We start from the raw sequence: 69013 nt of genomic DNA on the forward strand, positions 1-69013 counted from the left end.
GTTCAGGATTCTGCTGTGAGAAAAATGCAAAGAGACAGTGGTAGTATTCTCAGATACATTCTGATATAAAATAAAATATTAAAAGTAGTGATATAAAATCACCTCAAATTCTTTCCGAAATGGTATTCTAATAACCATTTTGTATTCGTTTTATCTCTGTGACATGTACAAGTACCTATTTATGAAGCAATTTCCAATGAAAAAGGCAGTTTTTTATAGCACTCATCTCATTCAACCAATGAAAAGCCTTTCTGCCATGAGTTTCGGCAAATGAGTGCGATTGCATCAAATCAAATTCTGTGCTTACAGGGATTTAATTGAAAAAAATGAACATTACTTTATTTTAGAAGTCAATATTACACTATTTCCTACCTCATTTCATTTCATAGACAATATTAGTCAACAAAATTATTTGAAATATTTCTTCAATCTGCAAGAAAAATATTAGAGTAGTACTCTCATGATTGAATAATTAATTTTTTCCCTTTATTTTCATTTCAAAATTTTTAGCGAATTGACCAAGAAATATTGCTGAAATTGAAAATGGATAGAGAGAATAGCCTCCACCCAATTTGAGGTTCTTTTTTTTTTCTTCAAAGGAATATTGGCGCAGGCACATCATCTGTGATGCAATAGTTGGATGCGCGATGATCATGTCTATATCCTAGGCACTGTTTTGTCACATATCTTTAGATATGGGAGATAAAACTTCATCCCGGATAAATTTTCATATTTTGTATGAAAGATGACAATTTTTAATAGAAATACAATAAAAAATCATGGCCTAAGAAAACCAACTCGGGTCATGAATATGACATGACCATCAAATCACTGCAGTTTCTTAGGGTCACATTTGGGAAATACATCTGTCAGGAAGATGTCTGATATTGACTTACATGTAATACTCAGATCTGCTAATTGCAGTCCTCAGTGAGCCACATACATGTATTGACAGAAAATGAATCCTTACCTTTTTAAAGATAATTAGATTAATTGGTGCACTAATTAAGAACCAATTATTGCTTAGTTGTCTACAACATTCTTTCAAAATGTAAATGTCAACACTATTTTCATTTGGTTTCAGCATTGATTCTCATTTTCAGTACATTTATTGAACAACCGAATAGAAAGATTTCAGTTTAACTGTTTTAAGATGCCAATTTTATATGAAACTATGTTTCTTTTGAGTATTCACTGAGTTTAGAATATCTTAAACTATCATCTACACAAATTTTTGACTAAATATGCAGATCTGACCAAATGCTGTCCTCAGTTTTTGTAAAATTCCTGATATGTATACGGATGGCTGTAGTCCATGTAATTCCGTTACCATGAGTATTAGTGATGATTTTTAGCCTTTGCATAATTATTTTTATCAGTACAGGAGGCAAAAAGTGACTAGTAAGTCCCAATACCCCTGAAGTTGAAAATGAACTAAAATTTGATTACCAATGATCCGTAATTTTTTGTAAAATTATGTTTATTCATGGTGGAGCCACCTATCACATACTATATACTTGTATTTTATTTGATATTATAGACGTGAAGTACTTAGTTTGCGTTAAATATTAGAGAAAAATATATGAACAAGCTTTATTGGGGCATTTATTCAGTCATAAATGCCTAAAAATACTAATTTACTTCACATAAGTCAGAGGCGTAATTCCGTTACCATTATGTGTAATTCCGTTACCATGTACTTCCCCTAAAGAAAGCCCAATCATGAAAATTTGTTGATGATATTTGTGAATAAATTACTTTCAAAATAAAGTTGACATTATAATGAATTGAATCAGACATTCACTTGGAGCTAGTGTGTTGTAGATTTCAGAGAAACTTTTACTAAACTTTGTGTTAAAAAGTTACTCATTTCTCTGGTAATTCCGTTACCATAGCACATATCCGTCATTCACATCTGAATGTGTGAGGGGTTTTCTAAAAATGTTGGTTCAGAATATAAAGCACAAGTGGCTATACATAGTATTAAGTTCAGAAAATGGGAAAATACTGAGATATCTGGATGCTGTGAGCAAAAATAACAGCCAAATTTCTCTGATTTGTAATTCCGTTACCATGGAATTGCCCTACTAGTTTTGGTGTCACCTGTGCCTGGGATTCAAATTGCGAATGGAATCACTCTAACTCACAGGTCTCTCCTCCCGATATAACTGATTTGGGGAGTGCAGGTTGATTATTGCACCTGGGTTCCCCCCTTCACTTCCATATATATGAATAGTGCAGTGGGTTCTTAAAATATATTGTGCATATATCCACCTTGTTAGGTGCTCAAGGCGCTCCTATATTACCCGGCTAAGCTAGGCGTTCATAGCGCACACAGCTTTTTAAGGAATTCCTACCGGTACCCATTTACCTCAATTGGGTTGAGTGCAGCACACTGTAGATCAGTTTCTTGCTGAAGGAAATTACGCCGTGGCTGGGATTCGACCCTCTGTTTCAAAGTTCGAAGACTAACCCACTGGGCCACAACGCTCCACAAAATGTGAAGGTCGTGACTCTCTGCACAGGGCCTCCATTTAATGCCCTGTCAGAGGGACAGAGTGTTTTCCACTGTATCATACATGTAGCCTGCATCAATGAGATAAGGAAAGGACATGTTAAAACACAGTGCAGTCATCCGCCCGGGGTGGACTTGAACCCATGTCCGTTGGTGCGACAGGCCGGCACCTTACCAACTGAGCTAACTATGCTCGCTCATGACCTTTGTTTATCTTTACAGGAGGACCTGTTGGGTTTGCTTTGCCACGATAGAAGATGACCGGTCAGCGGAGTGGGTCAGGCCGTGCCGCTGCCGAGGAACAACAAAGTGGGTCCATCAGATGTGTTTGCAACGCTGGATCGATGAGAAACAGCGCGGTAACAGCATGGCCAAGGTCATGTGTCCCCAGTGCAATGCAGAGTACTCCATCACATACCCTGAACTTGGTGAGTGGTGGTAATTTGGTGATTTTTATTGCCAACAAGTGAAAAAAAGTGTTGGTTGATCCGTGGTAATAGACCATCTAGGCCCATGACACAAAGCTTATCAATCATTGTAGAACACTTTTCTACGATTGATTGCATTTTATACTACAATGTACATGTTATTGTAGAAATCAAGTGTATGATCAATTGCTTATCTTTTACAAGATCTTGCTGGGAGTTAAATCATGGGCCAATTTTTTCAAATGATTTCTTTGCTTTCATTAGGATAGGCAAATTGCAAAGCCAGATATTATTTAAGCAGGATACACAAATTGCAGGTAGCATCTGCACATGTAGGCAGTTTAGGGCCTCAGCATTACTCGGAACAGTGTTCATAATAGAAGAAGAAACTGTAATATGAAATATTTGTGAACAAATGTCTGTTGAAAATGTTTGTATATTGATCCTTTCTCAGGTCCCATTGTATACATCTTAGACTTGGTGGACAGGTTCATTTACAAGGTTTGCCCGTTTGCAGCGGGAGGCATCGTTGTAGGATCGGTCTACTGGACGGCCGTTACCTACGGCGCTGTCACCGTCATGCAAGTCCTCGGCCACAAAGAGGGACTGGATGTGATGGAACGGGCGGACCCCCTCTTCCTCCTCATCGGCTTACCCACAATTCCCGTCATGCTCATCCTGGGTAAGATGGTTCGATGGGAGGACTATGTCCTGCGGCTTTGGCGGAAGCACTCGCCCAAGCTGCCCTTCTGGAATTACCTGTTCCCAGAAGAAAGCATCAAGACGCCGATTGTTCCAAGAGTCCCAACGGAGCCTCAGCCGATCTCCGATCCCATCTCGGCGACAAGAGTCCTCTGCGGTGCTCTCATCTTTCCAACTATCGCTACCATGTGCGGAAAGCTTATGTTTAGCTCATTAACGTCTAATCTGCAGAGAACGATATTGGTGAGTATGTTATTCTGGTGTAGAATACCACTTTTTATACTATTTATCACCTTCATAATTGTTCGCAGAAAATCCTTTAATCAAAGTGTTTTTCTTGTCTTTCATCCATTCTCTGGCTTCTATGACCAATGGGTTAATAACAATGTGTTGGACTTATATTGTGCCAAGTCCTCTCTGTCTAGTGCTCCAGGTGCATTTCAAAAATTTATATAAAGGATATTAAAGAATAACTGGAATGTAAAAAATAAGGATTGTTTTTTTTTTTCCGAGTTTAAGAATTTCCACATTTTTTTAATGACTTCAGAAAGGCTGATAGGGCTTGTTCCATAATTTAGAGGATTGGTTGGACAAGTAACAAAGTTTCACTATTTATGTATCTCATATTTGGGATGAGTGGGTTATCATAAACTTAGATTAACTGTTGTTGAGCTCACAAAGGTAGAAGGAGAGTAAAAGATCATTCTAAGAATAATATAGTGATGTTCTGCTAGCTTATCTCATTGGAATGAAGTATCTGTTTTTTGCAGATGTGCTTGTTGTGCATGCAAAAAATTCAATAAATGTTGAATGCTTCATTTTCAAATTGAATGGAAGACTGATACAGACTTACAAAGAAGTATCACCTCCTCACACTCTAATACCGTAAATATGAATGTTAGAATTTAAATCCAGAGGAAAAAATGTGACAATAGACTTTATTTCTTTTGAATCCTCTTGTATCATACACAGGGCGGAATAGCGTTTGTCGCGATCAAGGGTGCTCTCAAAGTATTCTACAAACAGCAACAGTATCTGCGCCAGGTTCATCGCAAGGTCCAAGATTTCCCAGAGGAAAGCCGGTAGCCTTCAGCCATCAAATGCCCTATCCCCCTTTCTCTCCTCTCATTGTGATCTTCAGATCTTCACTCTTCATGTTAAGGTGGTACAGACTTGAGTCATGGTTAATCTCTCCTACATGTGATTTCTGTGCAGATATATATGTACCACTGAATTTCTTCTGTTTGTATTCCGGCTCCACTATTCACGAGTAGAGTGTCATTTTGGAGTATGAAATGAATGCAGTGAAGCTACAGCCCTGCAGTGATAAGTTTTCAAAGAGCTAAAGCTATGTAACATCTAAGAAAATGTGAAATTCTGACAGCAACCCTGTAAATTGCATGATGTGTACAACCAGAAGAATACATCCATGGTCTGCTTTGATGAAGAGGAGTGCCGATTCTCAGACGAAATTCTGAATTCCGGCCTTGGCATGGTGGAAAATTGATTTTCAGGTCATGAGCTTTGAATCGGCTTCTTGTGTTCAAAACAGCTAATATCTGAGTGATTTTCAGAAACTAAATGAATTCTTGCTCTGGCATGCCAGGATGAAGTAATACTGATATGTAGTTTTTCTGTAGAAGATTTGCATGAACTTGGTAAAAGGGCCGTTCCAATGATCTGAAAGCCTGGTCCATCCCAATCATTAGATTGGCGGAGTGCTGGTTTTAGGAATCGGTTGAAATCAGGAGCAGTGCAGTAAGAGCATTGTGAGGACAGGCCAACAGCAAGGGCCCATTTCATAAAGAACTTGCAACTGTTTTAACTTTGCCACTATGGCAACTACTATCATGGTAGCAGAACTCATCAACCAATCATAATCAAGGTTTCCATAGGAGTTGCCGAAATGGCAAATTTACAACAGTTGCAAGTCCTTTATGAAACGGGCCCCAGGTGTTTAATTCAGATCGAGAAGATTGGCATGAAATTTTGAACTCTTTCAAAATTTCATGCCAATCTTCCCGATCGGGTAGCACCCATTTTGAATGGTGGGAAAATGGAGTGTTAATGACATGTGGACCTATCTAAGTGGTCTTTCCAGATGTACTAAAGGCAGCACCTGGATTTAAAGTGAACAAGACTAACTTTATCCCTAGGAACTTTCTTTCACCCTCTGAGAATGTTCAAAGGCACATTTTCTTTCTCCCGATCTTGCCCATTCTGTAGACTTGCCAAATAAGAGCAAGGTCTGCAAAGTGGAGCACGGGAAGGATATGGTACTAATGACTCCCGTGGGAACTCGGCAGGACAGCGTTTTGCTGGTATATGCCAAGCTGGTGTATAAACAATTACCTAGGAAACATTTTTACGTCTGGGTTAATCAGTCAGTGTTTGACCTTATGTAGACGACAGATATTACTCTCTGGTCTTTGTATCAAAGTGGAGATAATGGCAGAGTGGGGATTCGAACTCGCAACATTGCGATTAGGAGTCCAATGCTCTAACCACTGGACCACGCGACCCATAGGATATTGCCACAGTGTGAAGAAAAAGAAAATAATGTGAAGTTTTCATTTTCTGTCTTTGGTCCCAGGGTATGTCTGATCCATACATGCGTAGAGTGCTATTTAGGATTGCTCCGTTCTTATTCGAGTATAAAGATCTTCAATGCCACCATTGCCGATGCATAGCGTTATCGGTTAGGCAATTGAATCTTGGCATTTTTCGTAATCACAAGATTGAGGACCATACTTTATTTACTAGATGAAGTCCCATGATTTCTTTACCAACAGAGCATCAAGAATATTGAAATATGTACAAAGAGATGATTGAGCTTGCAGAAATATTCATAATATGCATTGAAAATTGTGTTTGTGTACAGTACCTGCTTGTCGGGGTGTAAAGAATTGATGATAATGTAAATTATTTATAATTTTCTAGAATGTATATATACAGCATACCGTCTTATGGGATAAATAGCACAGCAAGAATTTAGTGGAAACATGAATGAGCAATGGAGCTATGTAGATCGTACGGTCAGGACTAGTCTGACTTAGATTGGATAATGGGTTATTTTGAGTTTTACTCAAGGCCGTGATTTTTTCAACCACACTTTGTGCATTTCAATCTGAATTGGAAAGGGTGTTTATTAAAAACCACATGGCAGCCCAAAGCTGGATTGGGTGGAATTTACATCACATGATAAATTAAAATGGAAAATATGCTTATAAAAATCACATCTTCAAATCATGATCAAAGATTGATAAACAATGATAGGAAAGAGAAATAGATTAGAAAAAACTTTAAAGCTAAATTACAGCAGTTGCATTAAAACGCAGATTTCGTGAGAAAGTCTGTAAAACCAAGGTTAAGTATTACTATATCATTGTTGATCTAGATCTGGTACAGTTACATAAACTGCGTTTTGTGAAATCATAAAATCTAAGCTGAAAAACAACCACACTGAACATCGCCAACACAGGTAGGCACACGTGGGACAGTGTATATTATATTGCTGGAATAAAGACCTGACGGAAGTACCCGAATCCGTGCTTATTTTGCTTATTTCTCAGCAATTACACAATTTCTTCCAGAATCCTTCCGCACATATATTTTATTCATATAAGCAGACACTTGCGTGGTCATTATATTGGATTCTGTAAAAGGTCATTTTGAGATCGTTACCACAACTGGAATTTATCCTTAATAGAAGGCTTAGCAGGAAGAAGACAGACAATAGAAACAGGAAGGGGGTGGGGGGGCGTTATAGGGAGATTAAGAAGCTGAAGGGGATGTAGGAAGAGTATCCTGATGAAAGCCAGATGTGGATGGAGGAGAAGTGTAATGAAAAATGAAATATGACAAAAAAAGGAAACATAGAAATATAAATCATATGAATGCAAATACATTTTGAAGTTAATATTCAAATCAAAATAGAATATGGTAAATTCAAAATTTCTTAGGCCCATATTCTGAAGTCGGGCTTAACTTAAACTCAGGTTAAAGTTGTGGTTTAAGTATGGATAGCCAATTGTCACATAAATCACTAATGGTAGAGATATCATATTTCAGATCATTTGGCTCTCAAATCATTCATAATTGTCTAGGAAGTATGAATAGACGATTGTCTTCACCATCAATGAATCAGGAAAGAGCACAGAACATAAGAAAAGTACAACTTAATAAGTTAAACCTGACTTCAGAATATGGGCCTTAGAGTTTAAGAAACGACGTTGATGAGTATTAATGATATATAATGTGGATTAAAGCTAGTATAATAGATTGCAGATTATGATATCAGGTCAATAATATAATTTAATTTCATAAAATTTGGGGGACACTTCAAAAATATTTTGTGGTAAATCTGCAATTTGAGTAAGAGATTGTCCGATATCGTACTCTATTTATACTAATCTGGAGAATCTCTATTTATACTAATCTGGAGATTAGTATAAATAGAGTACGATATCGGACAATCTCTGGAGATTAGTATAAATAGAGTACGATATCGGACAATCTCTGGAGATTAGTATAAATAGAGTACGATATCGGACAATCTTTGTCACTTGATAAAGAGTTGCAGCGGCACTCGAAAACTCGTGAACTTGTAAGCTAGTGAACACTTTTTGCGAGAGTGATCACGAATTTTCTAGAAAGCCAGTGAACACTTTTTGCGAGAGTGATCACGAATTTCCTTGTTGACCATAGTAGATTGCGAGACAAATGAATACCCTCTAGCGATTATTTCAATCCGCAATAATGAACCTATTTAGTATTAGTGACCAAAGATATTCTAACTTTGATGTTGAAAACCATTCGACCATGAAGAGAAATTACTATGCTGTGATGTCAATGATGGAATAGTGCACTATTCCATCATTGACATCACAGATTATGTGCTCTCTCGGACGCACCGGATATCGAGATGTCTGTAACGGACAAGTCCTGTGGAGGGACGGCATATGCACTAATCAGATTCCGCTGAGTGCGGTGGCTTCAGAAAAAGTAGGCCAGTCAGCGCAAGAAAGTGGGCTCTGTGCAGTGCCGCAAGTTATCTAGATTTGGTTCAGATAGGGGATGAACCACTAGGACTAGATTATCGAGATCCATCGTTCTGTCTTATGAAAAGTAGGAATTAAAACAAATATACCTGGTGGGTGTTTCATAAAGCTGTTTGTAAAGTTACGAACGACTTTACGCACGACTGGAACATGTTCTCAGGTCATATCTCGATTACATAGGGATATCACATAGCACAAGAAAGGATCACCAGTCGTGCGTAAGGTCATTCGTATCTTACGAACAGCTTTATGAAACACCCACAAGGCGTTTCTTTCATAACTAAAGAGGGAATTATCCATCCCTGGTTGGACTGGTAATGATACAGGGATGCCAGTTTTCAGGCAAAAGCCTGAATTCAGGCTCTGGCAATTTATTTTCAGGCCATAGTTTTTAATAGCATTTTTGTGTAGAAAATATTGTATTCTAGGTGATCTTCAGGCCCTCTGATCAATTCCAACTGGCATCCCTAATAATACTATTTTCCCTTGTGGCTTCCCCCCCCCCCCCCCCCCCCCCCCCTGGTAAAACTGATAATTACCAATCCAACCTCGGGACAAACTATTGCTGCTATGCTTCCTCAAACCTTTGTATACTTGTATACCATCAGGAGACAGGAAATCCATCTGAGATTCATATCTGAGACCATACAATAGGTCAAAAAGCCATGTGTGATGGGACAGCTAGAATATTAATTTGTTATATTCTTGGTTGTGATGTCACTTCAGTGAATGTAACAGCATTATATGCAGTTATATTCAGCTTTATTAGCTGAGTAATAAGGCTGTTTGATGCTCTTGCTATTCTGTACTTGTACATGCTTGATGTGTTGCACTACATGTCGTAGCCACATTGCATCATGCAGCGCGAGTTTTGTCATGTAGCCATTTTGCAGACTCGAAATGGTGAATCTACATAGGCTGCGTATAGCAGATACTTCTTGGTCTACGTATTTCCTCAGAGCTGTGGGCAGAATATAATCTTGTGTGAAAAAGATAACTCTGTCAGGGAAATGAAATGTTATATTCATTGTTTAGGCAGGCAATTTCCTCAATTATTTTCTTCATTTCCTTGAGAAAGATATAGATTTCCTGGAAGTTTGATAATTACCTTCAAAATGGAAACACCGGATGTCCTTTTCCAGTATCTTAATCTCGATGAAAAATTTGATGATTTTATGTAATGTACTTGCCCAAAATTACTTTATATGAGTAAATATTGATTTTTAAGTTCAGACTGAACAAAATATGGGTGCCCCTTTATTCAAACAGAGTTTTAACTAAAAAAATATGTGATCTCAAGTCCCTTATACTGAAATTTTCATTTGTTGAAAATCAAGTTGTGTATTATTATTTCATTTGCATTTGATCGCAGCTCTTTCTACAGTGGCCCCAAATCTGTGATTTTTTTTTTCATGGGCTCGTTTTGAAAAAGGTTTTCCATGGGGGCATTTTAGAGGCAGGTTTGTCTTGAGCCCCTCCCTCCCTGTATATGATATTCATCCTTTACAGTTTTGTTTCAGTTTTGCTTTCTAGTTATGAAGGCAACATTATTTAACATAAGCACACCTTACTGTTACGCATCAGATTTTATCTGATTATTTGTGTTAAGAGTGTCTCGTATCAATTTTTTAGCAACATTCACGTTTACCCTTTATATATTTTAAACAACCTTATGGCTAGCATTACTGATACCACTGCACTGTTATATGCACAACAGAATGCTTATGTGTAGCTTCACAATTTTATCGCAGTATTATATATCGTGGTTTTGGGAACCACTCGTAGATTTGTGTACGCGCACTTGTGTACAAAGTGAATGGAGGTGGAAATAGGGAACCGTGCGTGTGACTGATAAAGCGCTGCTGTATGAAGTGAACGGTGGTTCCCTATATCACGATAATGCCGAAGTCTCTGTCGAGGGACGGATAATTGAAACTGCAGTTTCATCCTTGACTCTGGACAAACAACATGATTTGCAATTTTTTGTCAGCTCCGAAGAGTCGGACAAAACTTTTTTTTATTCACCAATTTTCGTCAAGATTTCCCAGATTTTCATTGCGATTTGACTTGCATTTTCAATTCATTTGCTGCTTGCTAGGATTGATTCTGCGTTGCAATGAGAATAGTCCCTAGTATGGCCATCATGAAGGACTTCTACACTCATGTGCTTTTCACACTGCACATATTTTCCTAAATCCTGGGAAATTGGTGGGGCTGAGGTAAAGGGGGGGGGGGGGGGGAGCCTTAGCCCCACAAATTCCCCAGGGTTGAACTTGGCCCACTTCGGTTTCACACTAGCAAAGTGGGCTAGCGTGGTAAATAGTGCGGTACTATCTGGCCCCGCAAAAAAGCAGGGTTAACCGGCTTATTTTTGGGTGCTAGCACCACAATTGCGGTGCTAAGAGATTAGCCTATAAGAGATGCAGTATGAAAAGAAATTGAAATACATGTACATGGACATTGTTTTCCAGTGATAAAGACTACAACATGAGGGTTGTATCCAAGTGCAATGTTGTCAGCCTAGAATTGTTTTCGTTATGATATTAATAAAGATGTTTAGTTGAAAGCTTGTATATTCCTAGCCTGCAATCTAGGCAGTGGTAGGCTGCAGCTTTTATCTTTGCCTTTATACAAGTCTAATGCTGTAGTGTGAAAAGTCAGCACCAGTCTGATATGGAGACTATATGCATGAATTAATGGAGTTATGGAGCTGTCACCGCCTATACACTGCAGTCTTGCGTTACTTTTCTGTTGTGTTCTTTTTTATTGACCAGAAAACTGTCACATTCATCAATAAAAAGAAGACAGGTCACTTCTCTATTAGTGTGCAAGAAATGTGTGGTTTTATAAACACACTTAATTACATGCTAAACGTAATGATAAAAGTTATGACAGGGACTAGCAGTCATGAGTTCTTTTCATGTTTTTCAGTACCATAATATCACAGCGACTTTGTCAAGCACACAATGATTTTTTTATTATATTGTTGTAGTTTCATTCATCATCGATTGGAATCTGTCTTGCCTGTATACAGTTTAAACACAAAATAGAACGGGCTTCACAAGTCTTTGCAGGTCATTTTCTTTACCTATGATCTTCATTTCTATATCCATGTATATTGCTGTTCAAATAACCATTAAACTTCTTTAAACTCCAGTATTTTATATTTAAAGAGCAATACTGCATTTTCATTAATTTGTGTTAGATATATACATGTATTAAATGTAAATGTTTGTGTATATTTAAATCTATAAAGACATTAAATGAGCATTACTCGCAATTTGCTGTTGTACGATTTGCTTTATTGAAGATCGCCTGGGGTGGTATTCTTAGATCCATTTTATTATATTTAAAAAATCTTATCTACACTATTGAATTTAGTGTGCCATTAAATAGGCAACTAGATGATAAATGCCTCATAAAATGCTGTGTTGTATTTATAATGAAACTGGCTTCTGACTTCTCAGATCTCTTTTATTTTCATAGAAAGTCATTCGTATCCACATACAGTATCTAATTATAGCTACAGAGACGTAATTTGTCCCTTTATTCGCTATGGATACTGTTTTTTTTTGGTAATATTATGGAGTGCCATAATGCATAACACATTATACATGATCAGATTTATAGGAGCCGCAGCGCCCCTGGTCATTTTAGGGCCTGTCTGACCCTTAACGGTGATCAGACACGTAGATCGTCTTTGACAGGCGCGGATCAAGTGCCCCCTCCCATCCAAATAACGAAACACTGCATGGGGAAGGGAGACGGCAAAGAAAAAAAATGTTGAAGGGGAAAATGAATGCGAAAAGGAAAGAAGGGAAAAGGAAGGGTAAGAAGGAAAATAAAAGGAAAAGTAAAGACAGAGGAGGAAAGTAATTGAAGGGAGATGGAAAGATAAGGTAAAAGAGAGAAAGGGAAGGGAAAGAAAAGGAAGGAGAGAGAGAGAAAAGGAAGGAAAAGGATGGTAATTAAAAAAGAAAGAGAAGGGGAAAAAGGGGAAATAATAGACCAAATGAAGCAAAGGAACAAAAAGGGGATAGATGGAAGTCAAGGGAAAAGAAAAAAGGAAAATGAAGAGCAAGAGTGGAAATGTAGGGGGAGATAAAAAAATGGCTTAGGCCAAGAACAGATTTGTTTTTCTTCAAAAACTTCAGCTGTATGTTTGAAGAGTAATAATGAATGCATTCTGTGAGTGTTTTACCAGTTTGCATGGAAAACAGATTTTTTTTTAATTTGTATTTTTAAGGGTTACACAAGTTTGTCATATAGACTTTACTATTGAATAATAAAATTGTATGATTGATATATCATTTAGGAGTTTGACTTGAAAGATGAGAGCCCCATAAGTACTCCAGGCTGAAAATAACATGATTCAAGCAGATAAAGTAAAATCAGTCAACCAAAAACACTGAAAATTTCATCGAAATAAGACTAGGAATAACAAATTTGTGACAATTTTTTTTTTATTATTTCAATGGAACAGTTCTATGCATTTCGTCATGGGCAAGCTAATGATGCTATATTCACACTTATCAAAATTGTTATTTTAGGTATTATGAAATCATGTTCATCAAAATATTGTCCTCCAAGAATAAAAAAAAAAGGTTTTTGAGTACTGAATGAGGTGACAGATAATCATAGCTGCAACTTACTTTGTTACAAGGGATTTATGCCATACACACAGGAACAATTATATACATAACTGTATGGAAAATATTAAATAACCATGAATTCATATTAAAGAAAAAGGAAAGTGTGGACCGAACATCATCAGTCCACCTAATGCATATTCACGAGGGTGTGCATATAAATATTTTTCATAAGATATTGATAACCTTAAATATCAAATAACTTTTCATGACATTTTCAGTATTTTGCTCAGAGAATTTTACTCTATTTTATTTGGATGAAATTATTTTCAGCCCGGAGTATCCCTTTAAGGAGACGAGGACATTGTTAGATGCAGATGCTAGCTCCATTGTATTAGTTTAAAAGATACAAAAACAATCGGCTCATCGACCATAATAATAACAATAGGCATTTTTATAGGGCTATGTATCTAGAAATATTCTATTCCGAGGCGGGTTGTTATTATTATAACCCCGGCCTTAGCTTGAGCTGCCTTTCAGCGCTCATGCATTCAAGGAATAAATTCTGCCGGGTACCCATTCACCTCACCTGGGTTGAGTGAAGCACAATGTGGATAAATTTCTAGCTGAAGGAAATTAGGCCATGGCTGGGATTTGGACCCACGGCCATCTGTTTCAAAGTCAGAAGACAAATCCACTGGGCCACAACTCTCCACAACTAACCATTTGGCCTAATTGCAATATTGCTCATTTAACTTCCCATAAGGATAAATTCACTTGATACATCACCACTTCAATATGATTAGATGAAGTGTAAACCACATTTTCGCAAAGTGCAAACTCACAAGGAGACGAAGTGGTAATTTGATCATCTAGACTAAATGAAAATTTGTGGGTAACAGATCAAGGTTGTTGTAGACCAATTTGATAGACTACGGTAAATGGCTGGTAGCCAGGGTTTAAATTTAGGTTTACAATAGACCTCACTTTTACGCAGGGGGCGGATCCAGGATTTTCTAAAGTGGGGGGGGGATAAAAAAGGTTTTCAACCACAATTAGATATTTCGAACCTGAAAAAAATTGACAAGCAAAAAAAAAGAAAAAAATATAGGTATTTTAAATACAAGGTATTTTGACATAAATTTTAATGTTGCTTCTTAACGGGGGGTCATGTGCCCTCTGTGGATCCACGCCTGCTTCTACGGAGTGCAATTTGTCAACTCATTCAGCAATTCAATATTATTCTTACCTGCTGCTGCAAAGAAAACAAGTGGAATGCCTCTGGCCGTCTCACCTGCATCACGCGGTTCAATATAGCAGCAGTGCTGACTTTGAATACTACTCTAACTCGCACAAGATGTTCAGTGATACATGGTTACTCTTATGTCCACTTTTTATGAACTAGACCAATAAACTTACAGAGATATGATGGTTATTCAACAAAAAACCCCAACATGGCCAAAGTTCATTGACCTTACATGACCTTTGACCTTGATCATGTGACCTGAAACTCGAACAGGATGTTCAGTGATACTTGATTACTCTTATGTACGAGTTTCATGAATCAGATCCATAAACTTTCAAAGTTATGATGGTAATTCAACAGATACACCCAATTCGGCCAAAGTTCATTGACCTTTGACCTTGGTCATGTGACCTGAAACGCGCACAGGATGTTCAGTGATACTTGATTACTCTAATGTCCAAGTTTAATGAACTAGACCAATAAACTTTCAAAGTTATGATGGTAATTCAACAGATACCCCCCGATTCGGCCAAAGTTCATTGACCCTAAATGACCTTTGACCTTAATCATGAGACTTGAAACTTGCACAAAATTTTCAGTGATGCTTGATTACTATTATGTCCAAGTTTCATGAATCAGATCCATAAACTTTCAAAGTTATGATGGGAATTCAACAGATATACCCTATTCGGCCAAAGTTCATTGACCCTAAATGACCTTTGACCTTGGTCATGTGACGTGAAACTCATGCAGGATGTTCAGTGATACTTGATTAACCTTATGTCCAAGTTTCATGAACTAGGTTCATATATTTTCTAAGTTATGATGACATTTCAAAAACTTAACCTCAGGTTAAGATTTCGATGTTGATTCCTCCAACATGGTCTAAGTTCATTGACCCTAAATGACCTTTGACCTTGGTCATGTGACATGAAACTCTAATAGGATGTTCAGTAATACTTGATTAACCTTATGGCCAAGTTTTATCAACTAGGTCCATATACTTTCTAAGTTATGACGTCATTTCAAAAACTTAACCTCAGGTTAAGATTTGATGTTGACGCCGCCGCCGTCGCCAAAGCGGCGCCTATAGTCTCACTTTGCTTCGCAGGTGAGACAAAAATTGAGTTGTGAAATGGAAAGAATAGGAAAAAAAAAATTTCAATATGAATTGATACATCATAATTACAAAGAATATCGAGGAAATATTATGAAGCCCAGAATTCCATAGAAGTGTGGTTTGAAATTATAGTTTATAATGATCAGAATACCACCCAATGGCCTGTATTCTGAACTCAAGTTTAAATTAAACCCTGGTTTAAATTTGTGGTTTAACTATGGAGAGCCAATTGCGGCACAAATCCCTAACAGTAAACATCAAATTTATCAACTCATATGACACCCAAATCATTCATAACTGTCTAGTAATAACTGAACTATTTCTAAGGATTTTCTTCAATATGAAAACGAAAGGAAACAAAATAGTTAAACATAAGAAATATACAATACAAACAGAATTTTGGCTCCCCATAATTTTAGCACAGAGTTAGACTGTGGTCTAAGTTAAACCTGACTACAGAATACAGGCCAACAGGTTTAGCCCAAGTGGTAGCAGACTATCTGAGAAATAGACCAACTTTAATAATAAAATAGCATCACACACTCATTGGTCCTTTCAAAATAAGTGATTTTATTACACTCTTTGAAATGCAACATAAAAAAATGAAATACCACATAAATTTGTCCACTCTTAGGCACTATACAAAGTGCTAAGTTCTTCATCTTTAACATAAAAACAAAATCAGAAACAAAACTACATAAAAAACAGTGTAGCTTAAGTTGGAGAAAAGAAATAAAAGTTCATTAAAAGTGATGACAAAAGAAAATCAGAAATTGTTCAGCTTCGCTGAGCTTTGACTTCTACACATAAGATGGCATATGCTAATGTTTGCTGTCCATCTCATTATAAATGAAAACAGAAAACAATACTGATATATAATCAACCTTATTTTATTTTCATATTTACTTAGTCATTCCCAGGAGTTACATGTATAACTTATTAAGTTTGAAGGGAACAAATTAACAAGTCAAGAGAACAAGCTAGTATGTTGTGGGAATGATTATGAAAATAAAAACACAAGCACTATCAACTTTTGGGGCTTGATACTGAAACGCAAATGAAGACAGAACTCGAATACCATTGTCAAACACAGAAATGGAAAATGGAATTCAAATCTCATTCTTCGCATTATGGGGGGGGGGGGTCATTTGTCATTTTCTTAATGATTAGAGTTATATATTACATAACAGTATATAAGACCTTCCATCTTCGACCTAGAAAGCCATACAAAGATATTTTGTTTCAAACTGTACACACATGTACATCACAGTACAACTCTAATTGACTGCATGAATTAACTTTGTGCATTTTCTTTTTTATTTGAGAATGAGACTGATTAATTGTAGACATTTCTTTCTCTACATCAAGATACATCTTAAAGATACTGGCCCGTATTATGAAGTCGGGTTCATCTAAGACAGTGGTCTAAATCTGTGCTAAAATTATTGGTAGCCAAACGTTTCCAAATTTTGTTTACTGTACATTACAGTCCTCTTTACTACTTCTGTAATGGTGAAGACAACTGTCATACTTATCCTTCCCAGGCACTTCATGTTTTGGGAGTCAAATGAGCTGATACACTGAACCTCTACTGTTACAGATTGATTGAACACTGGCTTTCCACCACAACTTAAAACCAGAGTTTAAATTAAACCGGACTTCAGAATACAGGCCACTGGGTCTACAAAATAAATATAAAATTCTTGGTTACATTCATTCTTTAACAAGCCAAAGAGGCAATACATTCATGTAATACCTGTACATAGGTGAAATCCGAAGAGTCGCAGGATTCGATATATCATGTTATTAATTGATGGGACCTCTTTTGACTGTCATTACACACTACACATACAGTAGAATAGGAAGATGCTCAGTTATGAATTTGTTTCACCAACAAATTAATATTCTTAGAACCTTTGAGTGAATTGTAAAGAAAAAAAAAGGTATAACTTGAACGATCATATGGAATGCGGATGTCATTTTTAAGAAAACAGTTTTTGCAAATGATATTCAAATGACATTCACTTCATGTGCATGTACTTGTATGTCTTCCAACATAAGATTAAACAATACATGAAAATAAACACATGGGCATATGTACATTCTGTAATCAGTATCTGTAGAAAATGAAAATACACATTGGTTGCAGAGACCTGATGGAACTGTAGGAAATTCAAGTGTACAAGAAACATGCAATGTAACATTACTGTCATTCAATAATACTTTATATATTTTTTTCTGTTATGTACAGTATGTTATGAAGGTTTTTTTTCTCATATGTCTAATCATTATTTTATGTTTTTTTCTTTATGTTCTCTTTTAAAGATTTTGTTCTCATTTGTTTTATTACCATGTACATGTATCTAATGTAATTATTGAATAAAGGAAAAAATCAAGTTAGGTTTGTCTTAAATTACAAATAATGAAAACATCCAATTACATTATAACACTACTCCATGTGCATGATATGCAATATTTCTATTTCTCAAAAATTGTCAGACCTGATACATAATAATAAAGCATCTGTTTTGTTTCCTAAAAATGAAATATTAAGGTCACAAAATTGTAATTATTTCAACAAAGTATGACAAAAAAGGAGACAAAAAGGAGGCAATACAAAAGTACCTCTTACAACAAACTTCTCAAGATTGTTGATACCATACTTGCTCAACCAAATAAACTTTTGCTTGAAATTCAAGACCTAACAATATCCTTTCTGAAACTGTCTAGCTTTGAGCCCACAGCACACTACAAAACTCAACTACAACGCATTTTGCAAAAACGAATCATTTATTTCATTTGAAGTTCGGCACAATGTTGAAATATTAAAATCCGAATTCTGCTTTGCGGCAAACTATTACAATTTCTTTCAAAATCAGATTGCAACAGATCCTGTAGTGTGCGCCGGGCTTTTAGATAACCTTGCCATCCAATAGAAACTACATGTTGTGGAGCGTTGTGGCCCAGTGGATTAGTCTTCGGACTTTGAAACAGAGGGTCGTGGGTTTGAATCCCAGCCATGGCGTAATTTCCTTCAGCAAGAAACTGATCCACAATGTGCTGCACTCAACCCAGGTGAGGTAAATGGGTACCGGTAGGAATTCCTTAAAAAGCTGTGTGCGCTATGAAGGCCTAGCTTAGCCGGGTAATATAGGAGTGCCTTGAGCACCTAACAAGGTGGATATGTGCGCAATATAAATATCCTATATTATTACATACATGTACATGTACCATCATTAACAGGCAATCAAAATCAAAAATTCCATTGAGGTCGCATGTACTATTGGATAGTAAAGCTATCATTTTATAGTTACTTTTCATGCAATGGGCCCAGGAAACAGCAAAGTTGCTTCTAAAATTTTCTCAGAATGTGCATGCATAACCAAAAAGTAAACAATTCAAGAGTACATGTATGTTTATGTCTGAAACCTCACCGTTATTGCCAGAGTTCCACCTGGGGCCTGCCTTCACATCACTTTTTCAGCAAGAGCAGAGCTGCCAACCTGAAAAGGAACATTTCAGTATTTTCAAAGCTGAAAATCAGTATTTCGGTGAGAAAATTGGTATTTAAAAAAAATACCGTAGGACAACACATAAAGCTGAAACTTTAGAAATAAGTATTTTACATGAAACCATCAGTATTCTTCTCACTTTTCAGTACTAAATACTGAAAATCAGTACTACTTGGCAGTTCAGCAAGAGGCATGTTATAATGGAGAAATTGATTTTCTGTCTTGCCACATGCAACTAATTGAAACTGATAGTGTGGAGCATACTGTTTATTCCCTTGAAGTGACCGATGAACAGGCGTAGTCCTACAAGCATCGTTGGATTAGAGTCAAGCAAGTGAAATCTAGAAATCAGACATGCCATACATATGTACCTCCAATAAAATTAAACCATGCACTGGTTACTACACCTGGGTGGGGAGTGGCAAATGTAGATGTCTTGTCAAATGGAGCGTTGTGGCCCAGTGGATAAGTCTTCTGACTTTGAAACAGAGGGTCGTGGGTTTGAATCCCAGCCATGGCATAATTTCCTTCAGCAAGAAATTTATCCACACTGTGCTGCACTCGACCCAGGTGAGGTGAATGGGTACCCGGCAGGATTAATTCCTTGAATGCATGAGCCCTGAGAGGCAGCTCGCGCTAAAGCCGGGGTAAACAACGCGCCTCAGAATAGAATACTTCTAGATAGATGGCACTATATAAATGCCTATCATTATTATTATTAAATGGTGGTGGTGATTGCATTGGTGATGAGCTCCCCTTCTGACAGAATGAAAGCAGACTTTCTTTCCAACAAAGAGAGACTCATCTCTAATAATGTCTGGGTGTAGTTACTTGATTGGCAGAACAATGGTCTTGTGCTGGCTGATATCACTAATAGTCCATTATCACCAACAAAATGGCACTGATAACTTGATATATAAAATTCATTATGTTCATTACAGGCTGCAAGTCAATGAGAACAGGGAAGGAGGGAAATATTTCATCAGTGATTGTCCACAAAAAGCAGGCATTAACGTACTAATTTACAACTTTCTTAGTTGGTTTAAAGCAACACAGAGCAGCATTTTTGGTCAATAAACAGTGATTACTTTCGAATAATAAATATTTTCATGTCTTGTTACCGTGATATCAATATAATCATGAAACCATTGTCGAATAATTTATCCTTTTTTAAAACTGTATAATATTGAAATATCACCCATAACTACCATGGTCATCCTACACCACTTGATACTAGGCCAACATCATAGATACTACATGGAATGCTTTATTGATATATATTATGCTTTAAACTCCCTTTCCGCAAACCAGGAATGCAAATGGGCAACTGTTGAGGTGAACATGCAACTATGATCGCTTCGCACTGGAACTATAAATAAACTATAAATGTATATGTAATTGTTACATTTATACATTGCCCAATGCTAAAATATTTCTAAGCATTTTACATTGTAACCATTATTACCCTGGTCATATATTTCTCACATGCAATCGCTTTTATGTGATAGACCTGCGTGTTGGCTCAGTTGATAAAGCATCCGTCTCATAACCAGATGGGAAGGTCGGGAGTTCAAACTCTGGCCACGTCAGACCAAAAGACGTTAAAAGATGGGAGTTGCTGCTACCCTGTTTGGCATTCAACAATTAAAGGGATAAAGCCTCGTCAATCTGGCCCTGCACAGCAGCCGCCAGGCCCACAATTGGACGAAACAAACTTTGGGAGTATTTCATTTCTGATGTCTATTTTGAACAATAAAATATGGATTTTATTTTCTGTCAGTATCACAGATTTTCTTTTTTTTAATATCTAAGTGATTTTTTTCCCATTTATCATCACTACAAGGGAATGAATCAAAATTTCATTGAAGGTGATTAAAACAACTGCCCTTTGCCGTCCATGGTAATCCAGTTTCCAACATATTTAGAAAATGGCTCTTGCATGTCTTCACCCAAGATGAAGATTTGTGCAAACTTTCATTGGGGAGGAGTTTGATCTACAAGTTTTCCAGGATTTTTTGCCATAATATGGTTACCATGGCAACTCAATATCTGACAAATGCAGAAAGAAAAAGAGTTTTGCACATCTTAAGCCAAACTTCATGAAAAGTTGAGAATGGCAAGAACATTATTTCAGATTTGCCCCCCCCCCTGTGACCACCAATCATGAATTTATAGGGGTACAATTTCAGACTTTGCCGCCCTCCTTCCTCCACCCAGCAAAAGAATTGGATATTTGAGAGGGGTGCAATTTTCATGGTCTAACCAGGATACACCATTGATTTATAGTGCAGTGTGCCACACAAACAATATATTGCAGTTTGGTCAACGAATAATACACAAAGCTATATCTGCCATTTTAAGTCGAAAAATCATTTAATTCTCGACCATCTCATCATGACCAGACAGTCATCTACACAAGCACAAATAAAGGCTTAGATTATCGGAAGTTGTTCAACTCGGAAGTGTTCACAAAATTTCAGCAAAACATGAACCTACTACACATAAAAATAATATACAGTAAAAATAAATTATATCTTATTCTTCTGCCTTTTGACACTGGAAAAGTCCAATATTTACAATATGCACTGTACACTGTACACGTACCCCAATAATATGTTTTGACTGAAAGCATCGTGGTAAATGAAGAAACTTTTTTGGTCAAAACATATTCATTACATGCAGAGTTGACTTCAATTTCATGAAAAATACTATGGCACATATTTAGGTCAACTATCGCAATGAACAAAAGCACTGACGCAAATGAAACCCTCGGTGTATCATAGCACACATTCTTGATTCTGTTCAGAGAAGAGTTCAATGCAACAACTGTAGATCCAAATTAATTAGAAAAAAATATCATTCTGAAATTATTCTCACTTTTGATCAAGGTGACAGTACTTACCGTAAAAGTATAAAATTGAATTTCACTTTAACGATTGTTCAGGCCCTGCTAAGAATGAGATATTAAGATATTTTCCATTTTTACATTGTCCTGTTTGACTGTTTGATGTAGGACACAAAATTTGTTTAAAACCTAACCCCTCGCCCCTGCTGATGACAGTGAGCTATAGCCCCATCTCAGGACAAGTTGGTAACTTAAAATATGGCGGCCTAATGGCTGGATGACATTGTAACGTTAGAGGCAGATAAATTATGCAAGAAAATTGAGAAATTCTGCGCTCTAACCCTCTATCCATAATTTGATTTTATTCATCTAACATTTGAAATGTAATGTCATTTTAAGATTTTCATATGAATAGTTAAATCTATAAGATCTAATCAAGTTTAGATTTTTTTTCTTTAGTGTACCTCTTTTAGAGGTCAGAAATTCTGTACAATGAACAATCCTCGAATGGTATGAGGGTCAGGCGATAAAAATTTCATGTTCAAAGTCAACTCTAAAATTTTGCTTCAAACAACCATGTACATGTATATCACAAATGCATTGGTATTAAAAGTATTTTTAAAATATATATATAATATACTTGAATACAAAATCAGTACTCTTTCCATTAAAAAAAATACTGTTTTGTTTCATCCTTATTACAGTGAATACATAATCTGGCCCATGCCAGTGCCAACAATTTGGTCTGAAATGAAAAAAAAACCAAGCAATGCATATGTGAGAACAGTTGTCAGTTAATTTTCAACATGGAATAAGGATAATATACCACTGCTTCAACATAGGTTTTGAACAAAAGATAAACATCCATACTTTATACACATATATATGGTTACCGACATTTTACATTTTTTTTGTGAATGACAGGAATGCACGTAGTCTCAGTTGGGAGTTGGTGAACTTCTTAGACCTTGCTTTATCTCTGGGGGCAGCCTTCTGAGGAATCGGAATCCGTTAGATTCTAAGCGACAAGTCAAGAAGAAAATTTAAGAGGGTTACCTTTAACATTTAATAAATGAATGTGTGCATATAAGTGAAAGATACATGTAACAGCCACAGTTCAGCATTTGCAGTGGGCAATAATATTGATAGAAATTCTTTAAAATCAAAGTTTATCATTACTACATCTTCAAAGTTCTTGATCTTGTGAGTTCTGACGTGTTATGAGTAAACCAAACTTGAGAAATAATGGAAAAAGGCCAAATATGGTTATGCCAACTCAGGTGCGGCAAGTGCATTATTATTGCTTAAATACATGTATCTGTCTACTGATTGAAAAAATCCAAAATTTTGCCAAATTGTGACTTTTTTTCTACCAGAGCGTGGATATATTCTCTTTAGTTTAAAACTGGCTTAATAAATCAAAACAACAGGTATTATCAACCGGCTAAATGTAAATTCATTTTAGTCTTTAACTAATTCAAATTTATATGTAAGCTCTGACAGCATTCCAGATTTGTAAGCGTAAGCTTTAGATTGAACACTGAACAGTGTACATGAGACTGATACGTGTGGTTTTTTTTCTTTAATTAATAGTTCCCAATTCCTTACATTGATCATAATCATTCTCAGTATACATCAATAAATTGATCATACTTGTTTTTGGTCATATATGGGGGGGGGGGGAAGGGAGTAATCTCTTGTCTCAATCATAGTGTTGGCTTCTCAGCCTACATTTATAGGGTCTAATAAAACTTAATGTATATGTCAATCATTTTGCACACATGCTAAATTATTTTATTGCACAGCGCCCTCTTCATTCATACTGTGTCAATCTGGGCACGTGCTCACATTCAATTTTTTTTTATTGTTCTTATGAGCTCTACTTCTACCCAGGTTGACACTTCTTCTTGATTCTTTATTTGATTCTAATTTAATTTTTCATCATCTTCAACAACTGTACAGTTGTACTTTACAATTTTTGTGTTACATGCATGTTATCTTTGTAAAGTCACATGGATTGGAAAGGAAGACCTTCGGGTTATAGTTATTTAGTTAATCTTTTTCCTTTCCCGGCATCCATGTGACTCTCCTTATGCTATTGTTTGTATATGTAGTATATAGGTGTGATTATGCCAAATAAATAATAATAATAATAGGAGAGGGAAATAAAAAAAATACTTGGATGGTATTTTGAGAGGGTAACACGACATTTTCTCCTGTGACATTTGATCTGGTCGTAATATCTCAGAGAGTATGGGATTGGAGTAAGGGGTGTAATAATAGTTTTTGGTTCACAATAATGTAAAGATAAGGATTAGGGTTGATCTAGTCTTTGATAATTTGGCTTACGAGCTGATTCTCGATCTGAGCAGTCGCCAGATCAAATGTCATGGAACCTCTTGAAAGATCAGTGTCGTATGCATGTCTCCACTAATGAACAAATATTTTCTAAAATAAAAATAAAAATGGCAGAGTATGCTATATCAGTGAATTGGTATGAAAAGATACATGTGGGAAACATGTTCATTCTCATATATATCATTTAAAAGAAATCTGACACTGCCACAATGAGGCCCCACAAGGGATAGAGTAAGAATTTCAAGATCTTTATTTAGACACTGTTTTCACCAACTTTCATGCTTACATCATGTTTGTCTCCTGACACTTCATCTTCTGAGCTCTGCCACGCCGACTCATAGTTAGCATCACCTCCAGCACCAACATTACTGGCAGGTTGGAGGATCACATCCCCGTTGCCATGGTGACCATTCTCTCCACCATCTGTTTGGGAGGAAATAGGAAATAAAGATAGAACAAGAACATGAAAACTTTGTACTGAAGCAATGTACAGAATTCAATGGACATAAAACTATAGTTTTTAGTTCTACAAATTTGCAGCAAAGCTACAATTTTTTAACTGATTAATACGTACTGTGATCTGTGCGTGTGTGCGAAGGCAAGGTAAAGTATCAATTAGAACATAGATAGACCAAAATTTACCATATTTGTTTTTACCATTTTTATTCAGATTGGTTCCAAGTGCAGCTGCGAACTAATATTCATGAATATTCTTTCCAGCAACCAGATTTCTTTCAAGTGGGTATTTATATTCTATAAGCCCCAAACTTTGGCAGTTTGTCCATTTACAAGGGCTATCTTGTCAACAAGTTCACTTCATGATTGGAAAACTTACTGGCATTGTTGATTGTGAGGTTCTCAATGAGGGGCATAGTGGTCGTTGTACCGGTAGATGTCGATGATGAGGGTAGGATGGTTGGTGGGGGAATGAACAGACCTAAAGCTTCCTCTTCCATCATATCCTGGAAACAGTACTCTAAATAGTCCTCTTCCTCTAGCTGAGCTAAAACCTTACAAACCATAAAAAAAGAAAAAAAGAAGTCAATTAGATTCTTCACAAGTATGACAAAATTAAATCAAAGGAAAAGTTACTAGGTGAAACATGGCCTAGTTCCAAACATATACGTATGTTAACCTATTGAGTGCACGCAAGTTTCTCGGTAACCCCCTGTACGTTAATCCAAACGTCCACGGCAAAGTGGTGGAATTGCCCACAATCCACCAAATCTGGAGGTTTAAGACTTTAATTACTCTCAAAGCAAAGATCTATGTCACATAATATTCAATGTACAATTAGATCTATGATGATTGATGTACATCTGAGTAGTTAAAATACCTTTCAAATATTCAGTATTTCCACTTTGAATGTTTTGAGCATTTTAAGTATCCTTGTGCCCTTCTAACCAATTACATGTACCTCAAACGTCTGAAATGATCCATTCTAGAGTACACGTAGGTCTAGAGTTTAGAATGGTTGACTTGACTTTAGGGCTTGTGTTTGGATTGATCATGATGTGTAGATTTACATGTACAAGACACACTGTAGGAGCAATCAAAGCAGGGGAATATGCACCTAGGGAGCGTTTCATGAAGGGACTTTGTCCGACAAGTTCTGTTTTATCCGACAATTACCATAGTAACAGTACCTCTCAGCCAATCAGAATCAAGGAAAGATGTCAGATCTGACAACTTGTCGGACAAAATGTTGATGATCACAGGCAATATCAACCAGTGCACACCCTGTGATGATCCCCATCTGGGGCAGTATTCTGAGGTCATTTTATGATCTTTAAAATATCTTATTTTATCTCTTAAAATGAAATTGGTATTCTGAGATGACATTTTATCTCTCAGATAAAATTTGATCTTGAGTATCTATGATGATACGCAATAGAGCAGTGGCTGCGTAGACATATCCATCGCGTATCTGGCCATTGCAACGCGAGTGATGTGCTTGCGCCCAAGTTACTTTGAAGAAACCAAAAACTTAAAAGAGAGGTGAATTACCGTAACTCCAAATATTGGCATAAAAATTAACAAAACTGTTATATTCATTGAGAACAACACCTTAAAGTTATTGATTCCTGTGCAATCAGGAAGCGTTTTATAAGACTTTTCTTGACTATAATTGTCTTTGAATGATGCTTGAAAAGATGCGATATAGACTTCGAAAAAAGATGAGAGTATTGCCATTTTTGCTAAAAAGAAATCTCTGTAAAGACGCGCAAGCGTATTGAAGTCAATAAATTGACGCAATCTCACTCCTTCGCCACACCTAGCGGAATGGATTTCCATTGGTTGCGTGATATGAGAGAGCTATAAAAGCGCGTTTCTAATTGGATATATGGATTAAAAAATGGGTGTATCTTACAGAGATAAAATCGTTCTCAGAATACCAATTTGGAGAGATTTTAAGGGTATTTCATCTCACTGATTTTAACAGAGATAAAATATTCTATTTCATCTTTTAAACTGTACACATTCCTCTATCCAGAAAATCCTGAGGCTTTTGAGCCTTTACTCATGCCAGACCAGTCCTATGGAATCCACTACCAAAACTAAGAGGGGAATGAAATCTCTGGAACAAGTACACGCAGGCTTGTGTCAAAACAGAAAAATCAAAGAATGAGAGTAAAGAAAGTTTGAGATAAATCGAACAATGAGAAAGTTATGATCATTTGAATATTGTAATCACTAATGCTATGGAGATCCTCCTATTGGCAATGCGACGAGGATGTGTGATGTCACATGTGAACAACTTTCCCTTTGATGGACTATGAAATACCCCCAAAATGTCTCTTTTTGCTTTTTTTTTAGGTGTTACAAACTCTTTATCCGTGATGTATTTTTTAAATTTCTGTATTACATGCCCTGTTGTAGAAAGAACACATGATCTCCTGATAGATGTGATATAAGAGGCAGTTTAAGTGAAATATTGACAATGGGGAGAGTTGTTTACAAATGACACACATCTCCGCATTGCCAATGTGAGGCTCTTTGTGAGGATCTCCATTTCAATAGTGATCACAATATTCAAATGCTCATGACTTTCTCATTATTTGACTGATTTTTCTCAAACTTTGTTGATCGGTTTCTTTGATTTTTTTCTGTTTTCACACAAGCTACATGTATCTTGTTCCAAAGGTTTCATTCTCCTTTAAGAGCTGAAGAAATCAAACCCTAAAACCCCAAATTGTAATTGTTCACCAGCAGGTACGCACTAGGTTTGAAAACTGACATTTCCCTCTATTGTAATGTGTGGAAAGACTTCCTTACATGTACATGTATGTCCCCTCCACTAATTAAAAAAAATACTTCTCCAAAAACCCCCTTCTGTCATTCTTATTTTCTTCTTTTTATTCTTCTTACTGCGGTCGGGACTTGGATTTGAACTCTCCAGTCTGTTGCCTTACTCATTAAGCTAGCAGGAATAGTTGACAGCCATGGGTTTCATAACAGTTACAAATGTATCAACTGATACGACTAGTCTACACTCCAAGAGTATTGGGTATTTATTTTTCTGACAAAATAAACCGATGCCATTGGGAATTACACACACCCAAAATTTTGACGGAATAAAGACACATTTTGGTAGTACGCATCCAACTTTTCCTTCCTAAATCTCTTAGATACAGTGTATACTAAATAATGATTGATAAACTTTCTCCATATTTTTTTTTTCAATTTGAGTGGTGGGGACATATATGGAAGTCTTGCCTGATGGGCTTTTTCTTTTGCTACTGATTATTATTATTTTTTTTTGCTGATATTCTAAGCGCCTTGAGCATTTAATAAAAATGGAAAAGACGCTATAAATCCTATTTACATTTATCATCATCATCACCACCACAACCATCATCACCACCACCACCATCACCACCACCACCATCATCATCATCATCAACATCATCATCAACAACATCTTCATCATCATCATAGGGCCCATATGTGGAAATCATACTTACATCCTGTTCAAATTCTTGTTCCTCCTCTCCCATCCACATGTAATCTGCGTAGGGATTATCATCCTTTGCTTTGTTCTGAGGATCAGATGCTACTGCTAAATCTACAGACATATTTCTTAAAATGGATACAATGTAAAAAAAAAATATGAGTACTTACATGTACATGTAAATTCAAAGGTGAGGTAAATGTCTATACGATAATGAAAATGTTTATATCACATAATAAATCAAAACTGTATCCAAATTATTATTATTTGTTAATAATAATTTGTGTACATTGTTACAAACAGCACTTCATAGCCTACTTCTTTGGAAGTACGTCATCGAGAAGCGAGTCAAAGGTCATCATTGTGTTATACAGCGTGGGAACATTTTGTCGAAGCAAGCAAGTGATCTGTATTCTTCTTTTTTTTATGAATATCTTTAAAGCCTTCAGATATATTCTAGTATGATGAATTAAGGTTATAAAGGCTTGGGTTGAAATACAGGATAAATTCTGATTTGAAAAAAAAAAATGTGTTAGGCATAAATGTTATACCCCTTTCAGTAACTCATGATTTTTTGGTCCGCACCAGGCCCGCGCTAAAATAGTCCGCACCAAGCGATAAAAATTCCCTTCAGTAACTACAGTGCGTATCAAAAAAAAGTTTACACTAAGAAAAAATCCTGTAAAATTATATATTTGTAATATCCTGAAAATTTTTCCACATTTTCACATTGGTACAGATCCATTTAAGCAAATGACGATATAACTGTCGCAAAATATTTCCGCTTGAGTGAGCACCACTTACCTTTGAAAAGTTAGTGAAAAATGATTTGCGCAGAACTTGGAAATAATTTATGCGAATAAAAGTAGACCTTAATCATGAAGAACACGTGGAATTTAGCTAGTAAAATTGATTTGATGATATCTTTTACCTTTTTTAAACTTGTTTTCTTGCCCAAAACACTTTGAAGAGTGCATTGCCCCCCACCTCACTCCCCGCACACAAAGACTATCGGGTCGATATTTTCTTTACACTGAGCTGTGATTTACATGAAATGGCTTAGGCTTCATTTTCATTTTATTAACTCTTCATGCGTTCACCTGTAAACCCCCTGTGTGTTGCATTATTTTAGGGTCTCATTCACATTCGTGCCATGAGTCACAGCCTCCTAACGATAAACCTGGCCATGGTATTGTTTGTGAGGAGGGTTTTATTGATTTTATCCTCTCCTTTTTCAATGAACTTCCTGGCTGTGATCAGGATGTATTGATTTTTGGGGAAAACTCAACGATTCTGTAATTTATAAACTGCGTTAATCCGTCAAACGCTAAACTAATGGCTTAGGCTTCATTTTCATTTTATTAATCATTGTCAAGCTTTGGAAAAGTGTGGAGAAACAAGTATCAAATGGAAAAAATGAAATGTAAACCCACTTTAAATGATACAAACTTAGTAAAAGATGCTGGAGATGTCTGATATAAATTTTTGTTCAGATTCAGTTACGTCCTCAGATCCAGCTGGCACAAAAAAGGGTGAAGGTTGTGGTTACTAAGTGTTGAAATTTCAATTTGGGTGGTAAAATTAAAAAAAATGCTTGAATGTATCCGTTTTATTTCAGTCGACTTAAATTGCAAGGGAAATGTATGAGAAATGTTTCGCAGGGTAAGTTTGATTTCGCCCATTCCCATTTACACAGCGTGAAAACGAGCATTTCTGCGCAAACAGATTTCTGCGAGCTCTACAAAAATGGACAGTGCTCACTCAAATGTAACATTCTGTCAAAACTTTTAATTTCATTAGATAGATGAGACCCAAACCCAAGATTATATGTGAAAAAATTACCCATATGTTGTATATCTTTTAATTCCCAGGGCTTTTTCAAAGTGTAAACTTTTTTTTGATACACACTGTATAGCAGAGCCGCGCCACTTTTACGATCACCCATTCAAAAACTCGGGCACGTAAGGGCAAACTGTCATGGTAACTGAACACGCCATATACAGAGCGGAAGTGCTCCGTATTCGCTGAATATTCGCGCGGTAAATTTGATGTGCCGATGCGGAGGCACGGCCAGAATTGTGTGACCTTTGACCGTGCGAGGAATTTTGGCCGGGGCCTGGTGCTGCTATCGTTCATAAACTCTTTGGTCGGCGCCTGGTGCGGGCCTGGCGCTGGCCTGGTGCTGATAAAAGCAGCACCAAAATAGCCCGGGCCTGGCGCGGGCTATTTTGGCCCGCGCCATTCATAAACTCAAAATTTTACGACTTAGCCTGGGCCTGGCCCGGGCCAGCGAGTTACTGAAAGGGGTATTAGATATCTAAACTAAAGTGTGCATTTTCAAGGGAAATCGGTCAAATCAATCATTGTTTACCACGTTTGACACACAGACTCACAGGTCTATACACCTGTTCACTGCTACTATCCTGCCTGTGGAGAATCTACAGGTAGGACTATGGTGTGCCAATGCTGTATTGAGCACACACTTTAAAAAATCATTAAAATATCACTTTTGTGACCAAAATTACAAATTTCCATACAGTTGCAATTTATTTTTCAGTAGTAACTTGGGAATAATTTTTGTATTCACCAGAGGGCTCAAAAACTTGAATTTTGGGCATATTTTTGTGCACGCCCTCTATTGGTGGAAAGTAATATGGCAAGAAATTTTTCATTTTTCAATCTCTATTTTTAATTAAGAAAAAATAATTCAAAGAATCAAATTTACATACAAGCCAAGTTATATAATGAATAGCTGTATTGGAAACTAACAGTGTAAGAAAATTAAGCATTTGTCCCATAGAAAAAGAAAAATAAGCCAAAATTGCCACCCTAATATTTTGCCACACATGGACGTGGACTCATCATGGAGATGTAACTGAGAACAAGGTTATATCATAACCTTGTTCATTGAATGAGTGGGTCTATACAGCCTTGGCTGGCTCCATGATAAACGAAAAAGACAATTAATATGATAAAATGAAAAATATCATCACAGACACAAAGACCTCTGCCCCGGCCCCCCCCCCCCACCTCAAATAAACTCAGCTTGAGTCCTTGTTGAATCTGTTCTCTGTCATACATGTGTATTCTGCATGAATACAGTCTAATCCACTTTCAAATTTCAATCACGACGTCCAGGTCAATGTCGATAATATTTGCTAATGCCAAGGCTATAAATTAGATTTTAAGTGAGATTTCATTTGTTTCTGTATTTTTTTTAAGAGCATCGCCATCAGCATCCAATTATTTCTTCCATTATTAAAATTCCCTCCCCTTTTAATTTTTATTCAAAGCCAAGCCCAAGCATGCCAAGGATCGATGGCATGGCATGGACTTCCCCAATTCCATCCGCGGAATTCCCCATCCGTGCATGAATAGTCCGACTCTATTTAGAGTCAGACTATTTATTCATGCACAGATGGAGAATTCGTGCAATTGCAGCAGTGACTGACAGTGACCGACTTTGCACTACATTTTAATGTCAACACACTTGCTATTAAAGCCTACGTACGAGACAGTAAGAGGAAACTTTAGCAGTAGTAGGACCGAACTTAAAATATTTTGTTGCTTTACCTTATTGTGCTTGTGAACAAGTTAGAAAAGCTGAATAAATCTGCAGCAAACCAGATCTAACATTGATTAGACTCGCTATTCCCAATATCACAGAACTTTATTTTTCACCAATGCCTTTCCTTAGGCTTAGCTTCACGTTTTTAGCTCTTGCTCTTCGCTAGTAATACGGGTCACTCATGTATTTGAGAATGTTCATACAATCCCTTGAAAATAGTTATACCGATTTACTTTATTTCCTTCTGGTTAGCATTCGAATTTCATATAATCCTTTATTTTATATAGAAAAAAAAAATTTTCTTATTTCATTTTATACATTATACGTCATAATATAAGATTGAATGATGTTGCGGAAGGATACGATGCAAAAGTTGTAGGAAAATGTATAAATATGTAAACAACATGGCGCTGAACAGCTGATCGTAAATTGTAAACATTAACAGTACTAATAACAGTAACAGAGTTGTTTCTGGCGCCCGGGTAAATTGCGTAACACTTACATCTCCGGTCGCAATACTCGACATCAAGTTAACGTGAAAGAAATCGGGTTATACAGCGTACAGATTCCACGTGAAACAGCAAGACAGTAGCTCCGGAGTCAAATATTGAAACCTTTGTAAGTATTGTCGGCTCAAGACAAGATGTGGGAAAGTGCCATCGCAGGCGCAGCTCTGATTCTGTGCAGCTGCAGTCCCTCAGCTGCTGCGCTCCCCGGCCGCTTCCCGTCGTTAGCGGCTAACGCAGGCGCTGGCATTTTTTTTTTACTTTTAATTAGTGCACATTATCATGATTATACAGTGCGTATCAAAAAAAGTTGGCACACTTTGAAAAAATCCTGTAAAATTATGCATTAGTAATATCTTGAAGATTTTGCCACATTTTAACATTGGTACAGGTCCATTAAAGCAAATAACGATATAACTGTCGAAAAATATTTCCACTTGAGTGAGCACCACTTAATTTTGAAAAGTTAGTGAAAAATGATTTGCGCAGAACATTGCAATAGTTATGCGAATAAAAGTAGACCGTAATCATGAAGAACACATGGAATTTAGCTAGTAAAATTAATTTGAAGATATCTTCTACCTTGTTAGACTTATTTCCTTGCCCAAAACACTTCGAAGAATGCATTTCACCCCACCCCACTCCCCCACACACCGAGCCCATCGTGACGATATTTGCTTTACACTGAGGTGTCATTTACATGGAATGGCTTAAGCTTGATTTTCATTATGTTTATCATTGCTAAACTTGAGAAAAGTTTGGAGAAACAAGTATTAAATGAAAAATGAAATGTAAACCCACTTTCAATGATAAAAACTTAGTGAAAAAATGCTGGAGATGTCTGATATAAACTTTTCTTCAGATTCAGTTATGTCCTCAGATCCAGCTGGCACAAATAGGGTAAAGGTTGTGCTTAATAAGAGTTGAAATTTCACTATGGGTGGCAAAATTGTTACAAAATGCTGGAATATATCCGTTTTATTTCAATTGACTAAAAGTGCAAGGGAAATGTATGATAAATCTTTCGTAAGGTAAGTTTGATTTCGCCCTTTCCCCTTGACACAGCATGAAAACAAGCATTTCTGCGCAAACAGATTTCTGCGAGCTTGCCAGAAAGGCAGTGTATACAGCCACACGCGTGTGTCTTTACCATCCAGCCACACGTGTGTGGTTATATCCAGAACACCTATCTGTGGATACCGCCACACGCCGCCAGTAATAACAGTAAAACACGTACTGGTATGTAGGTCTGACCGTCTATATCACGATCAAAATAACCTCATTTCTTCATTAAATTCTTACATGTTCTAAACCCCTTTGATATCCTTAGATCGTTTCAATTTCATTCTCACCGTCTTCTCTCCTTGCTTTTCTTGTCTTGTTACAAACGGTCGTCTGTTTAACAGCAAATTCTCTTTTTCTACTTGTGTCGATTCTGGCTTCCTTCGCGGCGGCGGCAGACCCATACAGCGTTAGCGCAGCGCAGTAGTAGACGCTGTATGGGTCTGCCGCCGCCGCGAAGGAAGCCAGAATCGACACAAGTAGAAAAAGAGAATTTGCTGTTAAACAGACGACCGTTTGTAACAAGACAAGAAAAGCAAGGAGAGAAGACGGTGAGAATGAAATTGAAACGATCTAAGGATATCAAATGGGTTTATAATGTAAGAATTTATTGAAGAAATGAGGTTATTTTGATCGTGATATAGACGGTCAGACCTACATACCAGTACGTGTTTTACTGTTATTACTGGCGGCGTGTGGCGGTATCCACAGATGGGTGTTCTGGATATAATCACACGCGTGTGGCTGGATGGTAAAGACACACGCGTGTGGCTGTATACACTGCCTTACAGAAATGGACAGTGCTCACTAAAGAGTAACATTCTGACAAAAGTTTTACTTTCATTGGATAGCTGAGACCAAAACCCAAGATTATATGTGCAAAAATTACCCACATGTTGTATATTTTTAAATTCCCAGGGCTTTTTCAAAGTGTAAACTTTTTTTTGATACGCACTGTAGAAGAAGTTACGAAGGGATGTTTGTGATGGAGAGAAGACGGTGAGAATGAAATTGAAACGATCTAAGGATATCAAATGGGTTTATAATGTAAGAATTTATTGAAGAAATGAGGTTATTTTGATCGTGATATAGACGGTCAGACCTACATACCAGTACGTGTTTTACTGTTATTACTGGCGGCGTGTGGCGGTATCCACAGATGGGTGTTCTGGATATAATCACACGCGTGTGGCTGGATGGTAAAGACACACGCGTGTGGCTGTATACACTGCCTTACAGAAATGGACAGTGCTCACTAAAGAGTAACATTCTGACAAAAGTTTTACTTTCATTGGATAGCTGAGACCAAAACCCAAGATTATATGTGCAAAAATTACCCACATGTTGTATATTTTTAAATTCCCAGGGCTTTTTCAAAGTGTAAACTTTTTTTTGATACGCACTGTAGAAGTTACGAAGGGATGTTTGTGATGCTGATAGTGTATTGAACTCACATGATATGCATTGTGTACAGATCTATTTCAATTAATTTATTTTTGTTTGATAATAATGTTTATTAAAAATATTGCATTTGATGAATTAGAAATTGAAATTTTAATAAAAAGTCCTCTTTTAAATTTAAGTCTACATATGTTTGGACCTCATTGGTACTAGGAGTGCATGTAGATCTAGATCTACCTTGGACTTGGTGGAATAATAACAGGGAACCAATACGTGTGAAGAGGTGTGTGCCACGGCATGGTTCCTTATTTCACAATAATGCCAAAAAGTACATTTATTTAATCTTACATTAATAATGCCTGGTTTTGTAAGTACAATGTAACTAGCAACTAGTGTAGCTATTACATGTTGTTAAAGGGGAAGTTCACCCTGACAAAAAGTTTATTGTAAAAATAGCAGAAAAAATAATGAAAAATATTGCCGAAGGTTTGAGAAAAATTCATCAAATAATTAGAAAGTTATTAGAATTTCAATTATTTGATTTGTGACGTCATATGCGAGCAGCATTCCTACATAGTGAATCAGGGTGACCAGATTTCACAAATTGAAATACGGGACAATCGATAATAAAAAAGATAATTGAGAAGAGAGAAAGAAAAAATGAAGGGGAAATAAAGGAAAAAATAAAAAAGAATAAAAGAAAGTTAGAATAAAAGAGGATGAAAGAAAGGCTACTTGTGAAAAAATATAAAGAATTGGAAGGGAGGGTGAACGAAATGATGAAGAAGAGATAGAAAAGACGAAAGAAAAGAGATGAATTGAGGAGGAAAAAAAATGAAGGGGAAATAAGGAAAAAATAAAAGAAAGTTAAAATAAAAGAAGGATGAAAGAAAGGAATAAAAGAGAGAAAAAGGTTAAAAGCATTCTTTGAATTGAATGTAGAAAGAAAGACAAAGAAAGGAAGGGAAGATGAATAAATGTGTGAAAAACAAAATAAAGGAGAGAAAGACAAAAAAAGAAAGAGAAAAAAGGAGAGGAAAAAAGAATGAAGGAAAGAAAAATGGTTCCTTCTAATTCTTTGAAAGAAAAAGAAAGAAGAACAGGAAGGAAGGAAGGGAAAGAAAGAAAGAATTATAGAACGGAAAATATAATAAAGAATGAAAAAAGGGCGGAAAGAGAAAAAAATGAAGAGAGGAAGAACGAAAAGAAAAACAGAGGAAGGGAGAAGGAAGTAAAGAAAAGTTTAAGGAAAGAAAGAATGAACGAAAGAAGGCAGGTAAGAGCTAGAAAGAAAGAGGGAGAGATAAAGGATCAGGAAGGAAATATAGGAAAGAAAGATACATGGCACAAAAAAAGGAAGCAGGAAGGATAGTAGTAGTAGTAGTAGTATTTATTTCCGTATTAAAAGCACAATTATATACAATAAAATACGGTGGATAGCCCACATTCAGCGTGACTGGCACAGTGACGCTGGTCTTCCGTGGGGTCCAAATAGAAGGATGAAGAAAGAAGGATAGAAAAGAAAGAAAAAGGAACAATTTCAAACTTCAAGCAAACAAAAACAATCCAGTCATCTAACAAAAATCATAATGATATTTGGTGATTTTTAAATATACGTTTAAAATTTAAAAAAACTAGAACTGTTTTAGAATTGAATAAAATTTCAAAGTGAAACACTGTCAACTTAAACGGGTGGTCCGGGCTGAAAATATGTATATATTAATACATAGAGTAGATTTCACTGAGCAAAATGCCGAAAATTTCATCAAAATCGAAAAAACAAATAACAAAGTTGTTGAATTTTAAAGTTTAGCAATATTTTGTGAAAACAGTCGTCATGAATATTCATTAGGTGGACTGGTGATGTCACATCTCCACTTGTTCTTTTGTATTTCATTATATGAAATGAGGTTTATTCAAATTTTTTCCTTCAAGAACTAGAAAAATTGGATTGACAACTGATTTAGTGCATTAGATATTTATTGCTGCAACTTATCTCATTTATTATAAGGGAGACATATTATTCACACAAGTATGAAATAATGAAAATATTATGATTTTATGTAATAACATATATAAGAAAACGGAAAGTGGAGATGTGACCTCATCAGTCCACCTAATGTATATGCATGACGACTGTTTTTACAAAATATTGCTAAACTTTAACCTTCAATAACTTTATTATTTGTTATCCGATTTTGATGAAATTTTCGGCATTTTGCTCAGTGAATGCTACTCTATGTATTAAGATATAAATATTTTCAGCCCGGACCACCCCTTTTGGATGAAACATCGCAGCATCATACACAACAAGATTTAAAAAGAAAGCTGAAACAATTAGATCTAGTTATGAAAACTTAATATAACTTTTCCGATTACATCTCCAAATCAGTTCTCTGAGAATCCATATTAATTATTTCCACCGATTTAGTGATTATTTTGGTGGAAAACTGTTTATCATGTCATTGTTTGCGCAATTGAGAATCTCCTCCGATCCTACATTCCTAGCTAGTAGCCTGCCATGCACACACAGGCATGCAGGAGACCAGTTGGTTTTATATTGGGTTAGCAAGAAAATCACTGCAGATCTTGCAAGTTTAGTTATCGATTTTATTATTGTCTCTGCTTCGTCATCCTTTGGTTATTTGATGAAAATTCGTCACTTTTAAATGTATTAACTACATTTTGTTCAATATTCTGAAATACGGGACAAATAGGCGCCCCGGGAAGGGTTTGACGGGACGCCGGGACAAAGGAGCAAAATACGGGACGATCCCGGGAAATACGGGACGTCTGGTCACCCTGTAGTGAATGGTAAAAAATCAAGGAAATGTCATTTTCTCAGAAAATGGATAATGGATTTCACTGTACCTTTTGTATACCAATAGACAAATCATTTCACACCCAATCATGAATAGAAAACAAACTTAAGTCATCTGGAACCATACAAAATTTGAAATTCATACATTTTATATTACATAACAAATGGGGCAGCTGCTCGTTTATGACGTCACAAATCCAAAACTTTGAACTCTAATAACTTTCTTACTCTTTAACGGATTTTCCTCAAACCTTCACCAATATTTTTACTATTTTTTTCTGCTATTTTTACAACAAAGTTTTCTTCAGGGTGAACTTCCCCTTTAAATGCTTCTTCTGGTAGCACAAGTCACTGTCACTCCGGTGTATAGTCTATAAGTGCAAGTGTAGATCTAGACCAAAAGCTTCAGTCTCTGTTACATGTATTTTGGTTGTTCAGCTGAACTCCGTTGGCTTCACTCACCAAATACAGAGACCGAAGTTCTAGCGTGATCTGTACAGGGGACTCAATGGCCATATATTATAGGATGGGGGGTCGGGTGTCCGGACACTTTATCTTTTTGAAGCCTTCTTTTTTGTCTGTGCCGGATTACACTAAAAATATGAATCCATTACTTGTAATCATTTTCTATTTTGTTCGTTATAATATTTCCTAACATTTTGTACTAAAAATTGATGAAACTTTGCTGGTAAATTTTTCCAAATGACATTCTAAAATTGATCGTCCGGACACACAACCCGTCCGGATACACAATAACTGGGTATAATGTTTATGTACTAAGCTCAGACAAAACAAAGAAGTGAAGTTGCGCGACAGCCGAGATAAGTCACTGTTTTCGTTCCTTTTAACTTGAATTTTTCCCCTGTTTTTTTGCAATTAGGGAATATTAATTTGCATTTCGGTTGCATTAATTTTTTAGGGAGGCAGCGTAGCTCAGTCGGTTAGAGCGCATGTTTCGGATAAGATCGTAGATCTCGACGTAAGGGGTTCGAGTCCCGCTCATGCTGAAACGCGCCTAACAAAACATCTGATGTTATAACGTTGTGTGTTAGCATGCTTCACCACTGTATTCAGTGCAGGTGTGGATACAGTTGGAAAACACTCCGTCCATCGGAAAGGACGCAAATGTTGGTCCCTTATATAGGAGAGGTACAACCTATGCATGTTAAAAACCAACACTATTCGTCAAAGAGTAGGGGTTTTCACCCGGTGTATTGCACCTACCTGTCCTGGTAAAATTCAGGTCAAGTCAATCTTGACGTTCACATGCCATAATAATCAATATAATGATTGTGGGCATTAACGGAAAAACAAGACAAGACAAAATTTTGATTCATTAAGGACAAAAATTGAAGAGCCCCGACGGGGGATTTTGCATTGTAAGTCCCCTAATGGTGGCTGCACGATAGCGAGCCGTCTGTGTACGCGGAGAAATAAAAAAATTTTTTAAGAAACTCCTTGAAACAGACGACTGCCAGCTGTCTAATGTTGATCTATCTATGTAAGATTGGAGGTCTGGTGTTCGGACACTATATTTTTGAAGCGTTCTTTTTTGTCTTTGGATTACACTAAGAATATGAATTCAATAGTTGTAATCATCTTCTATTTTCTTCTCTGTAATATATTCTAACATTTTGTACTAAAAACTGATGAAACTTGGCTTGTACATGTAATTTTTTTTTAAATTGCTTTCTAAAATTGATTGTCTGGACACACAACAACTGGGTATACATTACTCAATGAAAGATTGTTACACAGAGTGCAAGTAAAAACAGCCATCATTATCAACAGAGCTGGGTCTTTTGTACCTCTTGTTTAAAGTTGCGGAGAGTGGTGCAATTAACAGTGCTTGGGGTGAGGGAGTTCTAAAGTCTTATTTATTGAATCTGGGAAGAAGCTAGCTCCTCTGCTCTGCAAGTGTTCTGGCAAAGGGAACAAAGATATTCTGAGAATGACCTCTTTGACTTATTCAAGACGTACAAGTAGAATCCTATTGTGTGTACAGTAACTTAATCCCTTAATTTTTCATTTTGTTTTATAGTCAGTGACCAGCTTTTCAGCCTATTCTTCATCACCATGCCTCGGTGCAAGGCTGCGGTAACCCTTCAGCACCTCTGTATCAACAGTATCACAACCAACGTGCGCTACTGGACTCAGGATTATGAAGACAAGCTACTCGACAAGGGCAGGTTCCGTCATCTGCTAGGCCCCTTTGATGAAATACCCAGTGAGTTGGAATTCTTCAGAATCTCTCAATTTTAGGCCCCCAGGCCCTGCTTTAATGTTTGCAGTGGCAGATACTGGCGGGAGTGAAAGGGGTGCAGGCCTTTTAGAATTGCCCATTATTAAAGGCCAAGTTCACCCCAGAAAAATGTTGATTTTAATAAATACAGAAAATCAAACTAGCATAATGCTGAAAATTTCATCAAAATTGGATGTAAAATAAGAAAGTTATGACATTTTAAGGTTTTACAAAGCAGTTAATATATGCACAACTCAGTGACATGCAAATGAGACCGTCAATGATATCCATCACTCACTTTTCTTTTGTTTTATATTGTTTGAATTGTAGGCTACAATATTTGACTATAAGGGCCAACTAGACTGAACCATTGCATATATGCTAATTCCACATGATCAGGGCGGAATTAATCTTTGTTTCACTTGACGATGATGATGATGATGGACAGCATTTATATTGCGTCATATATCTGTTAAAAACATTCATAGGTGCAGGCTCATCCAATATTAAGTTAATCACTACACATCTACCGAAATAAGTGAGTTTGAGAGACGGTTTAAAGAGTTCTAGGCTGTCAATTTCACAAAGTGAAGAAGGGAGGGAGGGAGTGACAATGAGGAGAATATTTCAAAAGAAATAGTGAGAGGATGATGTCATCAGTCTGCTCATTTGCATACTGACCAGGATGTACATACATGTAACTGTTTTGTAATATTAAGCAAAAATTTAAAATGTCATATAACTTTCTTATTTTACATCCGATTTTGATGAAATTTTCAGTGTTATGCTCGTTGGATTTTTCTCTTTTTATTCATCAGAACTCTTTGTTGGGGTGGACTTGTCCTTTAAAGGAGAATGAAACCTTTGGAACAAGATACTAGTAGCTTGTGTGAAAACAGATAAATCAAAGAAACAGATCAATAAAAGTTTGAGAAAAATTTGACAAATAATGAAAAAGTTATGAGCATTTGAATATTGCAATCACATATAATATGGAGATCCTCAAATTGACAATGCGACAAAGATGTGTGCTATCACTTGTGAACAAGTCTTCCCATTACTTATTTCACTTAAATTGACTCTTTTATCATGTCTATCAGTAGATCATGTGTTCTTTTCAATAGGAGGGCATGTAATACAGATTTTTAAAGGATGCATCATGGATAAAGAGTTTGTATCACAATAAGAAAAAGCAAAAAAAGGTGTCATTTTGGGAGTATTTAACCCTATCTAGGCCGGGTATTTTGGGAGTTCCTATGGCCGTCGACCGCGCGATCGCGCCGAAAATCGGCGCTGGGACATAATCTACAAGATTGTATAGTAATTTATTTCATGCGAATCGCTATTAAGTGATTATGCTAATTTATGTGTAATTAGTATGCGAAATCATACTTTTTCCTCTAACTCCCTAAATAAAGCTCCAAATATACTAATATTTGGAATAGAAACTCTTTGTGGTGTCCTTAGCAAGAGTACATGAAAAAAATTGTGATATCAAATCATTTTCTTATGTATTATATGGTTTTTTGCAATTTCTTATGTATTTCTTTGTTTTTTTGACCTTTTGTTTTTCATTGTTTTTTCAATGAAATTTGTTGAGGACTCTTCTGTGATCATAAAATAATAAAATGAATACATTTAGACTAGCAAAACTAAAAATAATCATACATTTATGAATTTTGGTTGAAAACACAATTTGCATTGCCTTTGTACACGAAATCACATTTTTGAGCATTTTTCGGTCTGACATGCACTTACATAATGTTGCATAATTTTGGAACCACGTACCCGGGTGACGCAAAATTGGTCTCAAAAGTTGCGCAAGACTTGAAAGTAAAAACTCAGCGAGCGGCGCGGTAAAAAATTTTGCACGGCAAAAATATCGCGCGATTTGTTGAGGGGGGCCCCCCCGGCCTAGATAGGGTTAATAGTCCATCAAAATGAAAGTTGTTCACATGTGACATCACATTTATCCTTGTCACATTGCCAGTGGGAGGATATCCATAGCATTAGTGATCGCTCATTATGTAACTTTCTCTTTATTTGTCCGATTTTTCTCAAACTCTCTTTGTTCTTATTCTTTTATTTTTCTGTTTCGACACACGCCTACATCTACTTGTTCCAAAGGTTTCATTCCCCTTTAATATTAATTCAGCTAAATCTAAAACAGAACTTCTATCGCTGCCCCCCTCTATCCAAAATACGTAATTTGTGCCCACTCTTTTTTAGAAATCCTGGATCTACATGGACCTTTGGATTGGGCTGGTTATTTTCATGTCTTCTCATTTTGTGACATCCATTCCTTGTATAAAGCACTGTACATGCACGTACATGTAGGTTTTGTTTTTCAACTACACGTATGATGATACACCATTGTTCTGTCTCTCATTCCTATGATCTGTGATCAAGGCTTTGAATGACAGATGTAAAGTAGCATAAAATGAGTGAAGAAAAATATATGCTCATCAAAACTTTTATGTGTAGCTACACGTATTAGGCTTGTTAAAAAATGGTTTGATAAAGTGAGGCAACATTTATGTGTACAAAGGCAATTTATGTGGTTACACTTCGTAATTCCGAAGGTTCGTAATTCCGAAACACATAAAGTGCCTATACCTCGATGTTCGTTAATCCGAAAAGGTAAAAAGGTTCTTTAATCCGAACATTTGTGGCGTTATTCCGAAGGTTCGATGATTTGAAAACGAAATAAGGTTCGATGTTCCGAAGGTTCGTTAAAATCCGAAAATGAAATAAGGTTCGTTGTTCCGAAGGTTCGTTAATAAAACAAAATAAGGTTTATTGATCTGAAGGTTCGTTAGTCCGAAAACGAAATAAGGTTCGTTAATCATTTCGTTTTCGGACCAACGAACCTTTGGAATTACGAACCTCATTTCGTTCTCGGATTAATAAACCTTTGGGGTTACATGTACAAGGCTCATTTCGTTTTCAGACTAACGAACCTTCGGAATTACGAAATAATAAATTCGAAATAATTTATACATGTCACTAAGCATTAAAATTGTACTAATCACATTCTTCAGAAAAGCTCTTAATAACCTATTTTAGACATCATTCAACATGACATAAGATGTAATAACAACTATAAATGCCAGTCATGTAATCATTGAGAAATAGGCTATAATGTTGCAAGGAAGTGATTGAAAACCCTCTTTTCCACCTTACAATTTCTGACAGTTTGTTGAATATACCATTTGATTCTCAGAGTAAACTAAAAACCAAAGAATTGTATGTAATGTTGACAGAAGGTACCAGAAACACAATATAGCCAAATTGTATATTGTGGTGCAATGTTGCAAGAAACGACCTCTTGAGCTCATTTAGTCAATGCTATTTTTTTTTTTTCGAGGTTCTATGCTGATTCAAGATTTAGCCGATGAATTGATCCGCCGGCGGAAACTCACCCGATCTTCTCTTCATTTGCTCATCAATGGTGGTCTGCTTCAGCACTTGGACTTCAGCGATTGCCCTCGTCTCATCACAGATGAAATTGTTTACATGATTGCTGACAAATGCAAGGTACTCATACTCGTACTTTAATCTTCCTCAAATTCAGGTTGTTGCGTTGACATTTCTTGATATATCTATTACCAGGATGTGCTAAAAGTGGCACAGCATTGTTACTCATTCAGTGACCCCTTTCATGAAAGTTTTATTGTTCTATAAGTATCCTAATTTTCTAATTGTCAACTTTTCACAATGGAGAGTCAAAGTACTGCAGCAGACAGGCAAACTTTAATCCTTTAACCCTATAAGGCCTGGGGGAGAGGGCAGAATCTGTCTCCCCCTTCCATTTGGGTTCGAATCCTAGCCATGGAGTGTTTTCCTTCAGCAAGAAATTTATCCACACTTTGCTGCACTCAACCCAGGTGAGGTAAATGGGTACCGGCAGGAGTAATTCCTCAAAAAGCTGTGCGCACCAGATTCGGTAGACTAGCTTAGCCGGGGTAATATGTAGGAGCGCTTTGAGCACCTAGCAAGGTGGATACGCACGCTATACAAATCCTATATTATTATTATTGTTATCATCATTATAAATCCGGCGCACAAATTTTTTCAACTGTGCCGCTTACTGACTTTTTACTTTCAAATCTCGCACAATTTTTTAGACCGAAATTACGATGCCCGGGAAGGCGATTACAAAATTACGCAACATTTTGTAAGTGAATGATCCAAAAATGCTCAAAAACATGAATTCATGTACAAATACAATGCATATTGTGTATTTAGCTAAAATTCATAAATATACTCGTTATTTATACTTTTACTGATTAAATTTAATTAACTTTGGCTTGATTATGATCAAAATGAAGTCTGCCACAATTTCCATTGAAAAAAACAAAAAAGCAAATAGTCAAACAACAAGGAGATACATAAGAAAAAAATTGTGACATCAATTTCTTTTTTAGTACAGTTCATTGGGATCCTACAAAGAGTGTGAATAAAAAATTAGCAGTTTTGAGGCAGTATGATAGTTGATAAGAGCAAATGTTTCATTTTATGAAATAATTAGCATACTATTCATTAACTTTAATATCTTATTATTTCATAAAAATTACCAAGACAGACTTGTAGATTATATCCACACTACCACCGTTCAAATTTCCGCGGCGCTCGAAGGCCAAGATCTCAGGGGGGGGGGGCGGAATCTGCCCTGCCCCTCCCTGGTTGTGAGATGGTCCAAATAAGCCGGCTCTTATAGGGAAATAAAAGATTCTAAAAGTATTCATTCATTGTATGGTATTGTGGTATAATGGTTTGGGTGTGAACATTGTATGGTACTGAACATTTTTGTCTTTCTTGTGGGTTTGAACCATCTGGTAGTTATGCAAAATTAAATGATTCTGAAGCTGTATAGATTACTCTCTTTGGTTTTCAGAATTAAGCAAGTCAAAAATTGATTTTGTAATTATTTGATTATGATTATTACCATCATCAATATAATCATCATCAGCACCACTATTATCATCATCATCACTATCATCATCATGACTTAAGAATTATTTATCAATTTAGCATGGTTTTTGAATGACTTGTTATTAGTTGTCTATTTACTGGTTTCTTTACAGAAAGGGTGAGGGGGGTTCCTGTGTTAAAACTGCCCGTACATGAAACCTGGTTTTGTCTGAAATATATATCCTACTTGAATTTACACTTCCTTTTAATGTTCCTATAAAAATGACATCTTTTTCTTCCTTTTTTGTTCAATTTTGTAATTTGTCTGCAGAAAGTAAAGACCCTCATCCTATCAGGCTGTAGCCGTGTCTCTAGCCAAGCATTCGAGATCCTTGCCAACAACGTACCCTTTGCAGTGCGGTTGGACTTTTCAAAGACAAAGATTGGTACTCTAGCCATCCAGTCTCTCTTCAGATCGTGTAGTGACCTACAAGAACTTGCTCTAAGACACTGTCAGGTTAGGGATAATGGTTCATTGTCTTCTTGTATATATCTAACTAAAACAAGGTGGAGGGTGCCAGAATGATTTTTAAAATGCATGTTGCCAGGGGGCAGTCCCCCCAAAAATAGTCCCCCAAAAGAAAAAAAAAGGAAGGGGAAAAGGAGAAAAGGAAAAGAAGGGCATATCTATATTTTTTTCCCCTTCTTATTTTTTGTCAAAAGAATAAGAACCTAAATAAGACGTTAATATCTCTCGCTTCTGCACACCAAGCGGGAAAAATATGGAAATTGTGTTTTCTCTTTTTTTTCCCCCCACACCATTTTGCTTCTCTGTTTTTTCTCTCCCCAACTATGGAACTAAAGTATTTCTTGCCAGAAATTCAAAAGTGCACATTGGTGTAAAGTACATTGTATGAAAAGAAATTTTTGAAAATCATATTGACGTAAAGTGTTCACACTTCCCACTTCCAAGTCCCCATAATGATATTTCTTCTTTCCAGCGAGCAATTTTTTGGCAAGTGTCTGCTCTAAGGGGCAGGTGTAAAATTTGTGCTGTGCTGTATGGAAAAGTAGGTACGATGAAACTTTATTCCATATCACTGCACGTTCATCTCCTAATCTGTTTTGCACCATTAATTTGAAATTTTGATTATCACTCAAGTTTAAAAAAGGAAACACTTTTTATGAGTGAAAGTACACATATTTTTCTCTTTTTTTCAAAATGAATTGCAGAAGTTTCCATGCTATGCGTGCATGGGAACAAAAAAAAATCCTCTCTCCTTGTAGGCCTATCATCCCTTAACCATTTTGAGCTCTTTTTTTCTTCTAAATCGCATTCTATAATCTTGAAGAGTAAAATGAAGTACATAGGGCAGGTTAAGATTTCAGAGCTTCAACACTATTCACAGAAGCCTTCTCTCTGCATACCTGTTTCTACTCTATTTTGCAAGTTAAAGATAAGTGATGTGGCTAAAAAATTATTGCTATCCAATCTGATCTGACCAAGGTAAGCATTTTAAACCAAAGTTGGCATTTCATACAGCTCAATTAATGCCCTGTTTGTTCTATTTTTTTTATGAAATTTTTTCTTATGTTTTTCCCGTGTGAAGGAGGATTATTTCAAATTCCTCAATCTTTTCCAATTTTGGGGCACACATACTTTCTTTCAAAACATTTTTTTTTTAATCACAGCAAGTCAATTAAATTCAAGCTAATAATGGTACAAGAGATACAAGAGATGTCTACTTTTGATTGAATTCGATGAGACATCAAAACCTTCGCGCATCGCAGACTGTGGGGTAACTCTCCCTCTCTGCACCCTCCCCCTTAGGAGCGTGCTTTTCACGCGATCTGTAAGGTTGTACTTTGATGGGGATGGGGAGGGGGTGGAGCAAGATGACCTATAGAGAGCGACATAATTTTTCCTCAACTGAGTGAAGAGTTACACTGCCCAGCTGATCCCTCTGTTTAAAATTCTTTCTTCTCTTTTCTCCCTCTATTTTCCTTCTTTCCTTTTCTCCATTATATGTAAAGCATTATGAGGTTGATCACCCCTTGTCCCCCATGTTGCACTACCCCTGGACATCAATCAGTTTTGGTCTAACATTAGATTAGGGATATTTATGAATGAAAATAAATTGTTTTTTGTGTTTTGACTCGGGAGACATTTGGGAAAAATGGGTGGGGAGCAAAATACAAAAAGTCTTGCTTTAACAGATGAACTGAAACTATAATAAACAAGTAATTTTTCGCTTTCAAAACCTATATGAGTTACAAAGAAATATACATGTGCTCTAATAAAAAATAGGATTATCAAAGTATCATTTGTACAAAATTGTAGATATATTACATGTTCATGTAATTTCAGGTATGTGATAATGATGTTGGTGTACTTTGCAACATGGCTATGCAGAAGGAACGGTTTGGTTTGCGAAAGCTCGACTTGTCATCGTCAATGGTTACAGACATGGGCATCAGGGCCCTGCTGCGATCTATCCCACAACTCCAGGAATTTCATTACTCCAACCTTATCGGATGCATCATTGCAGAATCGCCCATCACAGAGGAGTTTGAGCACCAGTATCTCCTGCAGCTTCCACAACTTGGCCAAGAATCTTCCCCATTTTCGTCTTCCGCAGTAGATACTAAGATGGGACAGACCAGTCTTAGGATGTTGGAATGTACAGATTTCTGTAATATCACGGACAACCACCTGAAACTCATCTCTTTCCTCTGTCCAAAGCTGGTGTCTCTTGATCTGCGGTTCGCACGAGGGTTCTCCAGTGCTGGTCTCACAGATCTCTTGCGTCTTCTCCACTTGAAAGAGCTGAAACTTGCCAGTTCAGATCTACTGTCCTTTGAAGGGGCACTTCTGGATTTCCTCAGACAAAATGGTAAGCAACTAACAGTATTATCACTAGAGGACTTTGATGGTATTGATCTTTATCTGGTTGGTCAACTCTGTCCTCATCTGCAAAAGCTCTTGATCTTCATGACATCTGACAATGCTGATTTTACCTCTGGAGAATATGGAAATCTCTCAACTCAGACTCCCTTTGAACATCTTGAAGAGCTTGCACTGTGGTGTAGCAATGCAAACTCGACCATAACACCCGACATCCTCAACACTGTGCTTCCGCACTGCCAGTCCCTGAGGTCACTGGAGGTCATCAGGGTGGCTGCGCTTACAGACTCTGTCCTCCATGAAGCTATAGATAGCCACTGCTTCCTCAAACTGAAGTCTCTTACCCTTCATGAATGTAATGCTGTCAGTCGCGCTCCAATCTCAAGACTGATCTTAGACGACAGAAACATCCTGGAAACCTTGACACTAATGGATTGCTTCAGCACCACCCGTCGAGACTATGAAGGTTGGCTCAAGTTGGTCAAGAGACGCAACTATAAACTCACTATAGCATGGAAATGAGTCTAGATGCAGTCTCATACATCACCTAAGTAATTAACAGTACCATACCATTCATGTCAAAAACATTGTATCTGCTTAGAAAGTAAGGGTATTATATTCCCTCACCTGGACATACAGCGAAAAATGAAACTCGAATTTACATCTAATTCAAATACATGTTCAAGCCTGTTGACTCTTCTTTTTTAATACTGCATGGATTTGTATTGATTTCTGAAAGGCAATGAGTTTTGTAAACATACATGTAGAATGTATAATAAACACCTGATAATGGGACCAGGTTGAAAGAGAAATATGGCGAGATGATTTTGGCAGTAGAGAATTCTTTATGTGCTTTAATTTGAATGGTCCTATCAGTAATATCAAGTTTGGTGTTGGTGTTGAGAGCTTGGAAGAGGCTGCTGAACCAATCTCCAACACCTAGCTGGGATCAGAAAGCCGCATTACATAACGCCTCTACAGATCATCTCAACTTCACTCACAAAGAACAGATGATGAAAGTGAAACTTAGGAGAAATTTGCAGTAAAATCTCATTTTACAGAATGCAAAGACTAAAATCACTTCAAGAATCTGAAAGTCAGAGTAGATGAATACAAACCTCTAATGATTTGCACTCAACTGTAAAGTTAATTTCATCACAATCTTTATACTGTTTGTGAGCTAGAGATTGCCAACACCAACACCAAACTTGAAATAATCCCTGGGGATGGTTTGGTACTTGGTAGATGGGGAAACTTCTAGATATCTCGGTTCAATCGGGCGACATTCAACACCAGCTTTAACCCTAATCCAACGGGGGGGAGGGGGGGATCAGTTTCGTCACTACAAAATCGCGCAAAATTTTTTGACAGCGCTGCTCACTGACTTTATACTTTCAAGTTTTGGTTCCAAAATTACGCAACATTTCGTAAGCACATGTCCATGTAAGACCCAAAATTGCTCAAAACGTGGTTCCGTGCACAAAGTCAATGCCAATTGTGTTTTTCAACCAAATATCCTAAATTGATGATTTTGTTTACTTTTGTTGCTTTAAATGGATTAATTTTATTTGAATTCGCAAAAAGGGTCCAAGACAAAGTTCATTGGGAAAAAATAAGAAAAAAATAAGGTTTGAAGAAACAAAGAACTATATAACATTTTGGCGTTTTTTTCTTCAATATTTGTTAGAAATGTAAAAATTGATAATCTCACTAAAAATTACCACTCTACTAGTTATATAAAGTGAGTTTAAGGCAAAAACGTACACAAAAATAAATTTAGGGCAAATTTCATACGCTTATTTACATAATTGATTAAAAATATGAACAATTTTTGGAACATTTTACTATACAGTCTTGCAGTTTACATCTGGCTGTAGCCGCTGTACACACGTGCAAATTTTCGCGGCGATCAAGCAATCAGCGGCTGAGATCTGAGTCATTACCAATTACCAGCCTCATGTGAAGTATAGTGTTGTGGCTGGCGTTGGGGTTTTTCAACCAGATGAAATATTGTACTTGAAATCACGCAAAGTAAGTTAAAAGAATAACGCAACTGTTCACTTCCAACCAGTAGAAATTTCACTTACATGAAAGTTATGAAGAATTTTATGAATAGGCTCCCAGGTGTACTGCGTATTCTAGTATACATGTAGATCAATATCATAGAGGTCTTGGTCAGATTCCTTATTAGTGTAAAGGAAACAGAATATTTGACACTGTAACTTCGAAGATGTTTTTCATACTTTTCTCTAATTCTTTTGTAAGAGTTTACTGAAAGGACAAGTCCACCCCAGCAAATTTGAATTGAAAAAAAAATGAAATTTAAATAAAAATCCAACAAGCATAGCACTGAAAATTTCATTAGAATCAGATGTAAAATAAGAAATTTATGACATTTTTAAGTTCCGCTTTAACTTCACGAAACAGTTATATGCACATCCTAGCCTGTATGCGATGGAGGGGACTGATGATGTCATCCACTCACTATTTCTTTTGTATTTTACCATGATCTTCTTATTGACCTGTCAAACAAATTGTCATCCCTCCCTGATTGTACCATTGTTTGAACATTTCATGATTAAATCAAGTTGGTCCTTATTGTCAAATCTGTAAAAAATGAAATATTGTAAAAAATAAAATAAAACAAACGAAATAGTGACGGACATCATCGACTCTATCATTTGCATGTTACTAAGTTGTGTATATCACTGTTATGAAAAATAAGCAAAATTTTTATACAAAATTACATAATTTTCTTATTTTACATCCGATTGTAATGAAATTTTCAGCGTTATGCTTGTTAGATTTTTCTATGGTTTCATGACCTTAAACAGAGGACAAAGGTAATTACAGAATTCTGTCTGGCAGTGAAAAACTGCACTGTTTTGCATGAGTCGGTTATATTACAGAATTATGAGTAAGAACTATGAACGAATAATAGATTCTTACATGTAATTTAAGAAGAATGTGCAATATTTTGTTTGGGACAGAACATTTTATATTAAGCACATACAGGTAAATACCTATTTTAGCAGAAAATATTAAATTTCTTTTTTTATTGTGCCTTCATATGCATTTAATTATGAAATAAATTATTTATGATTAAATTTTGCTGCAAAGAAACTTTTTATATGCAGATATATATTAATATTGTTTTTTATTGAATGTTGTAGAAAATCTGTTTTTGTATGTTTATGTATTCATTACATATGCTTCTATTGTAGCCAGTACTTGTAGCAGTTATACATTTCTGAAATCATCATATTTTTGTAAGTTTGATGTTGACTTTGTAGTGTTGATATTAGCACTGGATCAATGACAGTCAATCTCGATTATGCTTCCAATGCTAATACTGGCACCAAATCAAATTTGAAATCACACATTGTATCTTAAGTGATAAATAGGAAACTAGATTAATCGGCGGCTCATAAATATATATTAAATTCATTCGAGAGATTTTTCTTTTGAAAAAGGAAGATAAATTTTCACAATTTCGTGAAAAGATATGTAAATGAAAGGAATAGCCGGCTCTCTTGATTGTCAACCAATCATATTTGACCATCAAATTCACTGTTATATGAAACCAGCAGGAACTTGAAAATATGATAGTCTTAATATTTTACTTCTGTTTTTGATGAAATTTTGAGCGGCATGATTGTTGGATATCTTCTTCTAATCTCTATTTCTTATAGACCTGTAAATTGAGAAACATGACTTTCTAAGAACCACAGACAGGGGCGACACTATCAGGGGGGGGGGCAAGGGTGGCTGCCCCTACAATTTTTCAAAGTAGTCAAAGATTAAAATGAGGAAGAAAAATGAGAACAAAAAGAATGTAATTCTATATAAATCCCATAATCCTGATTTGAAGGGGTTTTCATACTGTTATCAAATAATTTGTGTATATGAGAGATACATATATTTCATTTTGAAGTGTTGTTAGTGTTCAATTCAAATAGATTGAAGGTTACATAATTTAGAGCAGTAAAATGTTGAACATGATTGATAAGAATTCATATTCTATTATTAATTTAAAAAATGCATTCCATATATAGCTACAATAATACCCTGTGATGTGAACTTAAAAATATACAACAGGACAGTTTTTAGATTTTGAATAAATTTGATCTTCTTGTTTGGGTAAGTTATTTGGGTAAAGATATTTAGAGGGGAAAGTCACCTGACCAAAAGTTTGCTGTAAAAATACCAGAACAAATGATAAAAAAAATATTGGTGAAGGTTAGTGTTAGAAGAAGTCCATTAAACATTAAGAAAGTTAAATTTGAGTTTTTGATTTGTGACATCATATACTGTACGAGCAGCGGCCCGGTATGTTTAATTTTGTAATATATATCAATTTCAAATGAATTGACTATTTTTCTTTCAAGAGCGGTTGTGATATAATTAGTTGATATACTGAAGGCACAATAAAACTATTATCACTTTATGAAAAATGACATTTCATTGATTTTTTTTACTCACGATAAATTGACGCTGCTCGCATATGACGTCACTAATAAAAACATGTAATTCTGATAACTTTTTAAATCTTTGAGGGATTTTCCTTAAACCACCCATATTTTTGTTGGATTTTTTTCCTGCATTTTTTTTTCATGGAACGTTTTGCCAGGGTGAACTTCCTCTTAAACTATTGATAATCAGAGAAATAAGCCACTTATATGAGATCAAATTCAGATGCTACTTGAAAGAGCTCTGTTTTGTTACTGCTTAGTTTGAAGATGATTTCTCAGGACATGGTATGATTAAATTAAAAGTGTCATCATTTCAAGTTATCAACAAGGAATATGGTTTCCTCCTTTCAGTAGTAGGTCTTTGAGAAAATAACATGACTTTTTCTTGTTGTTGAGGCAAAAATGTTTTCTTGTTCTACTAATACTTCTTCCTCTTCTTCTTCTTCGATCTTCTCCTTTCTCTTCCTCTTCTTTTCTTCTTCCCCTCCATCTGTTCTCCCTCCTCATCTTTTTTCCTCTCCTCCCTTTTCTTCTTCCCCCCCCTCCCATGGATGTAGGTCCATGCCAGCGAACGTAGAGGGCAGCAACACTTTGCTGTCCACGCTCCTGTTCATTATCCTTATTCTCGATTTAATCACCCTACTTTCATTCCATTTGTTTTGAGCATGCACACTCTCTTCTCCCTTCATGTATTACTGGGATATCTTGTATGAGGGTGTGTGTGTGTGTTAAATGTTACAGTGTCATCATTATGTTACCACTAAACAGTGCCGTAATTTCTCTCTGTGTGGTCCATGTATGTTGATTACCTATCATTGCTCAGTGAAGGAAGTCTCCATGATGTACACTTCGATTCTAGGACATCCACCCCCTTGACATTCACCCCGGATACCACATACAAATATGAAATATATAAACTGAGCAGTTAGTAAGGACACACACAGGAGGCAGTCGAATTTGATATTTATAAGAGGGCACATGTATAATTTCGAAAGTATATCCTACTTCAAGCAAGCGATTGAAAAAGAGTTATTCTAAATACAAGATGTGAGAATTCCTAATTCGGTCACTGAAATGGTTTGGGTTGCCATATATATATATACAGGGCGCCTAGTTTTAAGCCAGGTATTCTGTTACAAGAGATACATTAGCTAGCTATGTTGTGTGTCGACTTGGTGAGATACATTATTTCTCTATGTTGTATGTCGATTTGGTGAGATATCTCACCATGTTGTATGTCAACTTCGTGAGATATCACACCATGCTGTATGTCGACTTGGCCAGATATCTCGCCATGTTGTACGTCGATTTGGTGAGATATCTCACTTTGTCGACTTCTTGAGGTATCTCATCATGCTGTATGTCGACTTGGCCAGATATCTCGCAATGTTGTATGTCGATTTGGTGAGATATCTCACCATGTTGTATGTCAACTTCGTGTCGTGGGTGTCGATTACGGGGGGGGGGGGGGGGATGGGGGATATATCCCCACCCCCAATATTTCAAGTGGGGTGGCCTGTATTATCATCCCCCCAATAATTTAGGGTAGAAAAATTATAATGATGATGAAAAAATGAAAAGTTTGATCGTCATGATTATATCATACAGTAGTATGCCATCAATCAGTTGATTGATTTCCCTCGCAATTTGTGTATATTGTTATGAAATAAATAAAATTTATTTCCAGGACTCTTAAACAGATGGGTGGAGGTGGAGGATGGGTGAAACGTTTATGTATATGATATTTTTTAATACATGACATAAAAGGACCCCGACGAAAAACAACTTTTGTTGATAGGGTGTTCCATCCTACTAGTGGTGATTGAATTAATTTTAATAAATCAATTAATTCAAAAGGGTGGAAAAATAAACGGGAGTAAAGGGTGGTAAGATAAACGGGGAAACCCCATGGAGTAAATCCCAGAGGGGTAGATCTTGAAAAAAGTACAAATACCTTTTCTCAGATTTACCCCTCCCGAAATCAAAAGTGCATGATGTTTGTCCCATTTAATCTACAATCCTTTTAAATATCACTTCATTTTTGTTATGTAAAATAAGTAAATCGCCAAGCATCGCTGTCATAAAAAGTTATTGTAACGAAATTCCAATGCGCGAAATTTACAGGCTACCAAGAATTTCTCTTTGCGCATGTCTAACAAAACGGGCTGGTCATAAACATGTAAACCCTCTTGAGCAAATTAAAGCATTTAAAACATGTTAAAATCCAGGGTTAGAATCGTCTAAGGAATGACGGTAAGCCCGATGGCGCACGAGAAGCCACACAGTTTGTAATTTGTGCTAGTCTTAATTTGTCCGAATCTGCATTTTATCATCATGCATCAAGAAAAGAAAAAAGATATTGCCAGTCGGGTTAGATTTTAATAAGAAAGAAGTTGTATACATTATGCTCAATAAACAGATCACTTTGTACATAATCCAGACAATTTTTGTCATTTTTTCTTTCGTATGAGTTTAGAATAGGCTTACTTATAACATAAATGGAATTTTCAAAAAATTATATAAGTACAGTACGCTGCAACAATGAAGGAATTTCCAAGAACACCATGCATATCAACCACTCCCAAATGTCCTAACTTGTGATTTTAGTGGGGGTAACGTTGAAAGATCCCCATCCACAAGAACATTTGTGTCAATCATCCCCAAACCAAGAATACCGATCGACACCCATGTTGGTGATTTACTTTATTTTGCCAAGTTGTATATCGACTTTGGGAGATAAGATACCTCTCCATTTTTTATCGCCACGATGTATATCGACTGTGCGAGATACGTTGTTTCTTTCGTAATATATGTTTAATCATACAAAAAAGGTTTTTCTGCAGATTAGGCATTAACAAGACATGTTTCAAATCAAACTTCATTTAGCCTAATAAGAAGTTGAAATTCCAAATATTTCGGTTTTGTTATTATAATAAAATACAAGATAGTGAAGTAATAAAGTTATCAATTCCCTCATTTGCATGCCTACCTGCATTTGCATATCTGTTTGTGAAATTATGCAATCCTCTGATTTTAAAGAATTTCAGTTTTATCCTTTTTTTATTAAATCAACATTTTAATGAGGTGGACCTGACCTTTAAATGCAAATTTGCAAATAAAAATGTAGATATCAATATCACACAGAGGTATACCCCGTATCCAGCATTTTAAAGTATTATAACATAATATTATATTAAAGTATTAAATTGTAATCTCAAAAACTGCCCTATTTGTTGGCCGGGTGCCCTTAACCTTAAAGAAAAGATATTCGGCTGCCCCTTTCATAGAGAATGCCCAATCTTCAAATTTAGAATGTTTAGTAACACTTTGAATTAATTATTATCAGTCCTTAATAAAATAAAAGGGTCTTACTCAACAAATTTCGGTCGTAAAATAATAGTGACAGCAAGCTTTGATCTCGATTATTTCGCCATATTTCGAAAAAGAATCAGCAATTTTCATGGTTTCTCTGCTTTGTAGAGAAATAATTAAAGAGATATCTGCCGATGTGGAATTTGTTTAATGACGCACGGGGTAAAAACCGCAGTATGAAATGGTTTCTTTTTTCCTGATAAATGAACATCATTGACCCAGAATTTTTTCAAATTTGATAAGATAAAAAATGGTTTCACTCCACAATCAGGGTGACTGGTCAGAAAAAAAATTGAGGCGTACAAAAAAAGTTACCATTCCCAAATGAAGAGAAGTTATGTTTAAAAAAAGATAAGGGGGAAGGGATATATTAGGATTTGGGTGAAATCTCAATAATTACAGCACACCAACCTAATATCAAGGAGGTAAAGTGCGCACCCACATCAGGAGAATCTCAATAATTACAGCACACCAACCTAATATCTAGGAGGTGAAGTGCGCACCCCCATCAGGAGAATCCTGTTTGTGTTTCAGCTCCACACCCGCTTCCCAGGGCCATGTTAGAGACAGAGAACCCACCCCGTTCTAAGGCACACTCAGTAATTTTTGTACCCTAAATGAAACACTGGTAGCACCTTTCCCGGGGAGGGGGCAGTCAAATATATTGCTGTACACACGCGTGACCCCCCCCCCCAAAAAAAAAAACGCGTTAAAAGAGGTGGTTTTTCTCAGATTTGGACGCGGGCCGCGCGTGCACACGTCAAGGGAATCAAAACGTCGATTTTAAAAAAAAGGGGTAATAGTTTTGAAAGACTGGTCAACAGTGGCGTACCGTGGGCCACGGCATTGGGGGAGGGGGCACCGGCAAAAAAAATTGAGTCACTTGGAGAGCGCGCTCAGACCAAATAGAGACAGTTTAAGGACATGCAGTGCCATTAAACGGATATGTATCTCACTGATTAAATAATGCGAGCGCGAAGCGCGATCTGAAAATTTTTGATATGCAGGCCTAAAAAGGGACATTATAATCAATTTGTAATCATGATACGTACCTCTCGCTAAACAAATAATGCAAGCGCGAAGCGTATGCTGAATTTGTTGTACATATTGACCCCAAACAGGGACATTTCAAGGACTATATTTTAGGAATCCATTAAGAGTATACATACCTCATCATAGTCATCTATAATGTCATCCTTTGCTGTAGTTACGCCACTGCTGGTCAATGGTCAATCGCAGGGCCAAACGTGTTTTGGCGATTCCACACTAGAACTTCAAAAATATCATAAATTTCAACATGCTTTCAATAAGTCATAAGTAGTGTAATATTTTACTATGATACCTAAATTTTATGAAAATTATGAGTTTTAACCAAAAGTGAAGACAGATATAGTTTTAATTGGGGGGAACAATTGAATTTTAATAATTTTGCTAATTGACATGTCCCGTACGATACACAATATAATAATGCATTTAATTGCAGGATTTGGATTCAGAAACCATAAATAGTAGGCATATTTAAATTCATTTAATTGATTTAACATAAAGTGAACTGGAAAAGTACTTTGTTTATCTCCATAGAACATGAAATAGGTGATTCTAAACATTTTAATTGATTTTATGTAGGCTTATTCTTTTAATAATAATTGACATTTATATAGCGCTTTATCAATCCACGACTGTTAAAAGCGCTTCACAATTATTATTACCCGGTCACTGGATTCATAGCATTCCAAGCAGCCTGTTAGGCGCAAACTTGCTAAACCAACCATAATGACGGTTGTTTCCTACCGGTGAATCCCTTCACCTAAACTGGTGATTTTCACTGATCAGAGCAGGTTAATTTCTTTTCATTGAGCATGAAAAGAAAACCTTTATAATCATTTCAACCTAGCCTGGAAGATGACTTCCTCTTGTATGCTAAAGTGGAATTATCATAAGATGTATAAAAAATACATATCAATCATCATGGTCATCTATTTGGACTTCCCTTGATGATCACTATTTTTTTTATAAACTCCTTACTTTTTTCAAGTTGTAAAAAAGAAATCTGGAAAATCAGACAAACCATATGGTTTCATGAAATGCAGATGGGTTTGAAAAAGTAGAACCGCATTTTTTTAGAAAAAAAAATATTTTGTGGAATTACAAGTGACAATTGTGACATATACAGTGCGTATCCAAAAAAGTTAACACTTTGAAAAAATCCTGTAAAATTATACATTTGTAATATCCTGAAGATTGTTCCACATTTTAACATTGGTACAGGTCCATTAAAGCAAATGACGATATAACTGTCGAAAAATATTTCCGCTTGAGTGAGCACCACTTACTTTCGAAAAGTTAGTGAAAAATGATTTGCGCAGAAATTTGAAATAGTTATGCGAATAAAAGTAGCCCTTAATCATGAAGAACACATGGGATCTAGCTAGTATAAGTGATTTGAAGATATCGTCTACATTGTTTGACTTGTTTCCTTGCCCAAAACACTCCGAAGAGTGCATTTTGCCCCACCCCACTCCCCCACACACCGAGGCCATCGTGACGATATTTGCTTTACAATGAGCTGTGATTTACATGGAATGGTTTAAGATTGATTTTCATTTTGTTAATCATCGCTAAGCTTCGGAAAAGTGTGGAGAAATAAGTATTAAATGAAAAATGAAATGTAAACCAACTTTCAATGATAAAAACTTAGTGAAAAAATGCTGGAGATGTCTGATATAAACTTTTGTTCAGATTCAGTTATGTCCTCAGATCCAGCTGGCACAAATAGGGTAAAGGTTGTGCTTAGTGAATGTTGAACTTTCAATTTGGGTGGCAAAATTGTCACAAAATGCTTAAATGTATCCGTTTTATTCCAATTGACTGAAAGTGCAAGGGAAATGTATGAAAAATCTTTCGTAGTGTCAGTTTGATTTCGTCCTTTTGTCTTGACACAGCATGAAAACGAACATTTCTGCGCAAACAGATTTCTGCGAGCTTTACAGAAATGGAAAGTGCTCACTCAAGTGTAACATTCTGACAAAACTTTTACTTTCATTGGATAGATGAGACCCATACCCAAGATTATATGTGAAAAAATTACCCACGTGTTTTGTATTTTTTAATTCCCAGGACTTTTTCAAAGTGTATACTTTTTTTGATACGCACTGTATAACATGTATAATGTAGATATACATTTTATTTAAAAAAATATAACATTTTAGTTCCATAATTTACAAAAGGTTTCATTCATTCATCGTTTAAATAGTGTTTGGAAATCATCAATTAATTCACTAAAATATAACTTCACACAAAACCTCAAGTTTTTCAGCTCGTAAAAATGCTGTGAATACTTGTACATTTCCCATCATGAAAAAAATTATAACATATTGCTCCCAATTTTATATATTGAGGTTACTTAATTATATTGTCCTGAATGACTACTTATTAAAAGATTTTTCATAAAAAAGGAAGAATTTAGGGGCAATGCTCCTTCTGATTGATAAAAAGTTCAGTTTTCTTATTCAGGCTGCACAGCACAACACGCAAGTGCCTGTACAACACAGAAGTGTCCCGTATGCATGGTATGACACACAAGTGTCCCGTACGACACAAAGTGTCCTGTACGACACACAAGTGTCCCGTACGACACATTATTTTGTTTATGATATACTGACAAAAATATTCAGCTAATAGCGGTTTCTAACCTATTGAATGTCTTAGTTTGATAGGACTATCATCATCATCTGCCAAATAATGTGATTGAAAAAGTCAAAGAGACAAAAAGTAAGAAAGTTTGGCTTCAATTTGGAGATGTCCCGTACGACACATTTTGAATGTCCCGTACGCCACTATGTTCTCGAAAATTTTAATTTGCTTTATTGATTCATGAATGTTTATTTTGCTTTCTTTTATAGATGTGTTTGTTCTTGGGTAATTGAATGTCAATTTTAGTTCAGTTTCTACGAAATTTATCTGCCCAACTCACAGACTTTTGAGTACAAACTTGAGGTTTCTAAAAAAGTCATTTTTTCTGCGTCCGTACGACACATTACTATTTTAAATCTGTATTATACAGGATGTGAATTCAAGTCAATTCAATTCAAGTCTTGGTTTTTCTAACACTCTGGTAGTACTTGATGATCACCTATAGTAACTGGAATATTTTTAGTTTTTTCTTGTAAAAAACTGTCAAATGTTCTCTAAATGTCCCGTATGGAATCCCCCATTTTGGGTATGTTTTTTCCAAAGCTTTTTTTTATGACTAGACAAGCGTGTTTAGGGTATGCCCCCCCCCCCCCTCGTGGTCAAATTCTGCATGGCGACAACTTGTTTAGGGGGTTATTTGCACACAGAGAAAACCTCGTTTAGGGGGTGTTTGGAAATAATTTGGCCACGCGTGTGAACAGCAATACATTTGACCCCCCCCGTGGCGCATTTTGAGGTCTAAACTCTCTTAGAGGAAAATGGTGCCCAGGACCAAAATCCAATTGAAACCAGTTGGATTTCCAACTGGTTTCAATTGGTTTCAACTGGTTTCAATTGGTTTTAACTGGAATTAAGCAATTTCCAGTTGAAACCAATTGAAACCAGTTAGGCAACTGGAAATGCTAACTGGAACCAGTTGGGCAACTGGAAATCCTAACTGGAACCAGTTGGGTAACTGGAAATGACTTCCAACTGGAAATGATTTCTAACTGGAACCAGTTGGGTAACGGGAAATCCTAACTGGAACCAGTTGAGCAACTGGAGATGACTTCTAACTGGAAATGAATTCTAACTGGAACCAGTTGGGTAACTGGAAATCCTTACTGGAACCAGTTGGGTAACTGGAAATCCTTACTGGAACCAGTTGGGTAACTGGAAATGATTTCTAACTGGAACCAGTTGGGTAACTGGAAATCCTAACTGGAACCAGTTGGGCAACTGGGGATGACTTCTAACTGGAAAGATGGGTAACTGGAAATGAACTCTAATTGGAACCAGTTGGTTACTGGAAATCCTAACTGGATCCAGTTAGGTAACTGGAAATCCTAACTGGATCCAGTTGGGTAACTGGAAATGATTTCCAATTGGTTTCCAATTGGAAATTTTCCAGTAACCCAACTGGATCCAATTGAAACCAGTTAATTTGCATATTTTTTGCCAGTGTGCACTTATTAATGTTTTATCAGATTTATCCTAATTTACATTGTATCTATTGAATTTTTTTCAATTTGAAGTACCACACTTTTTTCAGATAAGTTTTTAGAATACTTAGCAGTGAAAACCATGTTCATAAATGTTAAAGATTATAATTAGAACAGATTAAAAGATAATTAGTACACCACTAACTGTTACCATGGTTACCGAATTACATCAAATAAAAATACATATATTTGAAGATCTTCCATATACATGTATACATATGAAAGTCTGTGTTTTATCAATGCCCTTTACATTGGTATTAACAGACATATAACACTGCTTCTGTGTTGGCATGAGCAATATTTATAGTGCAAATGTTAATTAATTTGTAACTAATTAAGTTCATTCCAACTGGAAGTTCCAATTGGATTCAGTTGGAAACCAATTGGTTTCAACTGGTTCCAGTTGAAACCAGTTGCCTCCAATTGGATTCAACTGGTTTTAATAGGGAAATTGGAAAAACTGGAACCAATTGAAAACCAATTGAAACCAATTGCCAAGTGGTTCCAGTTGGCCAACTGGTTTTAACTGAAACCAATTGGCAACTGGTTTTCAATTGGAACCAGTTGTTCCAATTTCCCTATTGAAACCAGTTGGCCAACTGGTTTCAATTGGTTTTGCTGTAATTGGTTTTAACTGGATTTTGGTCCTGGGTGCAAATTAAAACGCAAGAAATGCTAGTTGGGACCTGAAAAGGTGCAACTTTTCACCTTTTAAGGTGCATAATATACTTGACGGTAAGAAAGGCTCAAATTTGCATATTAATTGCATAGATTATCTCCACATCGTAATTAGGCCCGGTTTGAAAGTCCATTTTTGATGCACGTGTACACGGCTTGTTTTTCGGTCGTGTACACGTGTACACGTTGTAAACACAGAGTGAGTTACGGTTTTTTTTCAGTGTTTCCTTCATGTAGCCTAAGTCACGGTTTTAAAGCTTACCTGAGAAGTTAGAAGTACCAATCCACAAAAATTGGTGCAATTAAAAAGTTTACTCAGCTTAGCAGCACATTAAATTAATAAAGAAGGCAAAAGTAAATCTGTGCAGGGCCCTAGTTAGCGCCGACGTTCGTTGGATGCGCATTTTGCATACTGTGCCGTACATGCATGCACAGATCGCTGCAGAATTAAGTATAACTGAAGTTATCGATTGATTTTCATTTTTTTATTGCCAATTTGAGGAGCGTGTGTTTGTAGGCTTGTAGCACATGTTTATGAGCGTATAACACGTAACTGGAGCAATGATCGCTGTCGTAATTGGTGATTCTCAAATAAGCTCTAAAAGTGATTGGAGAACGCTTTCGAGAGTCTCCAGTTACGTGTTATACGCTCATAAACATGTGCTACAAGCCTACAAACACACGCTCCTCAAATTGGCAATAAAATAATGAAAATCAATCGATAACTTCAGTTACACTCAATTCTGCAGCGATCTGTGCATGCATTTACGGTACAGTATGCAAAATGCGCATCCAACGAACGTCGGCGCGAACTAGGGCCCTGCACGTCTGACCGGAGCATACCCATTTCGTGTGGTACAAAAACTTGAGTCTCCAGAATAAATGTGGATTAAATCGGCGATTTTGGAAGTAAACTCACTCGAGGTTAATTGAAATATATTGACATATTAGTGATTAAAACATGTCCAGTGTCTGAGAACTAAGAATTAATATGAGGCTACGAGCTTGTTCACTGACTTTACAGTCCCACGCAAGCTTTATGCAGATGCTACCGTGTACACGGTGATGGAATTTAGTACACGTGCACTGACTTGACCGTGCGTGTACACGTGTACCCGAAACGGGCCTAATCGTAATTGAGTGCTTAATGTCGCTCACTACATCCTTAAAGGTGTCCGAATAGTTACACCTTAAATCACCCCCTTTGGTTGATGCTATTGTACCGACTCCTCGGGTTTAAATTTAAACCAATGTTTCTTAATACCATGCAAGGAAATGATAAACTGGAGGTGTCTATAAGAAAACAAAAGTCCTGTTTAAGTTACGATCCCGGGGTTACGATTTTTTTTTTCAAATTGGGCCAACGACTTGTTCCTGAGTGACAACTCGTTTTATACGGCCGCAAAGAAACGTCGATAGCGCTGTTCTATCTCCCCGGTCGTAGTAACGCATAATCTCGACCTTTCGTTTGAGGACGCGCACGCTGATTTACAACGGTAGTTGATTTTGGAAGGGACTGTTTGGGCCCGTCATCATGATCGTAAAACTCTGTCCTGCAATGCAAATTGTGTGACATGAGATTTTTTTTTTCGTTTCGCATCTGCGACGGAAGCATTCAATATGCGTTTCGTGTGCAAAATTCTGGTTGCTACTATGGTAACAGCGATATATCCGATTGAGGACGACTTTCCAAAGCCACATTTCACTCCTCCTAGCTCGAGAAGCCGCCCGGGGGCCCACTTCTATTGATTAGTGGATACCTGGAGCAACCACGCGTAAAAGGGGACAGAGCTAGTGGGCAAGTACGTTACGTATAGTCCTATGTACCGTTATAAGGGTGTCAAAACGATGTTTAAAATGCTGAAAAAGGGATATATATCCAATAGTCTTGTAGGGTGTCACAACCCAAATACTTATTAAGAGATTTTCATAATCTGGAAGAGACTTACTTCCATTGTTTAGGGTGCTTTTCGAAACCCCATGGTCGCGCCCGGTATCCACTCATCAATGGAAGTGGTCCCCCCGGAATTTGAATCTAATCCCCATTTCTAGGGAAAGTTAAACATAATGCCCATTACATCGTGTGCTAGAGGCATATCGTTTGTGTAGAAGGCGTAAACAATAGAACAAAAGAAACCCGTAAGCTCAAACCATGGACCCTAGGGTCCATCCTCAAACGTATTGCACATGCTGTGTACAGAAATGGTTTCGGCTAGAGAGGTTGATCTGACCCATGAAATCAATTGCCAGTGATCCACCAATAATCCACATTAAATGCAATATCGATTCGATGGACTGTAATGATCTATATCTAAGCCTTCATTCAGTAAGTTTTTCCTCACTCAATATGTACTCGATTTGTTTGAAAAACCACTTTCTTATCCATGTCATAATCTATTTTAGGTCCTGCATTTCGAATATCTCCAGCCATCAGTCGTAATATACATGTATGTATGGTGCGGGTGTCGCGGGAAAGGAGTTTGCACACGAAAAGCAGATCTGTAGGGCCTGTAACCACCCTGTAAAGCTTAGCATTGATTGTATAGCAGTTTTCTACGTTTGATTCTATTGACTATAATGTACAATCAATCTTAAAAATCAAGTGTATGATTAAGCGTTAACTTTTGTGTTAGGGGACCCAATATTAGCGTCGGTGAGGATTGCGAAAGGTCCCAATTGTCACACCAAGTACGCATAATTGGGAGTTTTCACACAGCGGCGCAGAATGAATCCTACAACGCAGCAAATAAATTGAAAATGAAAGTCAAATCAATATGAAGTCTTTGTCGATTGTCGGTGATCAAGTCGAACCAGCATTGTCATCCCCGGGACTTGTCGGACGTTTTATGACTTGTATTTTGAAAGGAATAGGTGCGTTTCAGCAAGCGTATGCGTAGTAATTGCAATAGATTCTCTACGTTACAGAAAGCGTTTGTGTAGTGTGTGCAAAAGATTCTCTGCATTCCAGAAAGCGTCTGTGTAGTGATTGCAATAGATTCTCTACGTTACAGAAAGCGTTTGTGTAATGTGTGCAACAGATTCTCTACGTTACAGAAAGCGTCTTTGTAGTGATTGCAATAGATTCTCTACGTTACAGAAAGCGTTTGTGTAGTGATTGCAATAGATTCTCTACATTACAGAAAGCGTCTGTATAGTGTGTGCAATAGATTCTCTACGTTACAGAAAGCGTTTGTGTAGTGTGTGCAATAGATCCTCTACGTCACAGAAAGCGTCTGTGTAGTGTGTGCAATAGATTTTCTACGTTACAGAAAACGTTTGTGTAGTGTGTGCAATAGATTGTCTACGTCACAGAAAGCGTTTGTGTAGTGTGTGCAATAGATTTTCTACGTTACAGAAAACGTTTGTGTCGTGTGTGCAATAGATTCTCTACGTCACAGAAAGCGTCTGTGTAGTGTGTGCAATAGATTCTCTACGTTACAGAAAGCGTTTGTGTAGTGATTGCAATAGATTCTCTACGTTACAGAAAGCGTCTGTGTAGTGATTGCAATAGATTCTCTACGTTACAGAAAGCGTCTGTGTAGTGTGTGCAACAGATTCTCAACGTTACAGAAAGCGTCTTTGCAGTGTGTGCAATAGCTGCTCTACGTCACAGAAAGCGTCTGTGTAGTGTGTGCAATAGATTTTCTACGTTACAGAAAGCGTTTGTGTAGTGTGTGCAATAGATTCTCTGCCTTCCAGAAAGCGTTTGTGTAGTGATTGCAATAGATTCTCTATGTTACAGAAAGCGTTTGTGTAGTGATTGCAATAGATTCTCTACGTTACAGAAAGCGTTAGTGTAGTGATTGCAATAGATTCTCTATGTTACAGAAAGCGTCTGTGTAGTGTGTGCAATAGATTCTCTACGTCACAGAAAGCGTTTGTGTAGTGTGTGCAATAGATTCTCTACGTCACAGAAAGCGTCTGTGTAGTGTGTGCAATAGATTTTCTACGTTACAGAAAACGTTTGTGTAGTGTGTGCAATAGATTCTCTACGTCACAGAAAGCGTTTGTGTAGTGTGTGCAATAGATTTTCTACGTTACAGAAAACGTTTGTGTAGTGTGTGCAATAGATTCTCTACGTCACAGAAAGCGTCTGTGTAGTGTGTGCAATAGATTCTCTACGTTACAGAAAGCGTTTGTGTAGTGATTGCAATAGATTCTCTACGTTACAGAAAGCGTCTGTGTAGTGATTGCAATAGATTTTCTATGTTACAGAAAGCGTCTGTGTAGTGATTGCATTAGATTCTCTACGTTACAGAAAGCGTCTGTGTAATATGTGCAACAGATTCTCAACGTTACAGAAAGCGTCTTTGCAGTGTGTGCAATAGCTGCTCTACGTCACAGAAAGCGTTTGTGTAGTGATTGCAATAGATTCTCTATGTTACAGAAAGCGTTTGTGTAGTGATTGCAATAGATTCTCTATGTTACAGAAAGCGTCTGTATAGTGTGTGCAATAGATTTTCTACTTTACAGAAAGCGTTTGTGTAGTGTGTGCAATAGATTCTCTGCGTTCCAGAAAGCGTTTGTGTAGTGATTGCAATAGATTCTCTATGTTACAGAAAGCGTTTGTGTAGTGATTGCAATAGATTCTCTACATTAAAGAAAGCGTTTGTGTAGTGATTGCAATAGATTCTCTATGTTACAGAAAGCATCTGTATAGTGTGTGCAATAGATTTTCTACGTTACAGAAAGCGTTTGTGTAGTGTGTGCAATAGATTTTCTACGTTACAGAAAGCGTTTGTGTAGTGTGTGCAATAGATTCTCTGCGTTCCAGAAAGCGTTTGTGTAGTGATTGCAATAGATTCTCTATGTTACAGAAAGCGTTTGTGTAGTGATTGCAATAGATTCTCTACGTTACAGAAAGCGTTTGTGTAGTGATTGCAATAGATTCTCTATGTTACAGAAAGCGTCTGTATAGTGTGTGCAATAGATTTTCTACGTTACAGAAAGTGTTTGTGTAGTGTGTGCAATAGATTTTCTACGTTAAGAAAGCGTTTGTGTAGTGTGTGCAATAGATTCTCTACGTTACAGAAAGCGTTTGTGTAGTGTGTGCAATAGATTCTCTACAGTACAGAAATCGTTTGTGTAGTGATTGCAATAGATTCTCTACGTCACAGAAAGCGTCTGTGTAGTGTGTGCAATACGTTACAGAAAGCGTTTGTGTAGTGGGTTGCGAACACTGCTTAATACCAGTTGGCACATTCGAGCTGCAGTTTAAAGAACTTCAACTCTAAAATTTCGCTATGAAACGGTTCAGATGAAAAACGTGGTTAAAATGGGTTGGGAGAGCTCAGGATTATCTGGAACAAGTATTACGAAACCGTATACACACCACACCGCGTGGGAGTAAACTTATAATCACATAGCATTTTTCTTTTGCAGATGAAGATGAAGAAGAAAAAGAAGGAGAAGAAGGAAAAGAACATCAATTTGACCTCACTAAGTTTGGTCAAGGTATTGGGAAGATAACAAGGAGGATAAAGAATGTTGTATGGGTGCAGTAATTGCATGGTCTTGTTCGCGTGCCGGTAATTAGTGTACAAGACATCCCATTATCCGGCTTCAAAAATCTTTTATATGGCTTCAGCTTTAACTTACACTATAAATCAAACGGCCACGATCACAAACCACATGTTTAAAAGTAGACAATGTCGTAACTACGGGGGAGGGGGCATGTGCCTCCCCCCACTTGCAAAAAAATAAATATATAATGGGGACAAAAAGAAGAAAAAGAAACGCAGTGGGGGAAGAACCAATTATATATATCATATTACTTGATATTTTATATCATAATATATTATATCATATTACATTATATCACATTACATTATGTTATATTAAAAATTACTATAAAGATTACATTACATAAGATTTTTTTCAAACATAATTCACTAAGGCCAATCATTCCTGGTGCTCGCATAATCTGTTTCATGACATATAATCCTGTTGTACTAAAACATCCCGATTTCAAGTCAATATACACCAAATATCTTTCCTCGCACTAAATACACTTTTAAAATAATTTAAACAACGCTGTTTACTATGTGAATCGCACAGTAGTTGTTCAAACAGTTTTAAACAAAGTGTTTAAAATCTTTTTAAAAAATGCTTCAATTGTTGATAATCAAAAACTTGAATTCAAACTTTAATGTTTAAGATTTGAAACCCTTTTTTAAAATGTTCAAAACAACGACTGTGCGATTCACATAGAAAACGGTGTTGTTTGTATTATTGCTACAGTGTATATATAATATATATATTTACTTAAATATCTTCATTTTTACTTAAATCTCTTCATATACTGCATAATATAGATAACGGTTGCATCACTGGAATTGTCATGCTTGATTTACAAAAAGCATTTGATTGCATAGATTATGGAATTCTACTAAAGAAATTAAGTTTCATAGGTATGTCCTCCAGAGTTATAAAATGGTTTAAAGATTACCTTACAGGAAGGAAACAGTTTGTTACAATGAATGGTATTATTTCAGATACAAAAGAACTCACCTGTGGAATTCCACAGGGGTCCATATTGGGGCCTATGCTCTTTTCGATATATGTGAATGACCTACCGAATTCAATTAAGGAAAGTAAGGTGTTAATGTATGCTGATGACACCTGTATGTATTTTAGTAACGATAATATAATGGATATCATATCAACATTGAACAAAGATCTTCAAAGTTTATATGAGTATTTGAACTGCAACAAACTGAAACTAAATGTCGGAAAATGTGAATTTCTTTTGATAGGTACCAGGAACAAGCTTAGTAAAAGTGATCAAAACGCACATTTATTAGTAGAAGGCAAACCTATCCGTAGGACTTAATCATGTAAATACCTTGGCATGATAATTGACGAAAATTTAAGTTGGAATTTGCATGTTAACGAAGTAAGAAGAAAGGTTATGTATAAATTATTCTTACTGAAGCGAATTCGTCCAATAATTACACAACATCAAGCAGAAATATTCTTTAAATCGATGATTCAATGCCACTTTGATTACTGCGACATAATTTACTCTAACACAGGAGTTACGAACTTACGGAAATTACAGATATTACAAAACAAAGCTCTTAGAACAGTACTTAGGAAAGAACCAAGATTTCCTTCAGATCAATTGTTATCCATTTTAAAACTAGACAATCTTGCAGTCAGAAGAAGCAAGAGAGAATTAACAATGATGCACACAATTTATTATAATGATGCCCCAAATTCTTTGTTGTGTATGTTTGAAAGATATATTCCACCATATGGAACCAGATATTCTTCTCACAATTTGTCAATTCCCAAAAGTCATACAAATTATAAATTAAGGAGCCTTACCTTTAGGGGATCAAAACTGTGGAACTCACTTCCAGAAAATATAAAAAATATAGATAACATGAATATATTTAAGAAAAGAATAATTGCACATTTCAGATCACCTAAACTTCCCTTTTCTTTTTAAGTATCCTGGATCTCGGGGGGGGGGGGGGAGGTTTCCGTAGGTTCGTAACCCCGGTTATTATTATTATTATTTTTTTCATATATATAATTTCGTTATTACTTTACTTCTATGTGATTTA

General features: G+C 36.5%; 3 protein-coding genes across 3 annotated transcripts in view; 2 read left to right on the top strand and 1 right to left on the bottom strand.

Annotated features, from left to right (window-relative positions):
• Positions 1-7222, top strand: part of LOC121425029 (E3 ubiquitin-protein ligase MARCHF5-like) — a 14357-nt gene extending 7135 nt beyond the window's left edge. The window contains exons 3-5 of the mRNA XM_041620964.1: positions 2738-2943; positions 3398-3888; positions 4618-7222. Coding sequence (XP_041476898.1) covers positions 2738-2943; positions 3398-3888; positions 4618-4731 — 811 coding nt within the window. The 3' untranslated portion in view covers positions 4732-7222. The remainder of the gene's footprint in view (positions 1-2737; positions 2944-3397; positions 3889-4617) is intronic.
• A 13129-nt stretch (positions 7223-20351) lies between these two features.
• On the bottom strand, positions 20352-28453 carry LOC121425032. The gene is made up of 4 exons (XM_041620972.1): positions 28341-28453; positions 25211-25385; positions 24662-24798; positions 20352-23035 (listed from the first exon to the last, which is right to left on the bottom strand). The coding sequence occupies exons 1-4, from the start codon at positions 28449-28451 to the stop codon at positions 22991-22993; spliced, it is 468 nt and encodes a 155-aa protein (XP_041476906.1). The 5' UTR covers positions 28452-28453; the 3' UTR covers positions 20352-22990.
• A 3904-nt stretch (positions 28454-32357) lies between these two features.
• Positions 32358-49210, top strand: LOC121425422. Its single transcript, XM_041621467.1, has 5 exons — positions 32358-32513; positions 39727-39912; positions 43295-43464; positions 45173-45358; positions 47210-49210. The coding sequence occupies exons 2-5, from the start codon at positions 39762-39764 to the stop codon at positions 48266-48268; spliced, it is 1566 nt and encodes a 521-aa protein (XP_041477401.1). The 5' UTR covers positions 32358-32513; positions 39727-39761; the 3' UTR covers positions 48269-49210.
• The last annotated feature ends 19803 nt before the right edge of the window (positions 49211-69013 follow it).

Source organism: Lytechinus variegatus, chromosome 12 (assembly GCF_018143015.1).
Source record: "Lytechinus variegatus isolate NC3 chromosome 12, Lvar_3.0, whole genome shotgun sequence".
NCBI lineage: Eukaryota > Metazoa > Echinodermata > Echinoidea > Temnopleuroida > Toxopneustidae > Lytechinus > Lytechinus variegatus.

Coding starts and splice junctions, on each gene's coding strand:
- LOC121425032 (XM_041620972.1), bottom strand. CDS start 28,451: ATGTCTGTAGATTTAGCAGTAGCATCTGATCCTCAGAACAAAGCAAAG. Junction 25,386..28,340: donor AACAAGAATTTGAACAGGAT/GTAAGTATGATT, acceptor ATGGTTTGTAAG/GTTTTAGCTCAGCTAGAGGA. Junction 23,036..24,661: donor TGTCAGGAGACAAACATGAT/GTAAGCATGAAA, acceptor CTTGTCGCTTAG/AATCTAACGGATTCCGATTC.
- LOC121425422 (XM_041621467.1), top strand. CDS start 39,762: ATGCCTCGGTGCAAGGCTGCGGTAACCCTTCAGCACCTCTGTATCAAC. Junction 39,913..43,294: donor CCCCTTTGATGAAATACCCA/GTGAGTTGGAAT, acceptor TTTTTTTTCGAG/GTTCTATGCTGATTCAAGAT. Junction 43,465..45,172: donor TGATTGCTGACAAATGCAAG/GTACTCATACTC, acceptor ATTTGTCTGCAG/AAAGTAAAGACCCTCATCCT.